This window comes from Panonychus citri, unplaced genomic scaffold (genome assembly GCF_014898815.1).
Source record: "Panonychus citri isolate SS breed McGregor unplaced genomic scaffold, ASM1489881v1 Contig00015, whole genome shotgun sequence".
Classification (NCBI taxonomy): domain Eukaryota; kingdom Metazoa; phylum Arthropoda; class Arachnida; order Trombidiformes; family Tetranychidae; genus Panonychus; species Panonychus citri.
Genome location: NW_026515420.1, coordinates 1 through 72,089, shown reverse-complemented (window position 1 = coordinate 72,089; position 72,089 = coordinate 1). Strand labels below are relative to the sequence as shown.

Below are 72,089 nucleotides of genomic sequence, written 5' to 3'. Positions count from 1 at the left end.
TTTCCAAGTTCTTCTCCTTAGTAGATTTATCTAATCCAATCAATGTGAGATAAAATGGTTGTCGCTTTTTATAGCGTTTTAAACTGACGGATATGAGTTCGAGGCATTGAATTGCCACATAAACATATTTATTAATATTTACCGGTGAACTCAAATCATCAAGATTCCATGAGAATTGGACACCATTGTGGAGAAAAAGCCCAAAGATTTTATTCCATCACCTTGCTAAATATATTTTCCGAATCCACATAACCGGTAATCTTCATTTGCTCTGAAAGCGGTTCAACTCGCCAAGAACATAAGAGAATTGGGCGAATGTGAGATCTCTTGGACCCAAATCCGTACCGGTAAGAATCTCCAATTCATAATCACGAGTCAGCACAATGGTGGCTTTGTTACCTTGAATGAGCTTTTACCTTGAACCTTCAGAATATAAACCGGTAAAAATGTTAAGTAAAATATTCGGTAAATATTGAATATTATTCAGATGGATTACTTACAAAAATTAATAGAAACATCTCGATACCATAACTGGTGAGACATTACTTTGTATTTCTACAATAAATTTCGCTTTAATATACTCAATATTAGTTTAGTTCAAAAGTCAGTTATTCTTAACCGGTAGCTCTTCTTTGGGAATGATTGTAATTAAATTCCATGGTTGTATGTCACCATCCTATCCAATAATGTTTTCGCCCGGTAATCCAACATGGAGAGCAAAGTGGCTTTTTAAATCCTTCGAAGTGTCGTAAACAATTGGCTGTATTCAACCATCCCGACTGGTATTCAGAAAAATGATGTATTTTTTTATCATTGGATTTTCCACCTCTCAACATTGTTCAAGCTCCCAGTAGTATTGAGTGATAATCTTCATTACTCTGAATTTGTATCATTCTTGTCAGGGTGATATTTACGGGTGAGATCCAAATAACTGCGAAAAAGATCGGTAAAAAAGCTTAGTAAGTTAGTACACAATTATAAGAAAAGAATACTTACATTTTCATTATTGAGTACTGGCTGGTGTCAGCTAATATAAAGAAATCTCTTATTCGGTACAACATGTTGATTAACACAATTAAAAACAACAAAAATTAATCAATAAAAACAAGGTAAAAATTTGTGTAAAACAAAAACTTGAAGAACGGAATTTAATAATCTCATACAATCGGTTTTTAACAATTCTAAATTAATCATTTATAAGAGCTAGTGTGAGTTAAGTGGACGAAAACAGCACCAATAACTGGTTAGGCTTAGTTTTTAGCCGGGTGCTACTGTGCGCGCGGATACGGTGATTCAATTGAATTTTCGCATTTGAAAGCTCATTTTTCTAAAAAGAAAATAGTAATTATCCGATTAATTAATTAAAAAAATCAAGTACATTTGTACTCGTTCCTGTGGAAAAACTGAATTAATAAGGGAAAACTAATTTGCAAAAAACCCACAAAAGTAGATTAATTATTAGTTAATCGATAAATAGTTAATTATTAATATTGCGAGGTATTAAATTTAGTCTAAGATTATTCCGAGTCTTTTGCTGTCTAGAGAATTCCAATAGAATACCTCAACTTGTAGAAGGAGTATGGATATGAACATTTTGATTCTCAGGGTTTTCCAGCCGTTCAGAAGTTGTGATATACAGGGTGATAAGATTGTTGAAGGAGATGTTGGTAGATAAAAGGTTCTTCATCAGCTTTATTTGTTCATTGCTAAATCTCATCATTTATTTCTAAAGCTTTCTAAAGGCTCTTCTGATAATAAAAGGGCGAGGAACCAACCTTCTTGACCCGTTATGGAAAGGTGATGAATAATCAGTATTTCTATAAGTTCCTTAATGAGTTCTTCAATCTGATTTAAGACCAACTCTAAGCTTTTGAATTTTTGACTTAAAGTCATACAATTTCTGGTTTCTACTATTTACCTACACACCTCTGGTGACCTGAATTACCAACGAGATATGTACTTAAGTATAACGAGTTGAGTTTGGCCTGAATTGAGTTAAACCCTATGGTGATTAAGTCTTAAGCTGTTCAACGTTTCAATAATGTATGTAAATCAAGTATAAGTATTTTTAATGGTTAAGTATATTTGTGAATTAAAGGAAGGTTTCATAAAGATAAAAGTTTGATACATGGGAAGTGAGAAGGAAGGGGAAAATCGAGATCAAACGAGATCGGTACATGTACCTAAGACTTTAGACCTGAATCTAGACAAATTGATGCTAACTGGGGGAGGTCCACAATTACGGCAGCCGATGGTAGTGATGAGGATAAAGGATGGAGATAGACGAGGTTGGAGATGAAGGAAATCACAAGGATGGAGATAAGGTAAAGGAGGTGACGAGGTAAAGGGAACACAAGGATGGAGATAGAACAATCTAAACTAGATCGTATGGTGCTTATGATAATGATGAAAAATATCAAACATACACAATTTGGTTAGGTTGATGATTTGGTCGATGAGAGAGAGAGAAAAACAAAATATATGGTGATGATGATGTTGAGATGACGGAGGTCAATTCGAAACTGTGGGCTCTCTTCCTTACCCCTTCTTGAGTTATGCCGAAAGAGAAAAGACAGAGGAGAAGAAAGAAGTTGATTGGTCAAAAGAGAGAGAAAGAAATCAAACTCAAATCAACCTCTCTCCTTCAACCCTTTGTTAATTTTATTTTTGTTTAAGTTTTTGCTGCTCTACCCAAGGGAAGGGTTCACCTTTCACCCTTAGCCTTGGTAGAGCTTTTTTCAATCAACCCAATCAATCATAATTAATTTGTTTTCGAACAAAAATGAAAACCAAAAGAAAATAGAAAAGGGTTTCGGATTTCTTTTTCTAAGTTGGGAAGAGGAGGAAGGAAAAGATCAAGTAAAGTTTGAGGTTAATGGGAACCTAATCCTTTTCCTCCTCTTCCCTCATCATCTGCCACCTCTAACCCATCCTTGCTTCGTATTAATATGTTTTCCATAAATTCTATTGAATTCAGTTTCCTTTTCGCTTTTCTACTTGTTTCAACTAGTCTCTTTTCGCATTGATTATTAAATTGTCTTTTCCTTTAACCATTGGCTTCATAAAGTAACGCTCTTTGTTTTTCTGCATATTCACACAAGTCTTTTTTCAATAAAAATATTCTTTATGGTTTTCTAGTGAGGTTCGGAATCGTATATCATCAGCGTTGAAATCATAAATCAAGATATTTCAATTAGTTATAAACAGCATAAAAACGCTAAAGCTTATTACTACTAAAGCGCTCATCTTATAAATTATCACTACAATTGTGTCTTCTATTTTTCATCTTGCATTTCATTTTTGGTAGAGATGGAGAGCACAACACAAATTTCTGAAAACAAAAAACGTGAACTTAAGGATTTCTTCGCAAATCTGATCAATCTTATTCCGGAAAACAATAGACAAAACGAAATAGAAAAATATAACAATTTATTTGATCTAGTTTTTCTAGTTTTTCAGGATATAGGGAAGAAGAGGATGAGAGGGAAGATGAGGTCATGGAAGAAAGGGAAAGCGAGGCTGGCGAGAGAGAACTTGATAACAATACGCAATCAACTTCAGGGCCTGAGCAAAGTATTGAGGATGAAGAAGATCAACAGGAGGAAGAGGGTAGTGAGGCAGTTCGGGGTTGCGAGTGGGGGTGCGGAGCAGGTTAAAAGAGAAATTCAGGAAAGATTGGCTGAAAAGAAAAGACGGGAAGATGCGATTTGGGAACAATTTAGAGCCTCTGTAATCGATGAAACTGCTTTTACATCAGAGATTGAAATAGACGATATTTCAATCTTATAGACGATATTTCAATCTTATTATATTTCAATCAATCTTATATCTTATTCTTAGAAAAACTTAACGCAGATGAAGAATTTATCTGACTGAAGACAATCGATGATTTGATTGAACTATTTATTAATAATTTGGATTCGATTCTGTGGTTAGTTAAAAGTCTTAATGACTACGATTAACATCTTCAGAATGGAATAAAATAAGTGATTAATTAAGTAGTTAAAAGAAACACTCTTTATGTAGAAAAGGTAAAGATTTCGACGTTTTGATGTTACGATCTGTTTGAGTTGAATGTTGTTGTTGTTTCTCTTGGTATCAAGTGTTAATGGTTTTCACCAGAAAAAAGAGAGAAAGAGAGAAACTGAGAGAGAGAAAAAAGAAGAAACTGGTTTACTTCCCGTCGTTACTGGTTCCCTTGTTTTCTCAACTTGGAATATAAATTTTCTCTATTTCTCTAATAGAATAATGATAAACATTAAATAGAGAGTGAGAGAGAAAATTAAAAAAAACTGGTGACTTTTTTCTTTGCTTAAACTTCGGGTTATTCGTTTTTTTTATTCTTACTGTTGTTGTCAAGTGATGATGATGTAATGTTGAAAGAGTTAACAAAATGTAAAGACCTTTTACCGATGATAAAGAGAAAAAGCACCAGGAAAGATATTGTATGTATTATGACAGGAAGATGATTGTAGGTCAAGCTTTTTTTATATTTAAAGACTTGAGAGAGAGAGAGAGTGAGTGAGTGAGTGAAGGATAAATGTTGGTGATGGCGGAAAATCTGGTTATGTTGTTGTTATTACTGTTGCTGTCGTCTCCAACTAAATCATTAACTTCCAACGATCAGAATTTAAATGAAAACGATGATCAACCCAAGAAAAAGGAAGAGGATCATTTACTTATAAATGTAACAATAAACTCGATGAAGAATTGATGAAATTAAGGGGAGAAATGGTAAGTTGTTGTTTTCTTGATTCTCTTGTGATTATTTCCTCTCTAATTGCGGTTGATTTAACTAATTTATATACTATTTTAGCCTTTATGTTTTATCGACAATAATCAGGTTGGTTTGACGACGACGACAGTTGGACATGTCGCTTTTGTCCCAATTAAATGCTCTGAAACAATCGATCTCTGAATACAAAAAGGCTCTCAATGTGATCGTCAATGGAGATGAGGTTGAACATTATGGCGATGGCCAATTCAATGGGCAGTACAGTTCATCTTTGATCTCAATGGATCAAGAAAATGATTTACCAGGGGATGAGGATGAAATCGATGGTGATGATGTTATCACTTCGGATGACGAAAGAGAGAGAGAGTGATGATTACCAAGGTTTGTGTTGGTAAAATGATGGCTAAGATTGTTAGCAATTAAATTGTGATGATGATTAAGAATATTGTTAACCGCACTAGGAGAAATTGCCATTGACACTACCATTAGTTGAGGTATTGTTGTTGTTGGTGTTTTGGTTGTGATTGTGATTTTGGTTGTTGTTGGTTGTGTTGGTGTTGGGCACTTTGAGATTAACTTTGAAACAATTTTTACTTGTTAAATGTGATGAATATGATCCAGAGTGGGAGAAACGTTTACCACAGTGGGAACATTGGAAGGGTTTATGACCTGAGTGGATTCTTATGTGTTCCTTGAGGTGATGTTTGAATTTAAAAGCTTTACCACCTTCGGAACCCTTAAATTTACGATCTGTAAGTGATTACGTCGCTAGTGTTTGGGTTTTAGTTGTTGGTGTTGGTGTTGTTGAACTAATTCGAATTAATTGATGAGGATGGAGATTTAATATCACTGATTACACTATTACTCTCTCGGTGGGACCTCCAAAATGAAGACAATCGATGATTTGATTGAACGAGTTATTTTTATTAATTATTTGAATTCGATTCTGTGGTTAGTTAAAAGTCTTAATGACTACGATTAATGTCTTCAGAATGAACTAATTTTACATATTTGCGCTTCTACTTTTATACCCAAAAATTAGGTACAAAGTATCTAATTTTTGACATTGATTGATTAAGTTTTCGTTGGCAAAAACAAGCTAATTAATTAAAACTTTGACAATTTTCAGTATATTATTTCTTTTTTAGAAAGTGAAGGTGACATTGTGCTATTTTTGTTACACTTGCAATGTCGATGATATGCTGAAATCTCTTGGAGATCATGGGCTCAAGCAATAATCGAACTCATGCTAGTTTCCTCATGGGCCTATACAAATTGTATTGCAGCTATGCACGTATCATACGATCAACTTCTAGCTTAAGATTTGTAAAAACAAATAAGAAAATAATAAATGAGCGGTTGACCGCTAGGCAAGCCGGTCGAACTCCAGAAGGCAGAAGAGAGCTTGCCTTTTGGTTAGAAGAGTAAATTGTGCATATTTTATATATTCATATACCATAATCACCCTCATATAATTATATATGATATATATGTATATAATCCTATATAATCATAATTATTCTCATCGTAAATATGTGCATCTTCAGAAAAAAATGAAAAAATAACAAAATTTTCAAAAATACAAAAAAATTGAATCATCCTCATTGTAAATAATTATTCGAATCTTCATTGTTTATAACCATATGCTCCAATATAGAATTTACCTTCACGTGGTTTGGGGTGTTTAAACCAAAAAATTCTGCAAAAAGTTTTTCTTCATGTACGATTGGCATCCTTGTGCATAACAGAATCTCAAGGTCTCTAGCATACGATTTCTGTTTGTTAGTAGTCAAAAATATTTCTTGCAATTCTCCTACTCTCACAATAGCCAATGTCACGGTTTGTAGCTTACACAAATCATTTATCGACAACTCGTAGAAGTTGATTGCATATTTACAAATAACATTTTCTTTTTTAACCTACTATGATCCACGACCTTGATTGATCGTGTGATGATGAAATTTTCATCATCATCACTCTTCTCTTTCTCTCTCTCACCCAAATTCCTTTCTCTCTTTCACTCTCTCTGTCTATATGAATCTCTTTCTCCTCTTTCTCCTCTCTCCGCCCACATTCCTTATCCTCTTTCTTCTTTTCCTGTCTACCTTTCTTCATTTCTCTCTATCTATTTCCTTTTCCCTTATTTTTGTCTCAACTTAGCCAACAACCACAACAAGTAAAATCTAATAATTATAATTGAATTGTTTGTATTTTTTGTTAATATTTTGAAATATTATTCAAACATATCCAAGTGTTTTTGGTCCATTTTGATACAATTTTTACTCGATAAGGTAAATTAATCTTATATTTGTTTATTTCTTTCCCCTTCCTTCCCAAATCATTTCCTTACCACAACGGGTGTCCGTTGTGGTGGGACTCTTTCCTCTCCTTGTCATTTATCAATAAAAAAGTTCAACAATTCGGGTGCTCGAATTGTCGGATTTATAAATTCAAATATAAACTAAAATTAGAACACACAGAATATGCAGCCGAACTTTCGTTGAATCAAACCTCCATTGCGCCGAATCTCAGTCAATCGAATCTCAGTCAAGCTGAGTCTCACTTGAATAATAAGCCAAATCGTCAGATTATATCTCAGCCAAATTAAAGTTCAACATTGATAAAGTCAAAATTAAAGTTAATCACCAGAATCTCATCACCAGAATCTCATCACCAGAATCTCATCACCAGAATCTCATCACCAGAATCTCATCACCAGAATCTCATCACCAGAATCTCATCACCAGAATCTTATTATCAGAGTCTTATTATCAGAGTCTTATTACTTGAATTTTATCATTATAATCTCATTATTCTAACAGATAAGCCGGGTTGCCCGACTAATCCCTTTCTTTTTGTTTTTCTTCAACTTCTTTTTTTCTTTTGTAAAAGGTTATTTAATTAATAAGGTTACAATTGTCAAGTTAGAAAATCAATTATAAATAGACAGTAATTAATTTAATAGTTAATCGATTTAGGAAATAATAACAATTAAACCTAGACCATTAATCTCCAGAAATTGTCGATTATAATTTAGTGAATACAGGAAATAGTAGGATAATCAAGTAATAAACCTTTAGTTACAATAGTTAATAGATTCACCTGTTTGGTTGGTTATTTGCTGTAAAATTTTTATCGGGATTTCCACTTGGTTATGAGCTTCTGCAATATCTTGGAGTGACTCACTTGCAGCATTTTTCCCCACCACTGTTCCAGGTTTACGTTTAACATTTTTCTTCCCTCCAACTAAATATTCAAATTGTGGAGGAATTATCCTGTTCATAAGGCCTTCCCTTGAATTACCTGGAGAAATACAATAAAAGATTAGGATGAGAAAAAGGTTAGATTTAGACAATCGAAAAAAGAAAAACGAAAAACTTACCAGTGGCTAGAAAAATACATTTTTTTCCTTCGTGTGTAAATTTATCTCCTTCATGATAATTTTTATCAAGTTTATTTGAAGCACAGACAGATTTTTTACCATAGCTATCAATAAATAAAGCGAAGTTATCACAGTTTTAAGTTTTTAAAAGCATGTTGACACTTGAAAGAGTGAAAAAAAGTATCTGAAAGTTTTAAACACTAGCTGATTGGAGTGGCGAAAGCTCCCTCTCTCTTTCATCTTTCTTTTTCCAAAATAGCGCGAAAATGAAACCAGTTTTAATTGTGATTAATAATATGGTCAACTCGAAACAATTAGTTTCTGGTCAATCAATTAACTAGAATTTACAACTAGTCCTGTTTGTGATTAATAATATGAACAAAATTTCTGGTTAATCATGTTTACCAAATTATTTAAAATAGTAAAAAAATTATATTTAAATTAGAATGCTATGATTCAATTATCTGGCTCTTTGCTTTTTGTCAATTAATTTTTTTTCTCATCATCGATTATATTGATGAGACAGTTTGGTTTCCAATGTCTTTCAATATCATCTTGTGTTGAAAATCCTCGATTACAGCCCATACAAACTAAAATGCAATTATTTTCCATTGTATGACCAACTACTTTTTCCTTATCTTTATCAGAAAATTTCATCTTACATGAACAGCCACTGAAAGAACAACGATTAGTTTCTCCGTCCATCAAAGCTCCATCCTGACACAATTTTGTCATTGTTGTAAAGAAAATTGGTTCCATATTCGATAGACGCACTATTTGAAATGCTTTTCTTCTTTCGACGAATATCATGTACTCGGACGATTCTCTGCAAAATGAAGAGTAATCAGTAACATGAAAAATTATATCGTTTTTGGTTGAATTAAATCTAGTGAACGATTCCAAAATTTGATCAACCAGAAACAAATTGTTTCAAGTTGATCATATTTTGATCATATTGATAATCACAATTAAATCTAGTGAACGATTCTAGCTGAAAAAAGAAAAACAATGAAATCAATTCCTTAGAAATCGAAAAACTTTTTTTTAATTTTTCTTATTTATTTCAATTATTAATATTAACCAATTTTCTTAATTGCTTGGATCTGTTGAGTTAGTATGAAAGTTGCTCGTTGTGTTTTCTTTACAAATGTTTCATTTTCGTCGAGAAGAGGAGTATTATTGATTTCTTCTCTGGCAAGTCTGGTTCGCAATAAAACATTATGACCACGTATTCTCCTTAGCGTGAAGGCACAAGTTAAAGGGGATTGATCGGAATGATTGACCAATTTCTCAACATCGAGGGCAGGGGTATTTTTGGTCAAATTTTTTGAATAACAGATATAATCTATGCAATTGCCGTCATATGTTTGGTCATCACTGGACGGGCACATTCCATATCTAAACAGCATAAAGGAAAGAAGAGCTGAATCTTTAGCGGCCGCTTTTTCCTCTGGTGTTGCCCAAAAAAGATTTTTTATATTAAAATCCCCTGTCATAATGATGGCATGAACTGGGTCAACATAATTACTATTTAAATCGTATCCGCCAAAAGTGAAGGTGTCGAAGGCAGCAAAAATTTTGCTCATCCATTCCTTCACAGGGTGGCTTGGCTGGCGGTATGTGTTTACATATGCTAACCGGAAGTCCTTGTCCAGGGTGAATACACCGGCATTATATATGACAGGACAGCCGAAATCCAATTTCTTTAAATGTTGCCTCAAGGCTGGTGAAACTTTTGATAATATTGGCGGAATCGAGTAACGAAAGTGTTCTTTCAGCACCAAAGTACTCAACTATTGGGTGAGTACAACTTCTAGTTGCTCGCTCAACGGAAAGTCCTCCAAAATTATTCAATCTTTTTTGGACTCAGTCACTTTCCGTTTCCTGGAATCCTGCTATGAAGTCAATTTTGTTGTTGGTGTAAAAAGAGACAGGCTCATTGACACAATTCATGTTTGACCTGACATTTCGAGAAAAAATATTTATAATCATTATACTTTAATTATATTGATGAACAAAATTTAACCAATAAAAATGAATCACCTGATAAAAACAGCTAATGAATAATCAATAAGAACTAAAACAAAGACTAAATTTTGATTTAAAGCAATTAACTATTTTGAAACAATTGAATCGAATTTCAGGATGGCGCGGATCTTCACTAATGAGTTGATGTATCGATACATCGAGAGAAGTGAAAAATTGATTCGATATTATCAGATGTGAGTATCGAGTCCATAGTTGTACGAATAGGCTTCGAATAGAATTTCTAGTTAATCATTAATCATTTAATTCTTCATTTTCCAATTGCTAATTGTCACCATGGAGTGGAAAATTGCCGAGTTTGTCGCGGTGCAAATCTAAGCAGGAAAAGTGGTAGTTTTACCCTCAGAAGATTATACAAATATTGGTGATTTTCATAAAAGTGTTGATTGTTTAATTCATCAAAGCAAAAAGAAAGCTTTTTTCCTTGCTTCAGGTAAGATATGATTTATTTATGTCAGATCATTTTAATTTGTTCATTGTTTGTTGTCATCTTTCAATCACTTTTTGTCAGGTATTGCCTGACACTGACACTTTCTCTACATCTTCTATTAATGGTGTAAAGAAGGTGTAGAGTCTTGAATCAATCTAACAAGTAAGTGTAGCTAAACCTTTTGTACACCATTAATAGAAGATGTAGAGAAGGTGTAGAAAGACTTAGATCAATTCAAGACTCTACACCATCTCTACATCTTTTATTAATGGTGTAGAGAAGGTGTGGATGTCAGGCAGTGCCTGTAAAATCCCATTATCTATACCTAAATTTAAAAAACACCTAGAACGTAATTACGTAAAAAAAAGAAAAAACAAGAAAAAAAGGAAGAACAGACTTATTATTGTCTCTGTTCACAATGTAATAGTTGTACAGATAACAAAGACCGGTGCAATTTATCATATACGAGTACTCTTAGCTCTCATATGCACCGTCGATACAATATCGAGTTTGAGTGTCTATATTGTAACAAAAGAGAAAATCATAAAAGTAATCTTGCAAAACATTTTGCTAATTTGTCTTTTCAATAAAACCATTTCAATAATTTCAAGTGCGAAAAAAATTGTCAATAACAAGCATCTGCTTCGCTTGACTTTGTCAAGCATTGCCTGACAGCGACACCTTCTCTACACCATTAATAGAAGATGTAGAGAAGGTGTAGCAACACTTAGAATAGTTTCAATGTCTACACCTTCTCTACATCTTCTATCAATGGTGTAGAGAAGGTGTAGATATTCAAATCTATTCAATCGGATCTAATATCTATTTGAATCTAATATCTAATCGAATTTATCGAAGCAAGTCGATGTATCGATGTTTCTTGCTTATTTTTTTTATCTTAGCTTATTTATTAAAGCGTTTTGTTTATTTTTCGTGAAAGATCTTAAACTGATCCTAATTATTCTATGAATTTTTTATTATTTGCTTGAATTGCAAATAATCTTACCTTTATTAATACGTTTGAATTTCTGAATTTCAAATGCCTAGAAGAAATATTCAAGCTGGGCTATGGCCAACAAAAAGGTAAGTCACTATAATATGCTAGTTATCAAAGCAACAACTTAATTTATATTTGTTTTTTTTCAGGCCCAAGCCAGAGTTGACGATGTGCTTTATGATGTTAAAGTTATCTCTTACGTAGAAGAGACAAATGAATTTGAGTTGGAGGCGAAGTGGCTCGAGAAACCGGAAAACGTTTATTTAAACAACATGAACAGAATTAAAAGGAAAAGGAAAAAGCCTGAGAATGTCCAATCAATTAATGAAATAATAAACGACACCATTGAGTTCAAAAAAAAGCTTTATCGAGGATCAAAGATTTACCAATGTCCTTTCTGTATGACTAAAGGTCCACCCGGAAGGAAACACAATATGTCCGTTCATATAAATGGAATCGAAAGAAAGGATTAGGATGGAAATGTCCGTTTTATTCAGCCATGTGCGATTAGAAGAGAAAGAAAACCAGCAGTTAATGGAAAATATGAAACTGTTGAACAAATCGATATCACTAAGCAAGGGAAAAAATTACTCTTACCTGGATTCTCCGAACAATTGCTTTCACTCTAATATGTACAAAAACTATAACATGTAATACCTACATACCTTTTTACCTGTATCTTACCTGTACTCTATTCTGTTTTATTTGGTCAATCAACATCCTAAAGATTTCATTTTTTTAATAAATCATTGACATTTCATTTTATTTTCAAAAACGTTTAATTTCACAGTTGTAGAGGTGGTGTGTTGTCAGGCAGTGCCTGACAAAATCTCGTAATTAAAAGACTTGTCAAACTAAGACATTAACGTGTGCAAAGACCAACCACCATCATCAACTGATTGATTACACGTTTCCTTCATTTAATTTCTTTACTTATTATTACTCCGATTTGGTTTCTTTTGGGTTTATTGATTCGATTTCTTTTTAATTGTCTCTTTTCTGGTCAACCAGTTGATGATGGTGGTTGGTCTTTGCTTTTTTGGGGGCGAGCAGCAGATAGCTCTTTATCTCGCTCAATGAAGCAGAATTGGGAAATGTGTTTTTCAAAGCTGGTTATTTCCTTGAATCCCTTTTTACATCCACGGCAGTGAATGAGAAAATTATTCGTTAGAATATGGCCCAAAAATTCATCTTTGGACTCTTGTGTATATGAGCCTTTGCAAGGACAAGCTTTCAGGTTACATTTTTTCTCCTCCATGCACGATTCAACGATATTTTCCACATGATGTGTCGAAACTGCTTTTTTTGTATTTATATCCAATAGCTGGACTTTGATTCGATCCCCGTACCAAAATGCAAAGAAATCATCGTTCATTCTAGAAATAAAGTAGAAAGAAGAATAAAATTATACAAATGAAATCAAATGGATTAAAATACACTTACATGTCAACATCATATTCATCAGAATCGAGATTGTCCCCCGATAAATCAAAAATATTAACAAGATTTTGAATGTTATGGGCGCTTTCAACTTGATTGATTATTTCTTCTTCAGCAACTGAAGCGAAATGCCCATCAGTTTTAGCTTTAGTTGCCATTTTCTTGCTCCAATTTATCAACCTCGTCTCGTAATTTGGTCCTTTTACAGCCGAAATTTTGATTTTGGTGGTTTTTCTTTTCTTTTCCAATGATTTGATCGAACTGTCCTTCTTTTTGGTTGGCCTTTCTGAAATGAGTCTGGTTCTAAAAGGACGAATTGCGGCATGTTTTCTTAGGGTTGAGGTCATGGCCAGTTTAGTACCACAGAGGACACAATAGAAAAGAGCGTTATTGACTCTCATTATGTGTCGGGTGACAGTCGATATGTCACCGGTATCTTTTTTCCATCCATTTCCATTTTACATTCCTTGCAACTGGGTGACACACAGTTACCCGTTTTAGCTTTCGCAGAAACCGTGATAATTGCAAATTCAGATTCACATTTGGCTTTCATGTCATCGTAGCTCCAAATTTTTCCATCGGGTGTCATCACTTGGTACACACAAGGGGAATCGACACCATCAACGGAATATAAATGGAAGTTTAACAGTACGTAGATCTTGGACCTGAAAGGAAAAAAGGAGAAGAAAGAAGGTACGAATGAAAAATGAGATACTAGTCAAATAACAAAGTAATTTGAACTTACCAAATATCTGCACTCGATGGTCTTAAAGATTGCACTATTTGGTGTTTCATCAGATATTTCGAACCATAATAAATCAGAATATCTATCGTACTAAAGTCGACCAGGGTCAAGTTATGTTTCCACTATTCTTGTGAAGATCCACCAGAAGCTGAACCAATGGATGACATCGAAGGTGATCTTTCAAAATAGGTTGGAATTATTTCATCATTCATGTTGAAAGTTTCATTCATTTCTTTTTCAATTAAATTTTTTCGTTCAAACATTTTTTCTTTAACTGCTGAAGGGATTGATTTTAAAGCTTTTTCACAGTGTCTTTTACTTCCTGTAAAAAGATCATGAAATTAATTACTTATGGAGACGAAGAAAATAATAATAACTTACCTGAAGCTATCAATTAATGGGGCCACCAATCCGATCCATCCTCTGTTTGAGTCCAAGGATCTCCTTCGACTATAATTCGATTTAAATTGAGCAGTTCGGTTCTGTCATGTAGCCTGATTTTCGCAGAGGAAACAACTGCTGTCCTCTGAACTGTTCGTCCGGTTAATGTTGGTCCACCTTGAGTTCGGAAATACCCGATCAAAGCTCCTTTTTTAAAGGACTTGCCATTTTGTAGAATAAAAATGGTCAGAAAAGGATTTTACAATTAGAATTAGTAATTTGTCATCTAATTGTTGAACTTATTATTGGAAGTATAAAATCTTGTTAAAAACAATTGATTTGATTGTTGGAAAAATTACAAACAAAGCAAGTTAAAAAGAAAATGTTTAATGTAGAAAAAAGCTTCTTTATATTTGAGCTGTCACAAAGCTGCAGAGACCTCAAGTGGGTTTTATAATTATTATCGGCTCATCAAATTTCATTTTCTTTCTTTTCTCTAATTCTCTCTCTACCATTCATACGATTCTTCACAAGGGGTAAAATCAAATTTTTTTCCTCGGCGGTTACATCAAGTGGATCCATTATGTGAAGAGCTCTAACGGTTGGTTCCATTTTCCGCCTTTGTTTACATGGTTTAAAAACCTTCTCAATTCTATTGTCATCCAGCTTCTTAAAGCCATTAATATGGTTTTTCATGTTAGTTTTTTCATTTGGAGTTGCTTTTACGTGACAATAGGGGCATGAGAAAATTTTGGCTCCAGCATCAAGTTTTAGTTTAAATTCTTTTGTTTTAGTATAAATTTCGTCAAGCGACTGTATTCCACATGGTCGAGCTTTTTTAATGGGCACGCTGGTTATGTCCGAGATGTAAACATTTTCCGCTCTTTCGAGCCAAGTGGCTTTGAGTAAAAACTCTCCTGTTTCCTCAATGAATGCTGTAGCTGTTACATCATAAAGTACATCATCTACTCGGGTGAATGCCTAGAAACCAGAAAAAGATTGCATGAGTAACATATAATTATATAAAGTGATATATAAATAGATACTTACTTTTCTTTTGACACCTCTAGAATTTGGTATTACTCGTTGATTCATGATAGAAAAACAAAGGTAACAAAATAATTGGTAATGAGAGTAAACAAATTAACTTGATTAATACAATTTATGGTGAATAATAACAAACAGGAAAGATGGAGTCATTCTCCGATGTATCGATAGTATTGAATTTCGCGACAGCTTTTCAACAGCTTCTTTATCAGGCACTGCCTGACACCGGCAGCTTTGCTACAGCTTAAGAAAAAGATGCGAAGAAGCTGTAGCTTTGTATGATCATTTAGAAATGATAAATTGTATAAATAGTCACTTAGATCAATATTTGATTAACTTAAATTATTCATCAAGTTTAACTTCTGGTTTAGATTTGGTGTTGGTCAACACACCGGTCAAGGAGTTCATGTTTCGTCTTACAATTAATAGTAGACCTTTTTTAGGGTTTGATAAGGTTATCTAACAATTAAGACAAACCAATCCTTACCCTTTATCTCAATTAACTTTAATTACTCTAGATTGTAAACTTTGATTAAAAAATAAAAGATGATGATAAGGAAGATGATGAAATCGCCAATTGAAATTGATTGGAGCCAATGGAGGTAAAGGTTAACATTGACATCATCTTATTGGCCGGTCAGTTGATCCTCTTGTTGGTCATCTTTTAAAGGTAAGATTGATTGACCATCGTCACCATTAAATATTTTCAACAATAACTTGGAAAAAAATTCTAGTTGATTCTAAACGATTATTGTTTCCAATGATTATCATTAAAATTGATTATCGATAAACATAACAATTTATTCCGATGTTATTATTATTGTATTAACATCTTCATTATTATTACATTATTTTCTCATCTTTTTATCATTCTTACCTTCATCTTCCAAAATCAATTAATCGATTTTCGAGTATAATTATGATTAAATCAACAATAGAATACAAATTTACAATTTGTGAGAAACACTCAATCAATTAAAAAAACTTCACTTGGAAAAATTCATTCTAATCATTAATTCTATTCTGATTATTCCACAGCAATTTACTGATGAACGGTGATCACAATTAAGGTTAACAATCTTAACAATTTTGTCCCAAACAATCAAACCCTCTTGAAGTATAGATTGATGATCAAGTCTAAAATTGTTACATTGATTGAGTGTTTCTCACAAATTGAATCAATTGTAAATTTGTATTCTATTGTTGATTTAATCAAAATTATCATCTTGTTGATTAACATTATCATATTTTGGACTTTTGATTATGATTGACAATATGATCAAAATATGATCAAAATATGATCAACTATAATCAATTTGATTTCAGTTCATAAACAATCAACTAGAATCGTTCACTAGATTTAATTGTGATTATCAATTTGATTATCAATATGATCAACTTGAAACAAGTAACTTTGGGTTGATCAGATTCTAGACTTTTAATTGTGATTAGCAATATGATCAACTTGAATCAAATGGATTTCAGTTCATAAACAATCAACTAGAATCGTTCACTAGATTCAATTGTGATTATGAATTTGATTATCAATATGATCAACTTGAAACAATTAACTTTGGGTTGATCATATTCTAGACTTTTAATTGTGATTATCAATTTAATCAAAATATGATCAACCTGAAACAATTAACTTTGGGTTGATCATATTCTAGACTTTTAATTGTGATTATCAATTTAATCAAAATATGATCAACCTGAAACAATTAGTTTCGGGTTGATCATATTTTGGACATTTATGATCAAAATATGATCAAAATATGATCAAAATATGATCAACTATAATCAACTTGATTTCAGTTCAAAAACAATCAGCACGAATCGTTCACTAGATTCAATTGTGATTGAAAATTTTATTATCAATATGATCAACTTGAAACGATTAGTTTCGGGTTGATCATATTTTAGACATTTAATTGTGATTAGCAACATGATCAAAATATGATCAACTATAATCAATTTGATTTCAGTCCATGAACAATCAGCTAGAATCGTTCACTAGATTAATGCATTTACACAAAACTCTTTAATCGAAAATATTTAATTGGCCCTAAAAGTTGCCCGTTTAATTATTCGGCAACTATCGGGTTGTAGCAGGCCAGAACAAAAATGGCCCGCATAATTTGTCACGCCGTTTGCAAAAAACTGGTTTTCCGGTCATTATCGATTTCTAGTCACTCTCTCTTACTCTCTCTTTCCCACCAGTCTCTCTCTCTTAAGTTAAGGTAAGACTTTGGATTAGGTCCGCAAATTTAGAGACCTGAAATTTTCTGTACATATAGCTCATGCCAAACTACATATTATAATTCTAACCAAATAAATTACCCATGAAGTGATAATTACCCAGCATCCAATTTATCAGTTCGTCAAAAAATTGAATCCGAACAACGATAAATCAATGGTCACAACTTTCTCGTAAGTCAACCCAATTTATAATCAAATTCTTTCACACCACTAATACTATAAAATAATCTTGGTTAGAAATTAATTCATTAAGTTTCCTAATCAACAATAAACTAGATGAAACTTGAACACATTGTTTACCTACAGTCAACTCTCCTCTGGCAATAATCTTCTCAACAGTGAGCCAAAAAACCGAACGGGTTCTGTGAAATAATAATCAATTTCTCTCTAATCCAGTAAAAAACGTATGAATAAAACGGCTATTCTTTACTACAGCCCCCTACTCAGATTGTCTTGAAATTTTTTCTAGAGGTAGGCCTTATGTAGGTCTATATACATGTTGAGGTTTTTTAGCGGAAACTTCTGTGGGCGGAGTTATTAGCATTTAAAAACATAAAATCCTTAAGAGGTCTATGGGCAGTTTAAACTTCTCGGAAATTGATTTTTTATGGAAGTGGGAGGTACCTAGCTTATGAAATTTTTATGACATATAGAATGGACTGTGCATATCTTTTTAGAGACAATTTCCTAATTAAATTAATATTTGATTGATTTGAATTCAACTCGATTTGAACCCAACATCAAAGAATCGGGAATCAACTAATCGAGTTTGTGAAAAAATCACGAAATTTCGATCAATCGAAAGTATTTTCTCGTATTCAAGACATTCAATTTCCATAATTTCTTCTATTTTTGTTCAAAACTAGATAAAAAAATTTTCTAGAATTAAGACAATTAAAAACTGAACGTATCCTATTTTTTGACTATTATTTGACCTTAGAAAAAAATTTCAGAGAAAAATGTCGATAAATGGCTTTTTCATGGACAAAAGTTCGAACTCAAAAGTTAAATTCCCATAAAATCAATGTGCAGATCAATTTAATGCAGAACTATGTCGATTCAGGCCAAATTCCTAAACTAATTGAATATCATTTTCGATCAAATTAACTTCGAAATTTAAGTATTAAATGGCCTTTAGTACTGAGAATTTTATGTTTGGGATTCGCATAGGCCATGTTACCGAAAACAAATATACAAAATTTCATAAATTTATCTCAACTCTTAATAGAATTAGACCCAACAGAAGACGATTCCTAAACTAAGTTAATAGACTGAGTAGTAATTATTAATAACTGCGAGCTAAAGCTCAGCAGTTATCTTGGCATAATTAAATTTATTGAAAAAAGTTTCAATTTTTGGCTATATTCTAGAACAAGACCCCTGGAATATCGACTCCAAATTTCTTGTGAATAGTCTTGTCACACATAGTAATGCACATGTTGATGGAATTTTTGAGGAAACTTCTGTGAGCAGAGCTACAGCGCGACAAAAGTCGATTTTTACATAGAGCTCTATGGGAAAATAATAAGTTTTGTTATAACACTATTATTGCTTTTGGCTGAGCTATTTTCAGCCTGTATGTACATCATAGTACCAAGTATCTATGACCAAAATTTCAGTCAAATCAACATATCCGTTTGATACTTGTGACCGATTGAAAATAGGTTTAAACGGGTTTTAGCATATAACTCATGAACTAGTATGGACTATTGCACTATATCACATGTGGAACATGTTCAAGGTCATACCTAAATGTCAAGGTCATTCCAAGGTCATTTGTTAATCAAAGGTTAGTATTGATGTGAACGGCTATTCTAATGATAAAAATAATTGATAGAGGCAGCACATGTTAGCATTTAGATTTGAGGGAGCGGTATGAGGGAGCCTAAATTGAACCTATAATGTTGACAATATTTTTGAATTCTATTCATTTGATTCTCGTTCTTTCTCTCGTTCACATCTCTTTTCTCGCTCTCATTCTCGCTCTTGCTCTTATTCTCTCTCTCTTTCTTACTCTCATTCTCATTCTCATTCTCATTTTCTCTTTCTCTTTCTTTTTCATCTCCATCTTTCTTTTTCTTTTCTTTTTCCATCATCATCATTATGGATGGTGTGTGGAGGCATGCTAGGCTGGAGAGGGAGGTATGCAGAAGCAGGGAGACGGCCATTGAATGGGCACAACAACAAAGTCTCCTGCGTTCTGCATACTCCTGTGGTCAGCACCGGTGCCCGATGACCTGGGAGGTCGATCGTGGTCCTGTTGGCACGTTTCGTTGCCCGAAGCATGGGAAGCATTCGGAATCCAGGCCAGAATCACGGAGTGCGTCCTACAAATCAGCCTTCGAAGGGTTGAAAATTGATATTGAGGACGCACTTCGATTGATGTACACCTGGTGCACGGATGTGGACTATGATTCGGCGCGTGCTGAAGCCGGTGTGTCTACTCAAACAGTGGCTGATTGGTTCAGGCTGTTTCGAGAGACCGTGACATTTACCTTTCTTCAGGATGAATTAAGGCGGGGGAAAATCGGTGGTACTGGACAGGTGGTACAGGTAGACGAGGCCAAATTTGGTCGACGTAAGTACCACCGAGTTTTTATTTATTTAATTGTTCGAGGGCAATTTGAGATCAATTCAAACTTTTAAGTGAAGGCATAGTGATGTTGTTTTTCTCTAGATAATTGATTAAATCAATCGTCATCGCTGGAACAATCATTGCATGGGAACAGTTATTTTCATTAATTGTCTCAACCAAACTCTTAACATTGTAACGATAACCAGAAAGAGTGATTGTGATTCCCATTCGGGCCATCATTGTGATCCCATAGACAAGGCCAAAGATGTGGAAAAGAGGAACTGGAATAGCGGCAACAGTTCCTGGTTCATCAAGACCAAGTCTTCGAGCAGTTAATTGTGCATTGTTGATTAGATTACAATGTGATAATAAGGCTCCTTTAGGTTTACCGGTTGTTCCCTGTGATTAGAAACATTGAAATGAAAAGTTGGTAATTGTATTCGGATTGATCTGTATTACCGAAGTGAACATGATGATCGCTGGATCATCACTATTGACTCTTGATGAAGTTGTAGTTGATCCATCACTCGATGATAACAATTATTTTAGTGAGAATTTGTCAAATTCTAATGAAATTAAATTGTCACCATTAATTTGAACCAATTTCTCACACGTTGGATTAGTTTTTCTATTCAATTTACTCGCTATGTTGACGAAATCATTGACCACCGTTTGTTGGGAAGACTGACCAGGTACGAATAAAACTTTGGCCCCCGACTTGGCAAGAGCATATTCAAGTTCGGGTAATTTATAAACTGGATTAAGGGTACACAAAATTAATCCATAGCGAGCACAAGCCAATTGAATTAATATCCATTCATAACAATTTGATGACCACAAAGAGACAACATCACCTTTAGTCAAACCAAGGACAGAATCAAATGAATCAACCAGTTGATTAACTTCTTTATTTAGATCACCAAATGATTTAACTATTTTCTGATGGCCACTGATTATCGCAGGTTGGGAATTACCTTTAAAAAGAGAAAACAAATCAAGTAAATTAATCTTATCATTAAGGTAAAGGAAAAGTAAACCTTAGGCTCTAATCAGCTGATCGCCAAAACCTTCACCGAGACCTTTAATTACTCACGTTGATCAGAACTTAATTGTAGAGCATCACCAATGGAATAAAATTCTAGATTAGCTGGAGAAACACCATAAGCATATGAGTATGGGTGAAGAATGAAAGTTCAGGTTAAGAGAGAAAATAAACAAATGAGTAGAAATGAGTTTGTAGACTTGCGACGATTTTGATGAATTGAATCTTTGTTGGTTTGGTGATTTTGATGAATTGGAATGACTAGAGGTCAATGGAATTGAATTAAATCTTGAAAAGAAAGTAAATCATAAATTATTTCAAGAAATTAAATGTTTTGATGACGAGAAACGGTTTAAAATCATCATGACTTTTTCGCTGTAAAAATTGAGACAATCAATTGGAGAGAGGAAAAGATGAACAAAACAAAGTCTACGATTGCCGAGAATTAAAATTAAATGGTTGAATTGGTTGTCTTTTCTGTCGGTACATTATTTGTTTACTTTTGATATGGCCAACTTGTGGAACATGTTAAGGTCAAAAGATTTCGTATGCTTTGGATATTCGTTGATTGGTCATTCGCTTATTTTCCTATGTAGTGTCTCTTCGAATAACATAGTTGATATTGGTCCAGAAGGTTAATTGAGTTCTGAGTTTCTTGAAATTATCACATGTTTTACTAACTTTATTTTAAATTTTACGAAAACCAATTTCACCAAAAGTGGGATCAGAAGCTTGGTAATTCATTGTGACAATCAATGTATCAAAAAAAATTAAAACTCTATTGGATTAATTTATATTAAAAAAAAGTTAACGAGCTCACAAAAAATTAAAAAAAAGACGGAGTCAATGAGTTGATTTCCCCTTTGAATCAAGGTAATGTGTACACGCACTTTAAAGTCAACTTGATGTTAGATTAATATGTTAAGAAACGTACACAAATGTTAATAAAATAACTAGCTAAGTTAACTCAGTTTATACAGTTTTATAAGTTAACCCTCACCTTTACTAGGTTTAAGTATACAGCCGTGAAAATTGAATTTGTGCCTTTTTTAAATCATTTGAGCATCTTTGGCAAGAATTAGCTTAATCACAACGATTGATTAGATAAATTTAAACATTGTATTTGCTTACACCAAGTGAAGTTATTTCCCTAAAATCTAAGTTTAAAACAACAATACTAATAGTTGAAGGATACGAAAAGCAGTGAAGTTATCACTCAGTGATCAATGATGACCTATCATTTATCTTACCTCAGAAAAAAATTTCAAAGAAAATGTCGATAAATGACATTTTTATGGACAAAAGTCCGCACTCGAGAGTTAAATTTCCATACAAGTCAATGTTAATTTAATTTTTTAATTATTTCGTTAATTATTCGAGAAATTGGTCTGAATTTTTAGTCACGTATTACAATGAACTAATTGCATAATAACAAAAAGCTACGATCAATAATAATAATATGAGCCATATTACCGAAAATAAAATTACATAATTTCATGAATTTTTCTCAAATTTCAAGAGAATTAGACCCAAAAGAAGACGAGTCCTAAACTAAATAAATGGAGTATTTACTACTCACTTTCAAATTTGTTCTAACTAATATTTACTTGTTAAATAGTTACTAATATTTACGCAACTAAGTCCACAAATTCATGGTAATGCTTTACAGTTAAGTTCTGATGAATGATTAAAGGTCTTAGTAAAGGTCTGATCAGATGCTAAGAGATGAAACTAACAGTACAACTACTAGATTCAATTGTAGCCCATGCTATTTTGTTTCCATGGATTAATCAAATGATACCTGTTTTTGCAGTTAACAAATTAAAATTGTATTTGAGTTTAATTTATCGAAGCCACAAAAGCTATTTGATCTTGTATATAAATCACATGAAATGTGAAATCATTTGACTTTAAGATTGTCATAAAGTTGCGTTTCGATTTAAATAAGTGCCGATTTCAACACCTAAAATTTAAAAGCTTGAATACAAAAAACAATGAGTTCTTACTCCTTTGTGGCTTACGATTGCTTCTTGTTCATCATGGTCCTTATCTCCTCTTTGTCAAGCCAAACTTTTGGTTATGATAGAAAAATGGATGGAGAAGATTATGGTGATAATAGTGGCTATGGTTATGGCGGTGGTCAAGGTGGTGGTTATGGTGGTGGTTATGGAAAGGGCAAAGATGGGGGTCGTGGTAGTGGTAGTGGTAGTGGTGGTTCTGGTGGTTTTACTGATGGTGGTTTTGGTTCTGGCTTTGTTTATGGTGGTGGTAAGGACAAAGATAAAAGTGGTGGCGGTGGTTTCGGAAATAATGCAGGAGATGTTAAAGGCGGTGGTACAGACAAAGAAGCAAGAGGCTCAGGCGGTGATAGTTATGGTTTTGCTAATGTGATGGATAATTTTTCAGATTTTGGACAACTTTTTGAGCGTTTTTGACACGCTTTAAGACTTTTTCAACTCACTGTCATCTCTAGTATATCGAAATGATTTGATTTAAAAGAATGATTCTCATTTCAGTATCCTAAATCCATGGGTCTCTCAAACTATCGAAAGAAAGTTTGTTTTCGCTTGTTATTAAAATAATCGGTAAGATCTTAGTTATGATCTTCATTAATTAACCCGTTTACGAGTGACACCTAACCTAACCTAATCTAACAAAACAAAACAAGCCAAAAAATTAGTTAATTAGTTACGTTAATTAGCTCAGTAATTTAGATTTCAACTTTGCCGCTAACTTAAGCCACACTAGTGCGATCATAACTAAGATCTTACCGATATATTAAACGAAATGGTGGTTCTACTTTTCAAACTGGTCGCCTTCCTAATCTTACTGCTTATTAGGATCAATTAGGATTGACCCGATTCTGGCATAACCGATTTGGTATCACAAGTACTTTTGATCTCAGTGTCCACTATCCTTTGAGGGTCCAGAATGTGGTCGACAACTTGAGGTGCACCAGGAACTTCAAATAGAAATTTTAACAAGCCGTTATTACTTTTAAGGCTGAAAATATTTCTCCCATTATTGAATAAATTAAGTGCCGCTGTTTTAACTCGACTAAAATCAATTTCCACTTCTCGAACTATACATTCAATCCTAAATGGTGTTATCTGTTCTCGAACAATTAGTAAATGTTTGATTAGAAATAAACATCCATCGGAGAGACTCTTGTTTTTACTAATCTCTGAACCGGCTCGTTTTAATGATTCCAAACAACCGGCTACAACCTCTTGAGCTAATCGTTGGAAAGCCGATTTGTCCAACGATCGGTACAATTTTGCAAGGCACATTATTGTCCGTCTAACGGTTGGATACCACATCCCATGAATATCGGCTGGTGATCTTGAAGCGTATCTACCGAAAGATGAATCATTATAAGTGGCCAGTGAAATGTCCGAAAGAGTGGTTGATGTTATTGATGATAAAGAATCACTTCTAACCAAAGTTCCAGGAGGATTGGTTGATAAACACTCGGCGATACTTTCCATCATTTCCAATTTCTCTGGATAGGCAAGGTCACCAGGAGCTGGAACATATTCGACAAGATTCGTTTGTATATAAATAGCAGTTCGATAGACTAAACGTTCTTGGACATCTTGTAAAAGTGAATTAAGAGCTCGGCCAAATGAGAGAGTTTCATTTCCGAGAATTGATGTAAACTCTTCGCTTCCTTCGCTTCTCAGGATACAACAAAGTTCCGAAAGTGTTTCCAAATGATTTATATGGATCACTATGGGTCTAAGAACATCGTAAACATGGTGACATAAACTTTCAAGAAAATCGATTAAAATTGTGAAGGTGAAGTAAAAAATTGGTAAAACAATTAGTAGTAGTAAAAAGCAACAATCTAGACCACTTTTCTCTTTCTTTTTCTCTTTCTTTTTTTACCTTTCTTTTTCTCTTTCTTTTTGGCAACAATCTAAACCACTTTTTCGAGCGGGCCTCTCATTTCCTTTAATTAAGGTTATAAGGCTGTTAATCGCTCGATTTATTGAAGTCCACAAGCTAGCTCGTTAGTAACGTGTACGATATTTGTAAGGTTGGCCACCGGTTCAAATCTCGTTCCCATTTAATCTTCATCTTCGTCTTCGACTGGGCCCCGTCTGAACGGTGACACCGATCAAATATCGCACCCGTTACTAATTGAGCTAGTGAATGGACTTTTGCTGAATTTTTCAATGAATGATTGACAATAGATACTGATTAACTTTAAGGTTGACACTTAATTAGTTTCAGACTCGATTTTTAATTCTAATTAATGTCAATTTAAATTGAATGTAATCAAGTTTGGTTACCATGGATTCACCCAAACAAAAGTTAATCATATGTTTGGATATGTTTTTGTCTTATTGTTTTGAATGTTTTGTTTGATTAAAATTGCAAAATCAATTGTCTAGATTTTTGATTAATTCCAAAGGCCTGAGATGTTTATTAATCGGTTGAAAGATAATCTTGTTTCTAATCTATGGTTAGTCTCAAAGTCAATTCTTGATTTACCTTTTGCTGGTGAATTGATTAAACAATTTGATGATTGTTCACCTCTAGAAATTAACATTGACCCCTTCAAATCTTCCGTACGATTTAGAGGAATCACAATTTACCATTGAACCAGGATCAAGATTAATGTCTTTTCTCCGTCTATTCAGTCAACTATTAATTCCAAGTGAATTAAATTAAGAATATAATTGAGTCAGTGGATGTTGATGAGCCTGTTGGTGATGATGGTGAAACTTGAGTTTTTTGAACAACTTAAAAATTGGAAGTTGAAGGTTGGGTTATGTCGTAGATAACATTTCGACCATCACTTAATTCACGAAACAAAATTAGAGTTTGTTGTAACTGTGGCTCGATGATTTGGATCCATCACTTTTATATCAATTAAGATGACCAAAAACTTAAGTTTGATGATGACTAATTGAATTAGTTGATTCGCTTTTTTAAGCACAATTAGCGTAAAGTTGCTGATGATTAAGATGATTAATGAAGCTTTAACTAGAGTTGATTCGGTTGTTTGTTTAAAAGAAACTTTGATTTCGATAAAGAAAAGAAGATTTTGATTAGAGACAAAATGGTGTCTTATCTGGTTAATCGGGTTAATTAACGGACAATTGGTGGGAAAAGAATTTCGAATAATCGTTTCCTTGGAGAAAATCGGGAAAAAATCGATTTTCGATTTTCGAATATTTTTAAATTCGTTTTCACTGTTGCCAATGGTTACACAGTAGAATAGAATATAATTGTTCTCATCGAATTGTTTTAATTGTTGTCTTCTTTGTCTTGTTAATCTTTGATTATCATCATTAATTGGATCAATTGTTGATTGTTGAATTATCATCTTATCAGCGCTTAAGCGATTTTTCTTTGGTTTGTTGACTTGTTTATCCATTGGATTATGTTCTTGATTGTCAACTGAAGTTGTTTCATGGTTAGAGATTAATTCTGGATCAAGATTGTCAAGCTCGGGATTTTCGGTAAGTGGATTAATTTCATCATTTAAATTTGAATTTGAATTCGTTTTTGTTATTGATGAATCTGTTTGATCAACATTAGTTGGATCAATCTCGTTAGTGTTTGGGAGCTTAAAACTTTCTATCTGAAGATATTGATCTGAATTGAAAAAATTATCTCTAATTTCTTTCTGTTTCTCAGTTAATTCTGATTTGTGTAATTTCGTATTACTGACATTCGCTGTGAATATTTCTAACTCGTCTATGTCGAGAAGCATTAAACTTCCTTTCTGAATACCGCAGACTAAATAAGGTCCATGATATTTTTCTATCAATTTCTTTGAAATTTCTGAACTGACAGATTCATTTTTAACATAAACGTAATCACCTTCTTTGTAAGGGGAAGTTGGATGTAACTGTTTTGATCGATTGATTTGATACTGTTGTTGAGACTTGAGTCTTGCTCGGGCTAACTTTCTAGCTTCTACAACATTGTATTTAGAAAATTGTTATTTGTTTCGATATGATTATCGATCGGTTTCTGGGGTTGTCTACCATAAACGAGAAAATATGGAGAAAATCAGGTTATTTTGTGTATCAAGTATTAATTGCGAAAACAGAGGCTTCTAAGCCATAAGCTAAATGTTTATTATCGTTCGCTAAACAATAAATTCTTAATCTCTCTGAGATTGTTTTGTTGTGTCTTTCGACTATTCCCTGTGATTGTGGATGGTACGGGTTTGAGGTAACATGTTTAATACCATTGTTTTGACAGAATGATCTGAACTGTTCTGAGGTAAAATTCGTTCCGTTATCGGTTTGTAGGATTTTTGGGTATGAAACTGTGTTAAAAATCGGGCGAAGGAAATCAATTACAGTTGAAGCTGTTTGATTAAGGGTTAGTTTCGCATAGACAAATCTGGACAGAACATCTACTAACACAAGAATATACTTTTTCGAATGTTTTACCGTTATTGGTCCTTGGACGTCGAGTTCAAATCGATCAAAAATGTCGTCGGCAATTGGCTTTTCAGCTGGATCAACATAAATTATGTTGGTTGGTTTTGCGATTTGCAATTGTTGCAAAGTCTTGTTACTTCTTGAAGTAAATTTTTGCACCAGAAACGTCGGGATATTTGACATGCAGTCTTTTCGGGTCCAAAGTGACCTCCTATTGGTGAATCATGGTCATGTTTGAAGATTTCACTTAAAATTATTGGATCAATTACCAATTTTAAATTGTACGGGGGTTTATCATTTTTTCGATGAAGTAGTTCATCTTGAAGGGCAAATTTTTTGCAAGTTTCAGGATCTTTTTCGATCAATTGGTTTTTAATTTTTATGATTTCGGGATCATTTTGTTGATGAATTTTTATTTTTTCTTTCCAAATAGATGTTGGAGTTTTAAGGTTGTCGTCGTTGACAATGTTTGGTTGAATTAATGTTGATTCACTTTGAAGAGTGTAAGCGATCAATTGAGGATCTTTTAGATCGTAGCAAATGTTGTTGAGTTCACTGTTAATCAGGTTTAAGCCAATATCGAAATAAATATCATCTTCGAAGTCAATGACATAGTCAATTAGATAAATTTTATCTAAATACTCTTCTTCAGGGTCGATAGAGTTACGGTGATTCCATTCACTTTGATACCGTGAAAAACAATCAGGTGGATGTTGTTTTCCTTTTTGATAAATGACTTTAAAGTCAAATGATGACAACATTGCAGACCATCGGTGTAACCGGGAATTTTTGAAGTTTATTCGGGGCAATTGGCAAAGAGCATGGTGGTCGGTCTCCACCAAGAATTGTTGACCTTCTAAATAATGTCGATATTTAGTAATGCCAATGAAAATCGCGAGACATTCTTTCTCGGAAACGGTATAATTTCGTTGATGTTTAGCCAATTTTTGTGAATAAAAATACATCGGGAGCCAATCTTTTATTTCTTCGATTGGACAATTAGGATCATAACTTTCAGAGTTTTCATCCTCTTGTAGGAGTATTCCTCCTACTGCAGCATCAGATGCGTCAGCACTAATTTTTCTTCTCAATATCGGGTTATAGTGAACCAGCATAGCCGTCGTTATCAAAGCTTCTTTAAGCTTATCCAATGCTTTTCGATCTTCACTTAATAATTCACGTAATTTTGATTACCAAGTCGCAACTTATACGGGAACTGTTCCGTTTTCGGGTTTTCCTCAATAGCGATTGCAGCTAATGGGTTATCCAATTGTTTTCGATTTATTGTATCGAGAACATACGACTGAGTTTCAAGGTTTTTGATTAATTCAAAAAGATGATTTGTTCCATCTTCAGTGCAAAATCTGAATAAAAATTCGGGCTTTTTTGACTCACTTTCGGATGTCTCTTTTACCTTTACTTGGTAATTATCGCCATCACTTTCAATCGATGCATAGTATAAGTGCATGAATGAATTTCCAATTAAACATATTGGACGAAAATCTTTACAGATTTGAATTTTGAAGATTCTCGATTCTTCCATCTCGGGGTGTTTCACTATTGCGTAGGCAAAACCGAGTGAAGTTACGGGTGATGATGAGATTCCTTGAAGGGAACGATGAAAATAAGAGATATGAGCTCCAAGCTCTCTTGCGACGTGTTCGTCTAAGGCTGACATTGTTGAGCCTGTATCGAGAAGAACGGCACCTTCTCGAACAAATTGTCGGTCTGTGCGACAAAGTTTGAATTGAGCAACTGGCATATGAACAAGATGTAAAGGTCCAAGTGTTGTTATACATTCTTCGGAAACTGCAAAGTTTATGTCGTTTTGACGGAAACCAAGTAATTGGTTCTTGAGAACGTTCGATTTTTGGGTCTATGACCATTGATGATGATGATTGGGTTGTGGCGGTAGTAGTAGCTGCTGTAGCTGGAGGTGTTGGCTTCTTAGCCTCACTTGAGTTTTTCTTTCGTCGACACTCATTAGTCGGGTGACTATTCCACAATTTACATTCACCACATTGACCTCGGTATCTGGGTCTTTGTTGATAATTGTTATCATTAGATAGAATTTTGTTAAGGGTCGATGCTTTAGCATCATTGGATTTATCGTTTTTATCCACTCGTGGGTTTCTTCCACTTTGTTTGTTTCTTCTCGCTTGTTCGAGGAATTCATGATGTTTTCGTACGAGTACGTTAAAAATAGCATCTTGGCTTAAATTTGCGCCGAGAGTGTAAATCTCATCGCGGATGTTTCTTGGGATATGACTCAAGATCATCATTAAGAAAACGGATGTGTCAACTTTACCAAGAGATTTGGTAACCAGGGTTGAAAGATGATCAATAAAGGTCGAAGGATGGTCTTCTAACTTATATCGATAATTCATCAGCTCGTAATCGGCAGTATATTTCATCGATGGGCTGTTCAATTTCTCATAGAGAGCGTCGAGATACAAATGATAATCATTTACCTGCACGGGAATTTGATTAGATATATGAAGCAACTCATTGGAAAGAGCTTTTTTAAAGCATCGGAGTTTTGTAGCATCATCGACATTTTCATGGTTGAGACGGGCTTTAGTTTTGTTGACCCATGACAACATGTCTTCTCCTTTCTTGAATTCGGGAACCTCGGGATCTCGTTTCAATGCATTTGCGAATTGGGCAAGACTTTCAACTAAAGTTGAATCATGAGGAACAGTTTCAGATGGAACTGAATCAAATCGGGCTGGAACTGGTGGGGCAATGTCGATGCCTAATTCGTTGAGCACATTTTTAATTTTTCTTAAACTACCTAAAGGTAACGGTAGACTGTTTAACTCGCAGTGAGTTAAGTTGATTATTGAATTACTTTCACGACCAATCTTGTTGATGATGGTCCTAATCTCATCTTCACTGAGATTAGACTTCCGGAATTCGGTAATCCACTCGGGGATTATTTGTTCTTGTAACTCTTCAAGTATTAGAACTTGAATTTCATTGGTGGTTAATATATCACCTTCTAACATTAAGTTAGTTTTTATGACTTCTTGAAGCCTTTTCTTTTGTAATGATCGAATTGACGGGATTTGTACCGACCAAAATTCGAGAGTATTTTTAATTTGAGTTTCGGTTAATTCACTAATTTGATGTTCAGCCATCTCGAGTCTTAAGACTTGTTGTTGAAGACGTGAAGCTTGTCTTGTAGTTGGCATAAGCACTTTTGTGTTGAAGAACTGCTGGAATCCTGCCTGGGTCGCCAAGTGTGAGGTTTTTATCGGGTATTTTGAGGTGAATAACGGAGTGTCAGAGATAGTCCTCGGGATCTAGAGCTCTATTATGATCACTTTGGCTATTACCTTTAATCAATTTGTTGATTTTGAATCAGTAGATTCGATTTGCACACACTAACAAATCTTTCAGATTCTTTTCAGGATTCCAACAATCACTAAACTCAAGTTTAAGACTTTTCCGGACTGAATTATAACTGAAAATTAACTTTATTGAAATTTTTAATGAAACTTAAGTTGACTCTATGAGACCAAATTAAATCTAAATTGTTCTATCTTTTGATAGTTACATTTATACTTGAAATTAACAAAAGAAATTTGTGCGGGAATTAATGTAGTCTTTCAGACTCGACTGTTATCAAAATGATTAAATTAAGGTTAATCAAATCTTTTGGCTTTTTCTAGCTTGAGCTGTGACTTATCAAATTAATGTTACTAATCAGTTTAGATTAGATTAAAAAAGCACAATGGAAAGAAAGGGAAATTTGTATCTCTTTCTTTTTGGTTACAATTTAAGAAAATTAAAATTTAAGAAAATCGGGTTTGAAGTCGGGTCTAAATGAAATTAAGTTTTAAAACTGAAACGGGTTAATGAATAAAAATAAAAGAAATTGAAATTTCATAATAATCTGAGTCGATTGCTCAGTAATTGTTTGGGAGGTTAAGCCTCTACCCTTCAAGAAGGTTAGAATTTTAGTTGAGTTCTGTACCAAGAGAGGTCAGCAGTGCACAGAAAATTTGACTATCAAACAAAAAGTAAAAATGAGTTGACTCAATGATTGTGATAGTTTAGTTTTTATTTTCCAATTGACTCTCAACTGAATCAAACCATCTCTCAATATCCCTTAAGCTATTAAAATGTCCAAGAGCATCAGTAAGAACATTCAAATGACCGGTGCCTTCAGATTCCAAATCTTTACCATTAGTATCTGGTGAACCTTTTCTATCCTTTAAAGATCCACCAACAGCTGATTCTTTTTTAACACCATTACAATTTGAATCATCATCATCACCATCATTTCCATTGTCTAATTGATTTGCTGTCAATTTTTCCAATTTAATTAGAATGGAAATTTGATCTTTTGACAATGGACACAGTTGAGAATCTTCACCTTCCCATAGATATTAAACACTTGAAGATATTAATTCAACCATGGTAACAGGTAACCAGGTATCACCCAGAGATTAAATAGAATCAAAATTAAATTCATGAGATGAGATTCTTATGAGTGTTACTTACCAGCTTTTCCAGCTTTGAAACCTGCGGCAGCGGCTCCTTTACCGCCGTAACCTGTTTCAGCTTCTTCTAAACCTGAGCCGACCTCTCTCTTGGAATTAAATATACATATATTGCCAACTCGTGGAACATGTTATGGTCAAAAGATTTCGTATGCTTTGGATATTCGTTGATTGGCCATTCGCTCATTTTCCTATGAATTGTCTCTTCTAATAACATAGTTAATATTGGTCCAGAATGTGAGGTTTTTATCGGGTATTTTGAGGTGAATAACGGAGTGTCAGAGATAGTCCTCGGGATCTAGAGCTCTATTATGATCACTTTGGCTATTACCTTTAATCAATTTGTTGATTTTGAATCAGTAGATTCGATTTGCACACACTTCTTTTCAGGATTCCAACAATCACTAAACTCAAGTTTAAGACTTTTCCGGACTGAATTATAACTGAAAATTAACTTTATTGAAATTTTTAATGAAACTTAAGTTGACTCTATGAGACCAAATTAAATCTAAATTGTTCTATCTTTTGATAGTTACATTTATACTTGAAATTAACAAAAGAAATTTGTGCGGGAATTAATGTAGTCTTTCAGACTCGACTGTTATCAAAATGATTAAATTAAGGTTAATCAAATCTTTTGGCTTTTTCTAGCTTGAGCTGTGACTTATCAAATTAATGTTACTAATCAGTTTAGATTAGATTAAAAAAGCACAATGGAAAGAAAGGGAAATTTGTATCTCTTTCTTTTTGGTTACAATTTAAGAAAATTAAAATTTAAGAAAATCGGGTTTGAAGTCGGGTCTAAATGAAATTAAGTTTTAAAACTGAAACGGGTTAATGAATAAAAATAAAAGAAATTGAAATTTCATAATAATCTGAGTCGATTGCTCAGTAATTGTTTGGGAGGTTAAGCCTCTACCCTTCAAGAAGGTTAGAATTTTAGTTGAGTTCTGTACCAAGAGAGGTCAGCAGTGCACAGAAAATTTGACTATCAAACAAAAAGTAAAAATGAGTTGACTCAATGATTGTGATAGTTTAGTTTTTATGATAAAAGTTATTTTACTCATTCCCAGTAAATGATCAAACCAAATAAGTTTATAGTTCTATCAACAAATTGAGTTAATTTAAATTGAAGAAAATGTGAAACTTTCAGTGTTTATTGAAATGAATTAAAAACAAGTAATTAGGTGACACAATTAGACAAAATCAACAGTTGATAGATTCTCATTTTAAACACTGTTAATAAACATAATCAAAATTCTGCCAATCGAACCTTAACTCAATCTCTTCTTTTTATATTGATTGTGTTTGATTGAACACTTTATGTAGCGATAATTATTATTATTGCCGGTTAATTTTATTCATCAAAACTGTTGATTAATTCAAATTGAGTGAAATATAATCATCATCATCACATATTCATTTGATTATTAATTGTTTGTGTTTTTATCAAGATATCATCATCTTAGTCTCTATCAAAATAATTGAGTTTAATTTAATTGTTTAAACAAAAATGAGAAGGAAATTAATGTTTCTTAATTGTGATTCAGTTGCTATTCAAACAACTTGGATATTTAAATCATCATCATCGGTGACATGTCTACAATTAATGTTATTTGTACTGACACTTAATTGTAGTAACAATTTGGTTGTAAATTCACAAAGCTTAGAAATTGATTATTCAGGTATTTACAATTTTGTTAATTATCACCATTGATGATCCAATCTATTAAAATTCACTTTCTCTCTTTCTCAATGTTTAGGTCACACAGAAGTCGAAGGTATCGCTGGTCGATCAGTCTCTTTACCATGTAACATAACGATAACCAACGGGAATATTAAAGAAGTGGCCATTATTTTATGGTACAAAGGAGAGACTGGAATTCCTGTTTATACAGTTGACACTCGGAATAAAAGTTCATTAAGTGGTTCAATTCATATTCCATCTAGTTCTTATAAGAGTCGATCTTATTTTGAAATGTCCAAAAGTCCACCGACTCTACGATTAGATAAAGTTAGTGAAAAAGACTCGGGTGAATATCGATGTAGAGTCGATTATGAAAAATATCCAACACAAAACTTTCACATCAACCTAACAGTTATCGGTAAGTTCAATTAATTTACTCCAATAAATATTAGTAATCAAAACTAACCATCAACTTTATAACTGGATTAAAAGTGCCACCCGAATCAATTTTCATCGTTAATACCGAAACAATGGAAAAACTTGAAGGTCTAGTTGGACCTTTCAATGAAACCTCAGATTTATCTTTAAGCTGTGAGGTTTATGGAGGTTGGTACAAACTTGATTTTTAAATTATAAATTATGAGGATAATTGAGTCATTGAACATCATCTTAACACTATCAAAATAAACCAAGTTAATCTTGGACTCATTCAGTAAACTGTCTAATCTTAATCCAGTTATTCTAATGATCGATTGAATTTTTAATCAGTTTTTACTTTACTTCATTTTCATGGTTAAAATTCATCCTCCTTAGAGTTTGAGCTGACTACTGACCAGGTACAAATGGGGTGAATATACAATTTAATACTTTTATATTTGGTCAAGTAGAATACAAAAAGAAAACCAATGTAACCACTTTATATTTGTCCAATTCAATGAATGAACTTAGAAGGTGAATTGAATTTTTATCATGAAACTTGTTTGAAATGCATTGAAAAAAACGAGAAAAAAATAACATTCGAATGTTTTTTATTCTCTGATACCTTTTTTCTCTTCTTATTTCAACATATTTATCATCTTTTGGTCCTTTTTATCTTCATCGTTCTTTCACTGTATTAACATATGATAATTTGAAACTAAAATCAGGTAGAAATATTCACTTGAAACTTTTTGGGTCGAATTGAATAGAAAAGAATAAGAAAAGTTTCCAATATGAGAGCTGAGAATGGATATATTTAAATCGAATCAATTTTGAGTTCGATTTCTGCTCCTTATACTATCAAATTGAAAACAGACATGATAATAAATTTCTCAGTGAGGATGATGGAAACAAGAATGAAAAGAAAATTCATAAGATTGAATCAGTTCGAAAAGTTCATTTTCGATTCATTAAACTTTTTCTTATTTCGAAAGTTTCAATAAAAAATCTGTCACTTTCGAATTTCGAATCACAACTTGAAGGGATAAGAAATATTTCATCATCGAAAGTGTGAACAAAATTCTCACAAAATTTAATATAATATTTACGAGTTCGAGTTAATTTCAATGAGAAAAAGTTCTAAAAATTGATTTGATTAAATTTTCTTATGATCAACTTTCATTAAACTAATTGAATCTTCAGTCGACATCAAAGCTGACAACTACTAATTAGAGTACAGATTGGATGAGGTTAATCAAAGAGTTAATTATATTAATAATTACAACGAATACAATTGAATTATAACCATTTTATCAATTAGGTATCAAAGTCTTTGAATACCCTAGTATTAATAATTAACTTAATCAAAGTATTTTTTTGGGTTGGATTTGGTTAAAAAAGTATTGTTCATTTAAATACTTCGTTTCCTCATGGAAATCTAAATGTAAGAATCATGTATTGATAGATTATCATATGTAGAGATGTGTAAATATATATATTTGGTAGAGATTCAAGGTATTAAGGAGATTAAGTGATTAAGGATAAAAATAATGTTCTCAAAGAAATAACCATAACTGTAATAAAAGACATGCTAATGAGACACTATTATAAAAAGGAGTACATGAAATGACTTGCAGAATGAGAATCAATTAGAAATAGATTGAGAGAAATAAACTAATCTCCATTTCTACCGGATTATCTATCTGATCAATATTCATGAGTACTCGTTGATCACCTAGTAATCAACACTTCACCTCTGCCTAATTTACATGATTATGAACATCAGTTTTTATGAAACTAAAGTAGTTTCTCATAATATTAATCTAACATTTGCTGATCACAATTGAAATATCAATGAAATTTCACATTTCTAAATCTATTTAAAAGCTTCAACTATTTACCATGAGGTTTGATTATCAAACAATTCCTGAAATAAGACGAAAGGATAAATGGAAAGAGAAAGAAAATAGCAGAACTCTCAGAAAACGATAATGATACCAATTTAGAACTAAGATTGAAACTTTCATGACTCACATGAATTAGTGAAATGATACAAAATAAACTATTCAATTTCCATTACGTGAGAAAATTGAAAATAAAAATATTAAGATAACTCTCTCTTTCTCTCTTATTCTTTCTCTTTCATTCAAATAGCTAATATTAGGTTCTATTAAATGATTATTATGGTGATAATATTGTGTCTTTTTGATCATTTTATGATATTATCATGGAATGAAAAAGTTACCAGTAAATGAAAGATTTGTAGTGAGCCAACGATATTTTGCTCTCATTCAGCTTGAAATGATAAAATCGATATAATTTATGTATTTATGAGTATCGATGATGAACCTTGGAAAAAATGGAAAAAAAGTTTGTTTCTTTCTGTTCGATTGAAGTTTTTTTGTTCGTCTATTTTCATACTGTTGCATTTGGGAGATTATATCGAGTTGTTCTTCTGTTGCCTCCGGAATTCAAGTTGATGATTAGGGAAATCGAGTTAATATTGTATCGAAATTCCATATGCTAAGAAAAAGGAAACAAGTTCGATTTTGATCTGGTTGAATTGTAGTAACAACATTTTCTGACTTTGATCTGTATCGAAATCGTTTTGGGTACATGATTGATTATGTTGAATGAAAAGGAAAAGAAAAGTTCTGAGCTTAGGATTTTTCTTTAACCATTAAATGTTGTATGTAAATAATCACATGATCGATATCAATGTAATATGAATGATTTTTAACTCCATGATGATAACTTTGATTCAGTTTTTCTTTGTCATGAACAATTTAGAAAAAAACTTTGGGGTCAAAGTTTCCATGTTAAGAAAGCTCATGAGAACATGAAGATAGAATTTTTCAATTTTATTAATACTTGAAATCAATGAAATCAATCAGCTTATTCATGAGATGAACTTGTGAGCTTGAGGTGAATCTCAGATTATAAAGTTTTTCTATTGTAGATAACATTTTGATTTCTTTATCTTTTATTCGGATAAAAGGAAACAATCTGAAAATCGATTGACAAACTGAGATCTAAGGTTAATCTACAGAGGATAAGGTGAGAAGATGAGAATAGATATGAACAAGAGGAAGTGGAAAAAATAAAGATTAAGAATAGAATCATGCTGAAAATAGAAAATAAACAAAATTAAAAGTCAAAGATATAAATATATCGATAGATATTGAATGGAAGATAAAAAGAAACTAAAAATCCTTTGGAATACAAAGTTTACTGAGAACTACAGGGAGTGAAAACAGGAAGAAAAGATGAAAAAAGTTATCCAGCTTTGGAATACAAGAAATCAGCTGAGTCTCATTATCTTCATCTTAACATGAGAGTAAACCACTTTTTCTGTGTTTACATTGACCACCATTCATCTAGTCCATCTAGAGGGATAACTTTTATTTTCTAAATACCAACTGATATAAATTTCCTGACTTCGAATAGCTAAAAAACTTTATCCTCTTACGTGAAGAGTTAAAGTGGGACTGTGAATACACTCAGTAAGAGGAGAAATAAAAGAGTAGAGATTATCCTTCCATCATCTTTGGAAATAAAATGTTTCTACCTGTTATATATTATTTCATTTTCACCATTGAAGTGAACCTTTTTTCTTGCTGCAAAAAAAAATCACAAATAAACACTGTAAATGCTGCTCTTACGTTGTTTACACTCTCTCATGGTATTAGGTTAATCTTGGGATTTTAGTCAATCCAGCTTTTTATTTTTTTCTCTGCTAATTCTTCCTCTTTTCAATGTTACTTTTCTTTCATCAATTGATGGACAAGAGTAGACAAAGAACAAATTAACACAAAGTGGTGACCAATAATTCAACACATGGGAATTTTTTGCAGAAAAATGAAAATAATGATGTAAGATTAAGTTACATTATCACAATACTAATAGTAACTAGAAAATGACAAAAGTTATGAAACTCAGTTTTAACTAATCTCATAGTCATGGGAATATTAATATTATCCGATAGATTCAATAGCTAAAAATACTTTTGACTTGTTATTCAATCAAATGAATTGATAATCTACGAAATTCAATGAAATATTTTCATCTATTGTTTCAATATCTCATGTACAGCATTCTATTCAATTATTTTACTGAATTCTAGGCACCATTAGTGTCACCATCATAATTAAGTAATATTAGTCTCTGTTAATCAAATATAATTATGTTATTTTCTAACTTCAGGGCAATATCATAGATTGAAAATTTCATTACTCTTGATCTTTGATCACTTAATTTCATGTTACCTTCATGATAAACTTTGATTACTTTCATTTGATTGTCAAAAGTAAATTCAATATCAGCAATCGTTTCTCAACTTTTCATATCTGTAACCTGAATGAACTTTTTGCCTTTTATTTTGCTAATTGTAATTCAATCATTATCATGTTAATGATTAACTCAAATTTATAATTCAAGACTCATTTCTGTAAATGAATAAAGTGATTTATCAAATATAATTTCATGATAACATTTTCAACAGATTTTCCTAGTAACTGCAGTGTTAAGATTAACGATATAATTGAATCAAGATAATATGATTCAGTTAACTTATCAAATGAAATGATAATCATGATAAAAGTTAATGGAATAGTATATAAGAGTTGGAATCAAAGTGTTTGCTGTTCAAATGATAAATTGATTCAATTAATTCAAATTACTTTAATTTATTTACCTTTATTGACATTTTCTTTGATAATTAGTTTCATCAATTTGATTGTATTGAAAAAATAATGATTGAATCCGATCGTTTTTATATCTTTTTGATAAGGAAAATACTTGATTCATTGTCATAACAATTGAATACAATGTTTTCATTAATACTCATGAACTTTTTTCTCGATAACTTTTCTGTGTCTTGGAAACACTATTGGATTAGTTAATGAATTGTGTTCAGTAATCTCGTTGCATGAAAGGGTATCATGCAGTTTCTTTCAACTGAATTGAATGATTGCTCATGTTCATTTGATTACAAATCATCTCATTAGATTGAATATTTTCAAGTTAAATGAGATAACCATTATTCTTGGATACCTTTTACTTGTAACAATATTTGTTAAGGTGGCAGGTTGAAGGTTGGGTGGTTGTCAAGTTGAATAAATAGTTAACTTATTCAGAGTAATTCTCAGTCCATGTAACCTTAAGTTTCCAAAATTATTGTATCTGATTCATGAGATTTATCAGCAGGGAGAAACTGTTTGTTTATCATTCAACTGATTCAATTGAATTAACTTCCATTTTGAAGATGGAAAAATAAAATAATATAAATATCAAAGTCCAATTGAAAAGTAAACCGTTTTGAATATTGGAAACTCTGCTTGAAAATTTTTCTCTGCTCTTATTTGCATCTTGAGCCTTTTCATGAGGCTCATGAGTATTGAACTGAACTTATGCCAAGGTAAGCAAAAAGTAAAGAGGAAGGAAACAGGAGGACAAGGGAGGTGGGAAAAGTCATGGAGGAGTGAAGATAATGATAATCATATTAATGATTGACTCTTGGTGACTCCTCGAGCAATGTAACAATAACTTCAATTGATGTTTCATTTTCTTACATTATCATCATCATCATCTTTATCTTCATCTTTCTTTTCTTCCTTTTTTATCCTGCTTTTCATATTCGATCTTTTTGTCTCTTCTCCATCTCGTTCTTTTTCCCTCTCCAAGTTTTTTCTTTTCCTATTGTAGTAATAACTTTATCTCACTCCTTTAGCATCCTCATCATCTTTCACATTGTATCTTCATTCAGTTAGAATTTTGTTATTTTTTTTTGGAAGAGAAAAAAAATCTTCTTCTTCATCTTCTTTTCATTTCTTATTCTCTTTTTATGCATAATATTATCATCTTCATCATTATCATCTCTTTGAAGATGATAACTCAATGAGATTCGCCTCAAGTTTCAAACATCAATGAACTACAAGAAAAGAAATTGAATTTGAAGAAAAACAAATTAAAGAAAAGGAGAAGGAAAAAAATGAATTCGAAAAAATTTTACAAAAGATCTTCATCATGGTGTAAGAATCTCTCATCAACTTAATCTACATGCTCATGTTTTTTTGCCACCTTATCTCCAGATCATGAGCTTAAGTATCTGTCAATTTTTTTCTTGTTTCAATACAGAAAATTACTCATAAATTGTCAGTTTTTGGCTTACCGAAAACTCCTATCAAGGGTGACATTTACACGTTAGTTTTCATGATACTTGGATTATGACTTAGGGTGGAAACTATTATCTGTTGAGATTGAATTTATGAATATGAAACTGAAACATGTTTATATCATTTTGTCTTCTATTATTGCTCAATTTAATATCTCTCCATGAGAGAAAGAGAGAAAGAGAGAAAGAGAGAGAGAGAGAGAGAGAGAGAGAGAGAGAGAGAGAGAGAGAGAGAGTAATTAAAAAATTTACGATTAATGACTAACTTACTAGAATGACAATTGTATGGCTATTTATATCTTGATTAAGGGTTAACATTGAAGGTGATTTAACTATAGTCACGTGAGTAGATAAGATAACGGGGGAAAGTTAATATATTACAGAGAGTGATGGCTAAAAAATTTTTGAATTGAGAAATCAATTTATCAGAGTTTTCAATCTCACTTTGATCAATTATTAATAAACTCTCAGTCTAATTTACTCGTAAATCTTTACGGCACAAAATTTGAATCCCGACGAACGCTGCAAGCAGTTCTTTGAGAAAATGGACTTTAGAAATATAGTCCAGAGTATCCATCCTGTCTAGAACTCAGGTCCACAGTAAATAATTAAGTATAACATTGATGTTAGTTAATTAGACAAAAAGTGAATAACTTTTTATTTCTTACGAAAACTATTATTTTAATACTTGGCACAAGCCTTTTTGAATATGAATTTCTGAAAACAATCCCTTGAATCTGACATGAGAAGGACAAAAAATGAAGTATAAACAGAATCCAAAGAATCTAAATGAATAACTCAACGACCATTAGACTTTCATTCCAATTGTTTAGTTAGGGCTATTTTCAGTCTTCTGTGATACTCTTTCTCAAGCCTTCTGAGTCTCGGATATTTTTTCTTCCTCCTAAATTCTGATCATCTTACTATTTCTCTCTTTCTTTTTTTTCTCTGTCCATCAAAGTTAATATCATTGTCCAAGCAATCATCATGAAAGAGGGAGGAAAAAATCCAAGAACAAGAAACTTTCGCCTAGGCAATAATAAAGCATAAATAAAAGTTCATGTTACTCAGTGTTCATCTTGTATCTGATATCAACATGGTACACAGAGATTGAGCTTCATTTAATAGATCTATCATTTTCCCATGTTATCTCTGAGCTTTTTTCCAGCTTTCTTTTTCGGTGTCTTTATTTTTTTCATTATTTTGATTAGAGTTCAAAGATCTTGTTGTTCATGTTGTTGTTGTGCAAACATGATGCTGGATCTTTTTTCATGGAGAATTCACCACAAGAAAAAAATAATAGATTGACCCAGTTCAAGATAAGAATTGACTAAGAATAATATCTCCAATTAGTCTCCCAGAGACGAAAAATTCATATGGATCAAATTGTAATCATAATTACTAATAATTCTATCTACTGAACAGCATCAAAGCTCGGTCATGACTTTGATTCCTGATAACTTTGAACCATAATCGACTTAATTGATTTAAGTTCCTTATTTAGTCGTTCATCACATGGTTCATATTTTATTGTTTACCATTTGCATTTAGTTTTCGAACAACGAAATTGATGATAATCAATGATTTCAAATGAAAATCTTAGTTACCCTAATTATTAATTAATATTATGGTTCGAGTCGATTGTTACTCCAAAGTTGATTGAAGTGAAAAAGTTTCTCTTAGTTTTCATGTTGATTCATCTTATCTGATTACCTGAAAGTGTCATTGATACACAACATTTTACCGTCAACACTGAATTAGACTTATACTCAGGGGGAAATCTCATTCTCTTTCGGGTCTCATTTATGTTCCAATCATCTCATTCCTTTCATTTCCTTCCGGTTTATCCATTTACTTCTCATTTCCTCAATCGTTATCAACCTTAACTCGAAAAAAAGTATTCACATATTATTATCGATTAGAATCTTTGATTTAATCCAATTCGTTATAAGAAACGTATTAAGAGTTAAATACTGAATAAGATAATTTTGTTCACCCACCAACATCTCTTTCTCTCTCTTTCCCTTCATGATTATTGCAAAGATTAAAATTCAGTCATGATATCCAATAGAAAGTATTCAAATACCCTCCTATGAATGATATATTAATCACTTATGCTACAAAGGTAACAATTGATGATTGTTTTCATATAATATCATGTAACCATTATTATCATGTATCCATACACACAATATGATGGAGTTGATTATTGTTGGAATGTAGCTAATTATCATTGGACATTTTATTTGATTGATCATTTCTAGCTACTGGACAGTGTCCTGTAATCCTAAAAGTCATAATAACAAAACTAATATTCATCTCCCCTCCCCATTGAAACTGAATAATCACCATTCTTGATTAATATTGACTCTAAATTTGTTGCTCATATTACTATTACAATGTTATCATATTATCAACATTATCATCATGATTGAATACATGGGAACCCTGATGACGATGATTACTGAATAAATATTAGATTTTCTATCTTTATAATCATCTTTATCATAGCAATTCCGTTATTAATATAAAGCTCATTGTTTACCAGACTAATAAAATCATCTGATGATTAGCATTTCATGTATATTAGTATTTACTCATTAAGAAGATATTATTTTCTTCATCCCCCTGTAACATCATGAAACTAATCAGCAATTAGATTGGATTTTGATTGAAATTTTGTGCAAATTTGGAGCGAGATTTTCGTTTCCATGCACAACCAATGGTCAGTTATTGTTTACATTCTTAACAATGTTTACCGAAGATATTGTTGATTTTATCTCATAGTTTTTTCCTCTCATTTCATTTCGTCAACATGAACTTTGTTCAACACTAAAAGTAGATATTGTAACAATATTATGTTGAGTTTTTTTCACTTTCATGAAGAAAACTCTGAAGAAATTTATTCTAAATTCTAACATATTGAAGTGGAAATATAAGAAGAATCTGATTTTTTACTTCTCATGTTATTTGTTCATCTTATCTGAATTATGAGAAGCTTTTTTCTTATCACCTTCATGTTCATCATCATGTATCTTCATCTTTTACTCCTTTTTCCGTATTTTCCACCCTAACGGATGAACGTCTCAATATATTCAGATCACATTGAATATAAACCACCATGAACTCTGTCTTTTCGTTGTCTTTATCTTTGAATACTGTTTGATAATTCTTATCATGATTTCATGTCAGAACAAGGATTGTTCATGTGAAAACTTCCCCACAGGGAGATACATTGGATTTTGTGTGTATAAGCAGAAAAAAAGATGCTAAGGGAAACTGAGGAACAAAACTGAAGAACATGAATATTAAGGTCGTAAGAAAATGAAGAAGGCACAGAGAAAGTGGGTGGTTATGTCAAAAAGAAGGAGAAGAAGGAGAAGAGCTTCTGAAACGGAATTCAGAGTTATCCTGAAACTTTATTGGAATTTTTTTTCTTCAAATATCTTTATCTTCTTTTTCTTCATGATCTATGAATAAACAGCATTCATCATGTAAACTTGTCACTAAATCCCTCATTCACTTTCCATCCTTTTACATCATGTACCATGATTATGATAATAATATCCCCGGAAAATAACATGAGACCGGAAGTCCATCAGTTACAAAACTAGGAACAACCCTAACTCATTTTATCCCAATAGATTTTTCCAATTTCTATGCCAATGAATTTTGAAACTTTTTTTTATCATTCTTCTTCCATGATTCCTCTTTAACCTGAATATCATGAAAATGGAAAAGACATCAAACATCATAATTGAAAAAGAAAGAAAAAGAAAGTTTTTTATTGTAATAAATTTCATGACAAACGAATGAAGAACACAAACAAAAATAGAATCGGAAAATTCATCCTATTACATTTCATGAGAGATATTAGATAAAGTTTAGTTTTCTGCAGAAACGAAAAGTTTTCAGGGGAAACAAACAATATTCATGATGAGAACTATTGATTCGGATTATCATTATTAATCTAACACTTTCAATTTTCATCCAAATTTTCAATCATGTTTTCCATGAGGAGACAATCTATCATCTTTTCAATATCATGATTCTCACCTGATAGTTGAAAAACTAATGTGGCAGTTGGAAATACTCACAGGTATCTCAATTTCCGTTTCCTATTTCATTCCATCCGATTAATTATCAGATTGAATGAGTTGCATTATGATTATAACCATCATCAAGTTGATTAGTGTTTTGAAATTGTAGACACACAGAAAAAAAACAATCAGAAATGAGATAGAATTGAAACTTTATCTGTTATTATATTAAATGAGCAACAGAAACAATTTAATCTGTGGTGACTTTCATCATCATCAAGATAATCATTAATATCATCAAAATAATCATCATGTTAATCATCATCATCATCATCGATAACCAGATTATTAACTCAACCTGAATAGGATTACTGAAAAGGAGGAAATAGCTCAGAAATCAAATGTGAAAGAAGCAAAAAAAAGTATCATTAAAAGTTATCATTATTATTATTGGGTTACATGATATATCCTGTTATTTCATCTAGAATCATGGTGATGATGAAGATAATGATGATCAGAGAATCATTTTATCATGAAGCTAAGTGACATTGGCATTTTCAGAGTTAAATCCATTTGGTATACATGGTATATATTTAGCACCCAAAAAAACCTTAATTACATATGATGAGGTTTTTTTTTCATTAATGAAACAGTAAACATAAGCAGTAGATTCACAATCAATAAATCAACTGAATCATGATGGAAAATAATATCCTCTGGAAGATGATATTATTATTATTACATGAGAGAGGTAGATTATGGCTTAGCTTGATTAGCTGATTACCTATGATATCAGACCATTCAGCTGATCATCTTGTTGCTCATGGTAAAGGATCAATGAATTTAATCATAATTTAATTCATTACTCTTGTATCCATAAGGATTTAATCAGGAAAAATTCAGTTACCTGAACTTTATATTTACTTTTAAGAGGAATTTCAATTTTCTTTATAATAACATTTAGAAAATCTTTAACTAAATATGTTTATAATAACAAAAATCAATCTTTACTATTAAAGTTAATTGTTTTCTTGTTTAATGATTTGATTAAATTGGTTAAAAGCCTTAAGAGGAGCTCATGAAATTAATCATGATTAACTTTTCAACCATCATGAGTATATCAATTTTGTATCTCTTTACCAAAGAACCGTGAATCATTAGATAATATTTATAAGTTTCCAGAACGTTTTCTTTATTCATTTTCTGGAAAATTTTGTTCGAAGGTTAAAATTTATTATATTCAAATCTCGAACATCATCATTATCATTATCTCGTATTAACACCTTCTAACACTTCCCTCATCGAGTTACTCTGTATGTATAAGCTTCATTGTAAAGTATTAATAGTACAAAGAAGTCTTGTTTTGGAATTTTCGACAGATTATCATCATACGACAGATAAATAAACTTCACGAATAGTTAGCTTATCATAAATATCATGGTGCTAATGGTCTGATTCGGTAGCTTGAGATTTTTTATTTGAAGAGTAAAAAAATTCAGAACATTGCTCTTAAAAAGTCCTGGCAGTGATTGCTTGGTTACTCATGGTGAGCGGAAAATTGTCATTGTTTCCTTATGATAAGAAATCAAGTCAATTCTGAAATAATGAATCGAGAAAAAGTTTTTAGAATCAATCATGAACTTTCAAAATTAAATGAGAAGTTGTGATTCCTTTGAATGAGAAAAAAAACTAAATGAACACTTTATCGAAAACTATTGGTCAATTATTGAAGCGAAATTGTTAAAGGAGTAGAAAAACTCTAATTCGGAATAATATATATTCCCGATTATCGAATGAGATTTAATCTTAATGCTAATCAAACTTATGAGATAAAAGTGACAAGTATCTCCTTTGTGGATAGATTCAAGAGCTTCATGAATTTATTTTATTTAAGGTGGACAATCATGATGACCATGATGAAGATAATAATGAAAATGAGTCAATTCTTGTCACTTGTTATTAGTAACCAAGGAGATGAATTGAAAAATTACAGGAATGGTAACGAGTCACGATTGATTAAGAAGATGATAAAAGTGAAATGAGATGATGAACCAATCAAATTGATTAAGTTTTCATCATCTCAAGAGGATGAGATGAGAATGAAGATAATGATGAGGATGGGCAAGAGAAGTTGGATCAAAGAACAACAAAAAATGAACATGAACAAGTGGATAACTTTTGTACCATCGATAGATGATTTTTATATTTATCTTCATGATCTGTTATTAGTATTAGTAGGTAAGCGCACGCCTCTAATGTAGCTCTTCTGTTAATGCTAATGGTTTTGTTGATTGTTCATGATACAAATGAATCAACAATTTTTGATAAAAACAAACGATAATAATCACAATCGAGATACATCATCGAGATACGTCCTAGTTAGAAATACGGATTTAAACTTAATTTTGTCCATAATTCAAAGGCATCTGTATTCTGAACTAAGGCAATAAAAGTGAATTAAATTGATATTTGAAATTGGATAACATTGTTATTATTCACATGCTAATATGAAATTGACCGGATTTATTATAGTAATTGAATTACTGATAATCGAAACATTGACCATAAATAGTTGCGTTATTTGTAACTTATGCTTGGATATTAAAATTTACCAGAAATCTCTGTTTATCATGACCTGAAAATTTTATTTAAATTTGATACATGATTAGCTAATTTGATATAAAAGATTTGATAGCATGTACTCACCTGAAGCTGATTCAACTCAAGGAACATGAAATAAACAATTTAGCAAATTTTATATTGATTCATTTCCCAAGTCGAGTTTCATTCATCTCTTTCAATTGGCTCTCAATTTGGATTGCAATTCACCAAGAATTTATTCAGAAAATCATTTCGTTATCTTTGCACTTGATTCAACAATTGTATTTTAATAGTCGATAGTTACATTCATGAACAGTCCAAATATCGTTAACTGATGTTTTTGTTTTTTCTGATGTTCAATGTTTTGAAAAAAAACAGCCTTGAGCGTGATGTTTTTCAATCTGGAATCTCTTAGATCTTTTAGTAACGTTTACTCAATTTATTCAAATTTGGTATTAATTTATCATTCGTAATGTTATGTTATTGCTACTAAATGCTATTATATTAAGTTAGAAATGTTATTTCTTAACTACCACACAAAAAGCATATTAGTATTAATGCTAAATATAATTGTTATTGTGACGTAGCTCGTTAAGTGCAACTCATGAAGATTATAAAAGTACTGCTACAATGTGGGGCCGAAGACATTTTTTTGGGATAATGTTTTCTCATCTCAGTGTTCTTAGGGTTTGCTAATCTACTCAATCAGATTGGATATTGTTTTACGTAATTTTTTTTCTTTTCCCATGACAGTACTAGCTATATGATGGATTCGTAACTGATGAACGTTTGAAAAAATTCCGTTACCATGAATATTATTCATGGTGATTATCATAACAATAGATTGTGTTTGTTGTATTTTATCCTATGAACTTCATAGTATGAAGATCATAATAATTTTGGTTCATCTGTTGCACAAATCTTTTGCTATACCATGATAAATATTGAGATAATTTCTGAATAAATAGATAACTAATTATTCTAATTTGTTTCTACGTTACATCATCTTAACGTTTGAAGTCTGTTGTTTTTTCATAATGATATATTTCTAATTATTTACAAATTCTCAATAATTGCACATTGATCAGATATTGAGTGCATCTATTAGATGAAAAATATTAATCTCGCTGGGCGGAAAATGGAGAATGAATAAATTCAGTTTATCACGAAATTGATCATGAAATAATTTGTGACCAAATAGATGGGAGTATTTAATAATAAATATAACGGATTTAGAAGTTATGTAAATAGTGAATTATTGTTGAGAGAGAGAGAGAGAGAGAGAGAGAGAGAGAGAAAGAAAGACATAATCTTAGAACTTTTATTAATATTCGAGGGAAAAAAAGTTTTGATTGAATCATATGAGAATTGGAAAGAAGAAATGAGAGAGAAACTTTAATAATTTTCATAAAATCGGAAGAATCTGTCTCGAACTTTTTCTCGTTTTTTATCATCATAATCATGATACTCACATGATCAAAAACTGCGATCGAGTCTAAATTGAGTAACAAACTATCAGAGCAGAAATGAAAGTGATGATAAAGTGTAATTGAAAATAGAAGGGGATCAAATCATCTGTTCAATGAGTTTCCTTGAATTTAATAACTCCCATTTCATAATCGTGGTGATGATAATAAAAACTGTTGGTATTAATAGACTGAGATCAATTTCATTGGTATGATAATGCTGTTATTGTTGTCGATGAAATAATAAATACACAAACTTACTGAAGATGAAATAATTTTATAATTTAATCTTAACAGATCCAATATACTGAACTTTCAAACATGGATTTCAAAACCATATTTAACTAAGAGATTAATACTCAACATGGAGTTCTGAGTCAGTGGAGACAATCATAAAAGCTTTTATAATCAGTTTGGATCTTAATTAGTTTACTAACTTCTTACATGTAAAAGATCAACTTAAAGTCAGAATATCAACAAATTACATGATCATTATCAACTAAATACATGATTAGCATTTCAATGAACAAATATTCTCATCTCCAAACTGATTTAACCTTGCGATAGTTTTGAGCAAGTCTATCACTAGAAAGCAAGTTTTCTGAATAAAAGCTCACAGGGAAAAAGTTCTTACCTCTTGAGTAAATTAAAAATCACTATTCCAATTCTCAAGCCATTAATCATGGCGACATAAACTCAATCCCTGATGATCATCTTGAATTACAATTATCTTTCATTATATCATGATAATTATCCCCACCCATTGATCAATGCTCACCCACTCCACCCTCGTGCTCAAAGACAATGATACATTTGTTAATAGTAAAATCACATTAAAAGTAATCATAATATTTTCCCCTTTTGCAAAATTTAACAATCAATGTTGAAAAAATCATAACTATGATAACATTAATTCATGACATTATCACATTATCTCAATCCCATTCAAATTCAAATAGGGTGTAACAATTGAGGGAAAAAAGTGGTTACCATGATGATGAAGGTATAATATCATAATTATCATCATCAAAAGTTGAAAGTAGTTGATGATATTTTGACAATTCTGACAATCAGATATAACATAATTTCCTATTTGAAATTTTATCTAACATCATGAAGAACTAGAAAAATAAAATAAAATAAATTTCCAAACACTCAGAATTTAAATTACTGTAAAAGTGTTGAAAGTTTGTTTCTTCCAAGTATTTATCATCATTCTCATGATGATGGTAATGATGATGTACATGTGAATAAATTTAATGATTTGGAAATTCAGAGAAATTAATATATTTCCCATTACAATAATTATCATGACATAATAATGTCATCTATCACTAATGATCTAATTATTGATGAGGTTTATGATTTCAATATCATCATGAACATCATGATATCCATAATGATAGATTAGGATTATCGTTGATTTATTCAGAGACGGAGAGAGGAAGATAAAGTTAAATGAAAAAATAGATTCATCTATCAAAATAATCATAAAGGTAACAATCACCATCGATACTCACGTAGTAATCAACTGATTGTTCACATTGATTGTAAGGAAATTGCTTCTTTTTTGATAACCTGTCATGATAAATGTATATTCATCTTGTTGAATTTTCAGGTTAGCATTTTAATTTTCAATCAGACTGATTAGCATGATGACAATCCTGATGATACATATTAATATTTTCAATAGCAAATGATAATCAATGACTTTGTTATCACCTTTGAATAATAATTAACTTCTTAACTTTAACATGTAACCTTATTAATCTTTGTAATTTTGGTGTTTTTTTTTCTCGCCTTCATAATTTTATCATCATCATGGTTACCAAATCAACTAAACAAAACTTTAGGTCAACCCAGGCCAACATTAACATGGTGGAAAGATGATAAACCTTTAATAGCCTCTTATGAAATTATATCAAATGAAGTGACCTGAAGTGACCTAAGCCTTACCAATCTAAGTCGACCCTTACTACTTTCAAAGATAACATGTAAAGCGGTTAACAGCCCATTAACTGATCCATTACAAACATCAATCACAATTAACCTTAACTGTAAGTTAAATTACTTATAAAAACAACAAACATGGAGATAAACAAAATGTTTAACAATTAACTTTATTCATTCATGTGTATTGGATAGTAAATTGTTTATATGATGATAGTTACAATCAATTATTTTTACGATGATATGGAAACTCATAGATTCCAGTTTTGATTCATATCAGGGAGTTGGAAATTTTCACTCCCAGTGGTTCAAATTTTAATCAATCATCTGGGGAGAGGTTTAACTATTAGGGTGATCATTTCATGAGATAAAAGATGGAAAATCATTGTCATGGAAATTGTATTTACTACTTTCCATCTCGAACAGAATTAGAAATGAAAAAAAAAACTAACCCTCGAACCTTTTGACAGGTCACAAAACAGTAAAGTCTATCTTGTTTTACTATCTTAATGATATTTACTACTCTCAATGGTTAATGTTGAACTATTTTTAACTAAATCATCTTCATGAACACCCTAAGAATTTTCTTGAGATTTTCATGATAATAATGATACTCATTCATTGAAATTACCATTGGTGTAACATTAATAACCATTCATTATATAAATGTAGGGGAGAAAATGTATTTGAATAACTTTGTCTTCTTCCTCAATGAATATCTTCATTCATGATAGTTTCAAGTATTCAGCTAATGATTAATATTAATCGTCTCTGTCAAGTGAAAGTATTCATTTCAAAACAATTTGCTTTATAAAGCAAAACTAATGGTGACCTTTTAATATTGAGGGAAGCCAAGAAATAGCTCAGAACTTTTTTTTTACTCATTCTTCTCATTTTCAGAATTCTCATCATGATATATATAAGTGTAAACCATTCACTCCATGATATCCTTAAGCTTAAACATTGATTAACCTAAAAGCCAAAGTGTAATGACCCACCTTCTCACCTTTGTCCCACTTAACACTCTCTCATTTTCTTACCTTAAACCTGGTTAACTGATGATAATTTAGTTCTGACCAAATGAACATGATAACAGTATAATGATATCATGGACTAGATGGTAAACAGAATTTTACAGAATTTCAACATTTAGTTGTGAACTTTTTTCTCGCTTCTTCTAATAGTTTTGTGAGAAGAGAAATAAATTTTTCAATTCGTTACAATTATCACAATTATCGCTACGAGAATAATTTACACACCATTTGATTTGAACAATTGAACTTTGGGTGTTTTTGAGGAAGAAAAAGAGTCAAAAAAAAGTTCTAAATGAAAAAGTTTTGTCATTTTCGACGAAAAAGAAGAAGAAAAAAAAACTCTCAAAGTAAATGAAGGATAAAATTTGAAAAAATATCTCATGAAAACTCATACGAATACAATAGATTCGGAGGGTTAATAGTAATTGTTACACGAATTGTAATCAATGTGAAAGTTTCTTAATAGTTGAACAATTTACCGAAAATGATTAAGTTGCAACAATTTAATTTTTTTTATTGCACAACAATCATAATGATAGTAAATCATCAAACCATTTAATTGTCTCTAAACTTATTGATTAGAATTACAAGTTATTACTTAATTGTTACTGATTAACTATTGATACTAATACTTTAGTCTTTTTTTTTGAGACAAAATCTTAAAGGTCATTTATAAGAAGCTAAAACTGACCAGGTTAATAACTGAGAGTAGACTTTATTTAAACTAACAAAATATTGTACACAATCAGTTGAAGTAATAATAATAATCAACGTAATGATAATAGTATCCAGAGACTTTGCAAACTCAATCTACTTTTATTATATCCATTGGATTCTAACTTTTTCTTGTATGAAATATTATCGTCATTATCATTATATCATTGGGGATAAAAATATATATCCAGAAATCGGTGGACATTCAGCTAAGGGTCATCATCAGAAGTTGCTGGTCATTTCTCTGTCCAGTCAACAATTTTTTTACAGAGATAAACACATTTCACTTTGCAGAAAGACAGAAATAGACAGAGAAATTTATCATTAACTTATTTCTTTCTTTTTCTACTTCTGTATTGTGATGATGATTATCATCTCAATATAAGGAATGATTTTTATTCTAATATTATATATATTCTCTTCCTCCATCATCATTATCATCTATTATCATCATCATCTGTGGGAGTTTTATATATATAACAGGGTATTTACTTCCGTTAATATTGATACTCACTGAGAGACAATAATTCATATAATTTTTATTTCTGTCTTTAACTTGGAGAGAGAGACAACAGAAATCAAAGTAGGATTGTGATCGGTGGTGGGGATCAAATGATAATAATACCATAGGGTTATTATTGATTGGATAATTTATGATGAAGATAATAATATTATCTCGCTTCGTGGCATATTGATAGTTGAAAGATAGTAATGATTAAATTTATTAAGCGACACAAGGTATTTAAGAACTGAAATAATCATGATAAATATATGGGTTCATGGTGAGTCTATGGGAGGGTTGATGGTCGCGAGAGAGAGAGAGAGATGATTTTTAATAGAGATAGATTGTAGGTGGATAATGATAGATAACCGATAGTCGAAAGGGTATTAATAGCTGTGTATACTTGGGGGGTATTTGGAAAATGGTGATGAAGATGAGGAAAGAAGATGCTGAGCAAAAGATGAAAATTTCTTTGATTTAGACTTTTTATCATCAATCCAAGTTATAGGGAGTGAGAGATAATAGGATGAGATAAATGCAAAAGGAGTGAGTGATACTGTGAGAATGGAGAGGAGATGATAATGATATTGCATTTGGAAGCGTTTACAGTTCTGAACGTGACGGAAAAATATATACAAAGATTTAAATTGTAACAAGGAAAAATAATGGAAGAAAAACTGATGAAGATGATGATGGAATTGATGAAAATGATGTTGTAGATGAAAGGCATTAATCAAATGACTCCTGTTAGATCCCTGATGAGAACCGGAGGGAATCATGCTCATTATTATCCTCCAATGTACAATGAGAATGAGAGGAAGAGGAAGAGGAGGTGATACGAAGGCTGAAAATAAGAGAGGTGTGTGGATGTTTGCTCGTTGTTTTTGATGATCCTTCTGATATGGACAAGGAAAAAAGGTTATTCCTTAATGAAGGTTAGTCTGGTCAAGCTTGGATGAATCTGGTCAACCCAAAACATTGACCATAAACTTAACATACTTCAAAAATATCTGACTTTCATCAACACTCATGATAACATTTATTATCATTCAAATATTATTATCTGATTATTTTGTATCAATTTTTGCTCTATTGGTTGTATCAGTAAAGACTATCGAACCATAAGTTACCTTGTGGAATCACAGAAAAAAAAATCATTCAAATTGAAGCAAAAAAATCGTTACTAGTGTTGGAATTGGATTAAATCAAATCATTGGTCAGTTAAGTTACAATTAAATGATTGTCTTGCTAAAGATTTGATTAGCTTAATCATATTATCAATACACATAAATTAAGATAACATAGAGTTGTTAATGGACTCAAGTTCAATTGGTAAATTGATCTTTGGCTACTTATCATTAATTTACTTTTAGATGATTACATTGATTAAGGTTTCATTGTTTTAACTTGTTTGAAATCAGTTGTAACGGTTAATTATTGAAATTTTAAATTCAGTTGAAAGGTTCATTTGTTACTAAGTTAATGGAAACATAATGTAAATCAATTGATAGATTAATTCAAGGGAAAAATATCACCACCTTAAATTATCGTATGCAAAGTGGGGAGAGATTTTCACCGAGAAATTCAGGAAGACTGAATTACATCCTATTTCCGCCTCAACCCATTTCTCCTCCTTCTTGTAGTCTCAATTGCGAGTATTTTATTTTCATTGATTTAATTTACTAAGGCAAAAGAAATTCAATCAAAAGCATAACATTAAATTAGATTTCGAACTGAGCTTTTCATAATTGTTTTTATCTCGAGTTTTGAACATTTACTTTTCTTTTGAATATGAACTTTTTTGTTTCTCTACAAGTGTTAATTTTTATCTTTCTTTTTTTTTCCTCTTCTCAAAAACAATAATATTCATGGGGAATAAAAAGTGAAACCATCAACAATATCAATTGAATTTCCTTCAAGTAAAATTATATCAACTGGTAAACGAAGTGAACTAATTTGTAGAGTTTCCGGTTCCAGGCCACCAGCTCGATTATTTTGGTGGCTTGATGGTCGTCGATTGAACAAATCTCGTGATACAATTTCTAAAGATGGTAATGAGACAATGAGCGTTCTCTCATTTACCGGAACTTCAACTGACAATGGTAAAGAACTTATCTGTCAAGCAGAAAATCCATTGATGAAGAATAGCAGCTTAGAAGAATCAGTCAGACTTAACATTCATTGTAAGTAAATTCTATTCTCTTTTTATCTTCTAATCTCATCATGTTAATCAATGAAAAGATGATGATGATGATGATAACGATGATGGAGAAGATGAAAGAATGAAGGTGAAGAAAAAATTTTATTCTTTTCTCAGGATCTATTGTTATATCACAATCTCTTTTCATTTGATTTCTTTTTTTCCAATGGAATTAAATTTTTTGTTTTCTCTTTTCACTTCCTTCTTTTTTTCCCCATTTACATCTTATCAACGTTTGATTCTTTGCATCCTCATCTTCAAAAGTAAATCAATGATGATGATGATGATGATGATGATAATCATTGACACAACATCATCATCATCATCACCATTGTCCCACCCATAGAAGCCTAAAAGACTTGATCATCTTCCCTCATCCTTTTTTTTCATCAATTATCTCAAATACTGATAATGTTATTACTTGTTAAGAGGCTACAATTAAGGTCAACCGATAATGTTAATGTTCAATAATAACAACAATTTAATCTTGTTAAGATAATCAAGTGTCAATAATTGATTTCCAATAGAATTGATTAACTTACATTTTCAATTTATCAAAAAACTAAACTGATTGTTATAATGAGATATATGTTAACTCATTGAGCCTTTCATGATAACAAACTAGCCAGTGGTCAATAACAAGCTAATAATTTATGGTAATTTAATGTTAATCATTTTCATTGTTATTTTAACAATTTACTTAAATAGTAGTTAAATCTGATTGCTAATCATCTTATCACTTGATTAACAATCATTAAATTAGATAAACAGCAGAAAAAAGTAAGGTCATTATCTTTATTGCGAAACCAATGACCATAAATATCACAGAAAACGAGTAACATTTCCCTAAAGAGGTGAAACCATTTGACCATTTAGATTTTCATGTTCATCTTAACATTTTTTTTTGACCAAAGATACTGACCATTTACTGGGCTGCTTGTAATGGTCATCACAGAGATCAGTATAATCTCATGTGTTGATCACTCCCAACGGGCTGGACACAAGTACTCAGATATTAGCATAATCAGTTGTCCGGTTTTGTCTACAATAATAATTGAATCCCTTTGATTGTTAGAGAAGAAAAGTTTTAATTTTATTCGAATGAACAAATTGTAATTCTTATTCTCTTTGCGTAATAATAATCTTCTAGTGGATTAGTTTTTTTCTCTCTCTCTCTCTCACTGTCCATTTCTTTCCCTTTAAATCATCATTATCTTGTAATGATCATGACCGATAATCTTTTAGCTTTGAAAGATTTTTACTTGGATTAGTTGACTTATGATCAAATGTCAATGACAATTGTTAAGACAAACAATCAATTACTAATAATGATAATTATCTATTTTCTTTGGGGTTGAAGATTAATCAAAGAGAGGATGACGACGATGATGATGATGATGATGGAGATGAGTAAATGGAACCAGGAAGAAAAAGAGAAAAATCAATTGAACATGAACTTGATACAAGAAACAAGGGAAATGATTATGAAAGAATAGAAAATGATAAATGAACTTTCTCCATGATGATTGCGATTGTTTCAGCTGATTTATCATCACTTTCATCATCATTGTTGTATTAACAGTAACGGTTACCATTTAAATGACGATGATGATGATGATGATGACCATCATCAGTTTGATTGATTGATAAGATACACAAATGATACAAATTGTACAAATGATTTTATGCTATTTATCAGCTAATCAAATTGTAAACAAGTTTGATTGTTGATTAGATAAGAACAACAACAAAAAAACCAACTTCCTTTTCCGCTTATTTTTTGATTGTAAAGTTTTCCATTGGCTTGACAATCAAAGTGCTTGATGAAACTGACCATTAATGCCCTTACAGAGGTAATGCTTTCATTTTCTAATTGTCTTCTTTCATTTTTGTTCTAATTGTGATTAAATCGCTTATAGATGTTCCAATTGTGAATATTGTTCTTGGTGCTAAAATTGATCGTGACTCAATTCGTGAAGGAAGTGATGTGTATTTTGAGTGTATCATCGATTCGAACCCGTGGCTTACAGAGGTCACTTGGATATTCAATGGATCACCTTTAATGTCCCAACCTTCATCTGGAATAATAATCTCGAATCAATCGCTTGTCCTTCAGAAAGTCAAACGGCAAAATCGAGGATATTATTCGTGCTCAGCAACAAACTCTGAAGGAATTGGAACCAGTGATACCTTTTACCTTAAAGTGCTCTGTAAGTGTTATCTTATTTTTGTTGTATTCGAAATATTTTTTCCACGTTTGTTTTTCTCGCAAAAAAACTAATAAGAGAAAAGAAAATTATGCAAACAATTAACTTCTTCCAATAACAAATATCCAGTAATCATTCAGATTCTCCTCTGGGTAATCACCAGAGAAAATAATCTTAAGAGGATAAACGAAGAGGAGAAAAAAAGATCTAAAGTTTTTACAGGAGAAAATGCAAAACAAAAAACTCGAAATTCGAAGAAAAAAATTCAATATTCATTTAGAACAAAAATATCAAGGTAATCAGACTCATGAGAATAATCATTTCTAATCATTGCATGAACTCGTATCAATTATTAATCCAATTGAAGATTCGCTTTTGCAATTAGGATAAGTAGACAAATAGATTTATTGACTTGGAAAATCTCAACTTGTAATCACAAGATTGTTGATTAATTACAACGATATCGAAAGTGTTAGTTTGATCCTTCGAATGTCAGAACTTTTTCCTCGAGATGAGAAGAGAAATATTATTTTTTTTCTCCTTTATTCCAATCCAATCATGATTATCGACAATGATTCAATCTTCATGATGGAAACCACAAGTTACTCTCTAATGATAACATTGACCATCTCCATCTGAAGCCTTGACCATCAACCACTCCCAATAAAAAGTTGCAATGCTGATAATTGTTGACCAATTGAAACCATATTATTAACAAATAATCAATTAGATCATTAAAAGGATAATAAAAACCAACAATTAACTGAGATGATCTCAAAAAAAGTTTAGGATATAATTAGAAGCAATTTTCTAGGAGACCAAATAATTAAAACTGATTCACCTTAATGATCAACTGATTAATTGATTAGATATTTTCAATGATGATTAATCATTTAAGTGTGTATTAATTAAATGATCAAATTTAATGATATTCTTTATCGTTAATGATTGTTGTTATATCCTATTAGTTTTTACATTGAGATTTGATGATGATCATAACTGTTAATGATTATTAAGATGATTTAAACTACATTTACAACAATTAAGTGCCAACTTAATTTATTTATTATCCGTAATTTGTTATATTGTTGTTTACTGATTAAGGAGTTATTCATTTATGCTTAATTAAGCTTTAATTATTATTATGTTACCATCAATAAATAATGATAAATAGTTTTCTGTTGTTAGTTAATTGTGTTAATTGTGATGAGCATATAATCAACCTCCGTACGCTTGATTGTCATTAACAGTTTCCCATTGTCATTGTTATTAGGATACAACCATTGTTTATGTATCCTCGCCAAGGATGGTGTTGGTGAAGATGATGATGATTATGAGCTTATCATCCCATTCACTTTGATGATCATGATTTTGAATAAAAAAGTTTCATTTCCATTGACACGGCAAAGGGAAAAATGACACTTTTGGTGACAGATAATGAGGTTTTTTTTTTCTGTAAATCTATCGAGTTACTATTTCTTTTAAGAACATTTTTTATTCTCATCTTGATCATCATTCTTATCACTATCATCATCATCATTATCAACATGAGATTCATTTTCTTTTTCTCACTGTTCTCATCAATTTCTTATTACTCTCTTTCGTATAAATTGTTATCTAGTATTTCGAACTTTTTTGCAGATCATCATAGTTCGAATTGAGTTTTGCTTTTTTTTGAACTTTAACCCTTTCCTCTAGTTTATCATGTCTTTTTCCCTCCTTAAATAAGAATCTGGAGATTCAAAAAATCTAAGTAACTTGACGATATTAAAGCGATGATAATGTACAATCATTAACATTTATCTCGCTGGATTTAAGCTCATGTATTTTTCATCATTTCCTTATCCTCTTTTTGTCTTATTCTTAGTATCTCTCTCTCTCTCTCTCTCTCTCTCTCTCTCTTACTATCATCGCCATCATTATTTTCTTCCTTGATTTTGTTATTCTTTTCTTTTCGACATTAGAGTTTTTCCTCTTCACTATTCTGGTGTTCATTTCAAATGCGTTATACTTTTTACGATCGATTCTGAAAATCTCAAAGTTTAAATGTAGCAATCTAATGAAATTACATCACTGGCTGTGTTGTTAAATTAAATCTAATCATGTTAGCAGATGATGATGATGATGATAAGTTGTCACTTTCTAAGTGAATTGCATTCAATTTGAGAAAGATTAACTTGCACAATTTCTTAATCTAATATCAAGTAATCGAGAAGATTATCCCATCAGATGAAGAGGATAGAAAAATGTTGAATCAATGCTCTAAATTACAATTAGATACCAAATTGTAACCAATTTTAAGAACAACATTTTCCATGGCAAATCGCTTGCAAACTGTAAATTCAATTGAGATTTTCCCTCTTTACCGACCATTAACTTTCCAATAGGTATATTAATCATCTGACCAATTGCAATAATCTAGATGACCAGAACTTTTTTCTCTCTCTTTCTCTGTTCATTCAAAACTATTTTCTATTTATTTCTTTTGTTATTGTTAACATTTTGTAGCAACAAAATAAATGATGTATCATGAAAATTGAGAAATTATATTTTCCATTTACAATGTTTATCTTTTTACATTAAATGTTTTATTATATTGGGATGGGCAAGATGATGAAGATGAGAATAAAGTGAGCATCTTCCAGAAAAAGAAAGATGAAATTTAAGAATTGAGCTTAGGGATAAGATGAGGAGGCGGAAGAGAAAAAATTTCTGAATTGATCATCTATTGGAAATGAATGAGATTCAATTGGAAATGTAAGACTAACATAACAAAGAGAGTTGAAGTGACTTGAATGGGATGACGATGATGATGATGATGATTGAGGTTGAGAGAGGAAGGTAAAAGGTTAATGCTCTGTTTATACCTTGATGAAAAAACGATAAAATTACCAGAGAGTTTTATCCAAACAATGTTAATATAATGTCGTCTCTTTTCACTTTATCTTACATTATTATTCTCGTTCTCTCACTTTTCCATCATCATCGTCTCTCCATTGATGCTCATCTACAAGTTATCGTCATGATGATAATGGTTATATAGCCTTTAGAATTGTTCTAAGAGGGAACAAAGTTCTGTCTCGACTTTGAGATTCGATAATCTTGTTTTCTCATCTCTTATCCTGTTATTCAATCAAATGAGTTTAGAATCACTTCTCGTAAAGGTAAATATTATCATCTGTTAATAGGTAAATAAGTTGTCATGGTAATCTGGTTTCAAGAAGATGAATGAAGAAAATTTTTGCAATGAATATTTTTTTTCCTATTCTTTTCAGGGTGAAAAAAGTATATACATTGAAATCTACTGAGAATAAATTAAATTGGTTCTCAGTTCTTGGGTAACCTTGAGTTTGGTAAGCATGATTTTCATTTGGAAAGATAAAGTTCTGGACATCGGATTCATTTAATTGACTCTGAATTTCCATGATAACTTTATTTCTCTTTGAGTGAATTACAAATTTACTCTTGTTTCTTGTTGGTTATCATTAAGGATGTTTGTTTACACTCATGTCAACATTTTCCGGGTTTCTAGAAATTCTGAAAAGTTCTGATAACTTGATATTCTTCGGTTAAAAGGGAAGACAGTTCTGTCTGTCTCATTCTCTTCTCCCTCCCTGGAAAATTTAAGATTAAATGTTATCATTGCAAGATAATCTTCTTCTTCTATCATCATGGTTACTTCCTCTTTCTTTGTTTGAGATTTATTTCAATGGTGAAAAAAGTTGAAGATTCAGAATAAAGAGAAAGAGATAAACATGATAATAGAAAAAAGAGAAACAAAATTGTTCTTATCCACTTTCTTGCTTTCCTTTTCATCCTCATCTACATCTTTATGGTTTTCTTATGAAAATGATGCTCATCTTGCTTTTTGCTCTTTTCTATCCACTATCTTCTCATGAATTTATCTATCATCTCAATGGAAATCAAAGTTCATGATTCAACACTCAACACCAAAGATATATTTCAATGGTCATTCATCAACTCCACTCACTCCCACCACAACCTTTTCCTCCAGATTCTGTAATTTTTTCCCACTCACGTTTGACTTGATATAATCATGAATCTTGTTTTCAAAAACATCATGAAAAGAAAAATTCTAAAACATGAATTATTCCAAATGAAAAGTTTCTTCAGAAAAAGAGAAACTCAAATGAACTTATCTCAAAATCTCCGATAGAAATGATATCTTAGTATCACATTACAAAGTCAATCATGTTAGAACTTTTTTTCGACATTTGTTAATATGCATTTCGAATTGACTTTTCTTCTTTCCTGAATGGAACTTTCCATGGAATAGAAAGAAAACAAAAATGATTCTAATCTTATCTTAGCCAATTAAGTCAATTAGTCGAGTTAATTGTTTTTAGTATTGAATGAAATGCCGAGTTGAATATGAAAACAAGATAATTGAATTAACTCTCTGATAACAATTATCATGAAAGGGATAAGGTACTTAAGTTTCATGGTAAACAATGAAACTGAATATTTCAAGAGTGATAAGATAAACAATTGATACGATAACATTGTAAGTCAATTAATAACAGTGACAAATAATAGCAACAGTTGTTAATTGTTTAATATTTGAACAATATTAATATTTCATCATGTATTCAGAGTTAGTAAATGAAGTTATCATTTATAAAATATTATCATGAAATAAACTTTACAATAACATGACAATTACAAGTGACAATTGAATCACAGACAAGTACAGTATACAAAATGAGGATGACCAGTGACCTTTCACTCCAATTTGAAGGAGCAAAAATCCTGAAAGTCATGAAATTACATTTCCAAGTGAGATAATTCATTATAATTGAATTAATATTGAATCAAATCTTTGGATGAAAATGGCCTAAGGCAAATTTACTTGATTGCTTTTGATATTATTATTTTCATCTATAAATAAATATAATACATATTATATTGTTAATCGGACCTTTGATAACCTTTCTCATGTTTACTTCATGATGATGATGATGATAATGATTTTCCCTTCTTGAATTTTCATGTAAAAATCTATCTTCATGTTGAACTTTAGATGTCCTTGATTCTCAAGTGATTAGGATTATGATGACGATGAAAATGCTCTGAAAAACTGGTAAATATTAAAACTTTTTGATGGAAAATGTTTGTAATCTTATGATAGTAATAATTACACTTCATGTTCTTGAGCTTCGATTTTTTTCCCTCCTTCTATTCAATGTAATCTTATCTTAGCCTCTTCTACTCATTGCATACCCACTTTTCCTTACAATGAATGAAGGGAAGACGAATACAGTTGAAGCTCTAAAATGTTGTGATGTTTTCTTTTTCCATCCTATTGTTTACCTTTATCATCCACCATTATCTTCATCAGAATCTCTTGTTTTGCTTTTTCTTTTTTCTTCTATGTTTGTATACTTTTCCTTCATACATCTTTGTCTTTTCCATGTCTCACCCACCCCACCCTCTTCCTCTCCTTTCTCTCCCTTGCCTTTGGTTGATGAAAATTAGTCTTTCACCTTAAATAATGTTCCCCGAGTTTCAATCTCATGAGAACTGAAGGTGAAAACCTTTTTTCCTTCCTCTTACCTTTACATTAACTTCGGTATAAAAATTTCATGAAATCAAACCATATAAGTTGGAGTGAAAAACGAATAGAATATAAAAAAAATAATATTCTTTTCTTCTTAGCTAAATAAATGATAACTTATCTCGATAAATTTTCTCATGTTCATGTAAATTCAATAATTTCCATTGAGCTAATGTTTTCTGATTGATTGCATGTTGTAAAAAAATCATATCATTTGTATATCATACAAAAGGTATGAAAATCAAGGCTAATGATTTATTACCTTACGGAAAGAGGGAGTGGATATGATGGAATAGGAAGTGGAAAAAGGTTGTTAATTAAGGTGTAATAAGTCAATTTGAGTTACTTATCTTATATACATTATCAATCAACACGAGGAGTGTGTTTGTTTGTGTCAGAATTTTATGTAAAAAACCAATGAATTATCATCATGATGACACCAAAGATGCAATAATTATCATCTCTCTCTCTCTCTCTCTCTGAGAAAATGTTCTTACATGGAGAATGTTAAGAAACTCTTTCGATTCTGTTTGATTTCTAACCACTAGCATTCTCTTCATAAATATCATCATGACAGAATTTTATCTAGAATGTTTTTCTTTGAAAATTCTGTCAATTCTCGAACTGTTTCCATCAGAGTTTATATTTCCATTTTTCGTTCAATTGTTATTCTGTTGCATTGAACTTTTCTCTGGATTTCATCTTGATGAACTTTGCATTAGTTTTTTTTATTCACCTCTGTTGATTGAGTTAATTAAGATTTACCAGCAACTTGATAAGACAAGTTGATTAATTCATTGTAACCAATTAATGAATGGCAAGAGTTTGAGTTGGAATTGATTTTTTCCCCTGCTTTCAGTTTCAACTCTTTTTTTTCACCATGAACTTAATCTGAATCTCATCTAAAATCCACCAATCTAATTGAGTCTTAGCTTTTTTTATTTTGTTTACATTGTAAAAACTTTTATTCTCATCCAGATAAACATAATCTTTTAACTTTTACATGGGAAAATCTCATTGTGTCTGATGATCCAAATTCATTAATGAACTTTCAGAATTTTTTCCCACTCCTAGTCTAAATTACCATGAACTTGCACCTATTGACCATGATGTGAATACTCAGTCAATATTTATCATAAATTTTTCGTCTTCAAATATCAGTTTCTCTTAACCTTTTTCTCTGATTGTCAATCTGAATCATTACAATTTAGAAATAGTATATGAAACATCACCAAGAATCAAATTGATTAATGATCAACTTAAATTGAATGATGATGATGATGATTAAGGATAACAGAAACATTGATTCAGCATAAATAAAATAAATCAAATTAAAATTTATCCCTCTCTTGTTTACCTTTGTTATTATTGATGAAGATCAATGTTGTTTATAACATGTTGACCTACTAAGAGTGAAACGATTGCAATGATAACGAAAATACAATTAACTTTAACCATAAGTGATTATTGTTGATCATTTATTGATGATAATGACGAAAGTTGAATGAAATCGTTTCAACATCTTGTTAGCTATGAAATTATTAAATCGCCTCAGGGGATTGATTGAGAAAAAATTTCGATTTCAAGTTTTTTTTTTGTTTTCCATTCAACTTTTACTCGTTTTTTTATCATTCCTTAAATTTATTTCATTATTATAGATTTTAATTCATTAGAACATTGAAATTTTCATGTGCTCATCTTTTTCCCAAGGTAATGAATTTTGCCGATGAATAAGTTTAGGTGTTGGAAGAGGAAAAAGGAAAAGGAAGTGAGAGGTAAGATGGAAGAGTGGAAGTGTTCATTGTCGAAATTGGTTAAATGGGTAAGAATATCTCTTTTTTTCATGATAGAATTCAGAATACAGTTAAGTAAGATAATGGATAGAACAGAGAAGATTTTGATGAAATGACGAGAAAGATTGTAAACATGAAGCAAGAATTGAGTATTATGAATAATATAACGATCATGATGATAGATCAGAATCGCCTTAGGGATTAGTTCACCAGAGTTCTGATGACGATGATCATCTTAAAAGGAATATAAGGTTTGATAAAGAAAATGAAAATGGAGAGAGGAAGAAATAAAATGAGAGGGAAAATGGATAATAATAAACAGAAGTGAACAGAATTCATGGTTATGTACCAATCAAATTTTCTTACAGAATTTAGATGTCACATTGTAACATTTTGCTCAGAATTTATGAACTGAAAGGTTTATTTAAATCGGCAATTTAACTCCATATGCACCATCATAATGTTTACAAATATATAAACATGAGAAATTCAAAATTAAAATAAACTATTGTAAGATGATTTTCCCTCAAGATTTAGATTCTGATTTACATGGAGCAACATTTAGCTTATTGTTTATATTGTATCTAAATTCAGGGTAATACGTTTCAATTCATTATGAATAATCATGATTAATTATGATGATGATAGTAAGGATAAGAGACCCATTTGAAATCTTTAAGACAATGAGTCTCTTGTGTAAATGCTAGAGAGTGAGCGATAAATAGTTAAAATCTTATGTATATTTCATTAAGATCCTTTTCCACCATGAAATGAACTATCATTTACTGCATGAGACTGAATTGATATTAATCTTGAGTTCATCCTCTCTTCAAGTGATCACTTCTTGACCTGGAACATTGTAAATATATAAATTGATACATTGAGCATTTCATTTTCCTCTCGATAAACAAAAGTTTTTATTTATTAGATGATAAGTCAAAAGTTATCATGTAATTTACTATGATTTTGAGTTTTATCAAGTTTTCGCTCGTTCAACTATCGAATCGCACTAATCAATCACTCGAAAGACAATCCAATGATATTTACCGCGAAAAATTTGGAATCAATTTAAAGGGGTAACTTGGTGAAATGTCCAAACAACAGCTGATACATTGATTAATCGAGTAGATGGAAATGATTAGTTACAAGGAGTTCCATAAATCTCAGATGATAATAATCTGCATGGTGATTATTATATTAATAAGATGATAAGTTAGTCGAATGTTATATTCAAGAAATTGAGTTGAAAATAGAGGATAAAATGGGATGAAAACTTGATGATGATAATGTAACATTTCCTTAAACCCTTAAAGTTCACTCAAGCTTGTCACTTGGATAGAAAAATAATACATGGACCCTGAATCTCCTGAGAGAATTTTGTTTCTTCTCTTCTTCCTATGGTCATCATTTTTTATCTTCAAAAAAATATCATCTCTTTTATGGACATTTACCTTTGTTGATGTGGTGGATGATAATGGGAAAATACTTGAGATGTTGATGACACAAACTCTCTATCACTCATCACATAATCGTTTGTCGATAATAAGAGATGAGAATAACCAACTTTATGGAATTTTTTTTTTCCATCATGATTCTGATTAGTAAAAGTTCTTGAGTCTCTTTCAGAGGAATCTACACATTTGTTTGGAAAATTTCCTCAAATTCGCTGGATACCATTTTCAATCTCCATGAGAACTCAAATCGATAACTTGACCAACTGCCCGAACGGTTCTTTTGGAATCTATTACATGTAAAAAGTAAATGAATAAGTCATGATGAATTTCAATACTTTTTGTAAATTCAATTTCTTTTTGCTCTGATATTTTCCATGTGATTTTTATTGCTCAAGAAAATTGTTTCTTTGTAAACAACAATCAAGTAAATTATTAACATGGTTTCTTTGATTGCTTTGTCTGCAAAAGCTTACCAATCAATTGAATTGAATATATTACGATTGAACTTTTCATGTTTTCCTATTAACTTTTCATGATGTTTTTACCTCTGAATTTTTTTCCAGAACAAAAATTTCTTGTTTCCATTTTCTCTCTGCTTAGTATATTACCATCATGCACTTTTACATGGTAACTTATCGGTTTCAATTTTCATTGGAACATACAAAAGATACAGTTCTGTCTTTTGATCAGTTTTCAGAATAATCTCTTGACCATTTTGTTCAGAGAATTTTTTTACAGACTAAAGTTACAAGAAGATGAAAGAAAACGATAAAAGTTCATAAAAACGATTGACTTTACCTGAAATTCAAGTCATGATGATAGGCTCATGAGATGATGAAGATATAAAAGGACTTGAAATATTTGTGAAAGAAAATTCTGGTCAAATTGAATTCCAATGATTTTCCGAAATTTTCTCTCCATTGTTTTCCATTATCATCGTTTCACTAGAGAAAAGTAGTTGATCATTATATCCCTTTAATCCCGTTCCAGATTCACTAATCCCTTTTTCACTTCATCTTTTATTGTGAAAGATTAAGTTTCGTTTTTTTTCAATTTTTCTTTTACACTATTAACCTGAATTCTCAAGTAACTAGACCTTTTTTTTCTCGGGATAAAATAATATTCTTTATGTAACAATCGAGCCTCTAAAGTTTGAATTCCATGGATTTACCTTTGTTTTCATGAACTTTTTTTTATTATCGTTTTCATGATGAAACAAGAACATCAACAATCATTTATTATCACAAGATATTGAACATTAATCAAAGTATAAAAGGAAGAAAAGTTCTGAAAAGTTCTGTAAGATTGGAAATCTTTTCAATATATATAACATTAATCTCTTCTCAGAATAAGCGATTTCATCTAAATTGTTTCAAATTGTTTGTTTATTTGATTTTCTCATCTTATAAAAGTCAATTGTGATTCTAATTACTATTGATGTTTTTATTTATCTCTTTTCCTATCTGATGATATTCAGTTTCCCCTGTTTGTAAACCTTTCCAGGAAGTTAAATTTGGTGTAGCTCGTAATGAGATGGTCAATATAAGCTGTTCAGTTGATGCTGATCCAGATGATGTTCAGTTTAATTGGATGCTCAATAATACCCTGGAAACTGTTGAGATACGTTCATTTACCTCAAATTCAAGTCTTTCCGTAGTTTCCTATGTACCAAAGTATAAAAACTCCTATGGTGTCCTACTTTGTTGGGGATCAAATAAAGTGGGTGTCCAGACTGACCCTTGTTCATATCAAGTGATTCCAGCAAGTAAGTAACTGGCAATAAAGAGAGAGAGAAAGAGAATCAACTTTTTTTTCTGGACATTGTCCAGCTCATGGAAATTCATGTTGTAAGAAACTATTGAAATGCTATAAATAGGATTGCATGTTCAGTCTAAATAATATAATACTGTGAACATGTTGAGTATCATGAAATTTGGACAATAAGCTTAGTTATTATTTTCTATTTCTGGTTACAATTAATTCAAAGTCCAAGGACATGAGTGAGTTGATAATTTCATGGAGTAGACAATGAAAACCATGATAGACTTTGTCTTTGTTTCTTTGGTGAAAATGAAAATTAGATTAACCTTCAACTTTGGTTATTATGAGCATTCAATTGAACTGATGTTGCTCAATGTCTATGGATTTTTTTTTATTGTTATGATAAATAAGCTTTGATATATTTAGATGGTTGGACAATTAAACTGGACAATATAAATGATACAAACTAACAAGGTTATTTACCTAATTGTTTCAATTTAATCATCTGTCCTTTGGTTGATTGTATTACAAGGTTATCCCGTTAATCTTGTCGACATCTTGTTTTTTCATGTCAATCTTTTCCAGTGGATTTATTTTCCTTATCATCATTCTCATCCCTCTCTTATCATCCTCCTGAACAATTACTTTTACAATATCCCCCAGAACTTCATGATAATAATAATAATAACCATGAAAACAAAAAGTTCTGACAGTTTTTGTGAATCCATCTGAGTGACACCTCATTTGATTGTTGTTGCTGTTGAAACAGTTTTTGCTTCATTTTGCTGAAAGTATTTTTTTTGTCGAGTTCTAATCGCTTTGCCGAGTTGTTTTTACATGAACTTCCAAATTATTTTGAGTTGTTTCTGAAAAAAATGTTTCTTTTCATCTGAATGAAACTTTCATGATACAATTTAACACGAACTTTGTATCAAATTCAAAGGTAATCTCAAGATGAATTTGAATATAACTTTTTTTTTCGATGGAAAAAGTTTACGATATTTACTTTCAATACGATTTGATATTTTTCTCCCTGAAACTATGAGTTCTAGGAAATGTCTAGACGATGAAATTGTTATCGAAAGAATTGAATGAACATTTAATGGATTTTCATTGAAGAAATTAAACTTGGGAATTTGTTTCATTTGGACAAATTATTAATTAATTTCCTTTGGCTTTGAATAGATTGAAATTCTGAACGAGTTGTCGATTGTAATCATAATAATCTATTGTTAAATTGTTGTTCATGTTAATTGTAATCAAATGAGTCACACATACACACTTTTGGTGTAAGTTTCAATTCCCTGCTCAGAGTTGGATATAAATTATGTTCTTATGAATAGATGGAGAGACAATGACTTTCATGAGATGAGAATGATGATAATACATTAATAATTGTGATGATGATGATGATAACAATAAAAATGATAACAATATATAAATGCTTCTTCTACTTTAGGAACAGTTTAGTTGATGATGATAATGATGATTATAAAAATGGAGAAACAGGGGAAGTCTATGGAAAATAATAATGGATGGAAATTCTTTGGGATAAAATTTTCTATTCTCAATGAGCAAGATTGTTCCATGTTCCATATTTTTTCATAGTTTATTTCATAATTTCCATCTTCTCATGGGAATTGTCACGCTCTCTTACCACACCCCATCTAAATTGTTACTCCATTTAATCCATTTGGCTCAGAAAAAGACACAACCATGAAAATGAATGTCATGTAACATACAAGAGAGAGAGACCGATTGGGTGGAGTGGGTGGTGGAACAATGAATTTGATATACATTGATATGCATGGGAGAAAGGAGGTAGATCGCTTAGGAAAGATAATGATTCAATTGGGAATGAGAAGCGATTCCAATCCCTGCGGCGGTTCTGTTGAATTCTGATTTTATTTGCAAATTTAACATAATGATGGAAATTTGAATTTGTAGCAAAATTGATCCATTCATGATCTGGAGTCAACTCGATAATAATAGAATGTGAAAGTTAATTTAGAATTGATTATTTCCATCTTGATTTCTAAACTTATTTTTCACTTTTTTCATATTTATATAAGTTGAATATTTCCGTGTTTCGTTTATTTCTATTATTTTTTTCTTATATCAATATACTTGCTGAATTTTTCTAACCCCAGACATCTAATAGAAGTTGCTGTTATTCTTGTTATTGAATCGATATGTTATTTCATTTCTCATTCTTTCTCCCTGAATCCATATCCAGATCTCTCATACCTCTGAATACTACATGATCTGTATTACAAATCCTTGATTGGATTGCTTTGACAGGATTAGTTTATCATGATGGACAGATGATTGTTCAACTGTATGAATCGGGACTTATCAGGTATTAACAGAGGACAAAAGATGAAGAGATCAAAATGAATCTCGAATTAGTAATAAGAAGGACAAAGAAAAAAAGAGAAAAGTTCTCGAACCATGAAAGATATTAACAGAATTGAGAGCTATCATGAAATGATGAAATACTCTTACTGGAACATAATGTTGCAATCTTCATGATGTTTCGTGACAATTGAAATGAAATCTCAGGAACCACCTAATAGACTGAAAGTTTTGCAACAAAGCGAAAGGTAAAATAATATCAAAGGTAAACAGATATGAGAAAAAGTTAAGTTATAGTTTGTCTTTGGAACTTTTTTGTTCTAAAAATCATTCTAAGGTTCAATTTCTCAGGTTGGTGTTATAATCATGACGATGATATATGTTATTATTATGCTCGAACATTATTATTACAAAGTTGTCGACTTTTTCTCACTTTTTTTTTCTCCGTTGAATGAATTTGCTGGTTCACTGATTGATTTCTGATTGAAAATGTGATAACTACATGAATGAATCTGAGAATTGTTAGAAAACAAAAAGTTCTAGAGTTGTGAAACCAAAAACATGGAAAGGTAACAATTGATAACATGATAAGTATTTGAAGAACCATTTATTATCCTATTCATTGTTCAGAACCATGAGAATTCTGGCAAAATTTATTATCATTTGTCGAAGTTACAATTTGTTTCTACAATGTTTTTCCAGGAGATTTATCATGAATCATGTTTTTCTATTGAATGAATTTGGGATACAAATTTTTAATCTTATATAATATTTTCTTCCTTCTCATTTGAAAGGTCCTCCTGATTCAGTGACCAATTGTACCATTCGTAACCAAACTTTGGATTCCCTAAGTGTCTCATGTTTACCTGGTGATAGCGGTGGATTGACTCAAATATTTTTCCTCGAAGTTTATAATTCTGATATTCAAAAGCTCCATTGGTCCACCGCAAGTCAAGTGCCTTCATTTTATATCAATTCGCTTCCCAGTTCAACGAGGTTTACTCTCAACATCTATGGTAGCAATAAGAAAGGTCGAAGTCCATCCGTTTCCTTGACCACTTATACACTTAATTTACCTCAAAAAGAGGCTAAAAAACAAGGCAAGTTATCAGAATAATGAAAACGATTGATACTTACATCAACTTTAGTTGACCTTGAAATTTTGGTACTCGAAAGATAGACTGATTTCTTGAGATGGTATTGGATCTAATCTCATGGGAATTGAATATTAGATGGGAAATGAAATTCTACAATTTTGATAAAAAGTATTACAAAATAAGATCAGAAATTGATGATTCAGATAATCAAGATTTAAACGATTTCAAGATTATCTTTTCAGTTGTCATCCTCAATCATTTGTCAGTCTGTCATGAGATATTATCAGAATTGATTTTTCCTACTAAATCTTATCCTTGCCTAGTCTGTTTCTGATATCTTCTCATCAATAACCAGAGGATAAATTTTGCAATTTCTGAATACTCAACTTCTGTAATTCCATGAAATGTATTCATTTCTAAATCGATGTTGAAAGTTATCATGAAATGAATTGACAATGAGCTAAATAATCTGTTTACCTTGGATTTTAACTGAAAGGAAGCAACAGTTTAACACTTATCATGAATTATACGAACTTTTTCCATGAGTATATTAATCATGACTTTCTTCTTGTAAATTCCTGAAGAATTTTATGAAATCAGTTCGAGAATAAGAACTTTTTTCTTCTACCTCTCCCTTTCTCTCTCATAAAGCTTAATCTGAATCTTTATAAGATTGATGATGATTCGATGAAGTTAAGTTAATAATAATGATAATCAGTTACCATTCAACCTTAATGATTAAATAAAGTTCTTAGAACTTTTTTTAGCTCGAACCTTTGAATATAAATTCAGTCGATTTTGCCATGAATTAGGAAAGAAACTAGAGATAGAAAGAGAGAGAGAGAGAGAGAGAAAACATCTCATGATGGAATAAAAAAAGATTACCATGTGAACGAAATGATTTTCTTTTCGATATTCACTTTAAGTTCTAATACTTTGAATCGAACTTGAAAAGAAATTTGTGCAAATTCTTTATCTCATTAAAACATTTATTTCCATCAAGAAAAGTATCATGAATTTCATATTATCGCATTAGGAACTTGAATCATGAAACTTTGACATGGTAATGA

At 31.4% G+C, this 72,089-nt stretch overlaps 2 protein-coding genes and 2 pseudogenes across 2 annotated transcripts; 3 read left to right on the top strand and 1 right to left on the bottom strand.

The window, feature by feature from the left end:
- The first annotated feature begins 11,618 nt into the window (after positions 1–11,618).
- On the top strand, positions 11,619–12,213 carry LOC128393792 (uncharacterized). The gene is made up of 2 exons (XM_053354008.1): positions 11,619–11,676; positions 11,740–12,213. The coding sequence occupies exons 1-2, from the start codon at positions 11,662–11,664 to the stop codon at positions 12,061–12,063; spliced, it is 339 nt and encodes a 112-aa protein (XP_053209983.1). The 5' UTR covers positions 11,619–11,661; the 3' UTR covers positions 12,064–12,213.
- A 7,853-nt stretch (positions 12,214–20,066) lies between these two features.
- Positions 20,067–21,224, bottom strand: LOC128393821 (medium-chain acyl-CoA ligase ACSF2, mitochondrial-like; annotated as a pseudogene).
- Positions 21,225–23,169: 1,945 nt separating this feature from the next.
- LOC128393811 (uncharacterized) lies at positions 23,170–23,514 on the top strand. The gene has a single exon (XM_053354030.1). It carries the CDS (start codon positions 23,170–23,172, stop codon positions 23,512–23,514), a length of 345 nt encoding a protein of 114 aa, XP_053210005.1.
- Positions 23,515–33,047: 9,533 nt separating this feature from the next.
- LOC128393803 (cell adhesion molecule DSCAML1-like) lies at positions 33,048–71,783 on the top strand (annotated as a pseudogene).
- Positions 71,784–72,089: the final 306 nt, after the last annotated feature.

Bases quoted from the DNA above. Each gene is read 5' to 3' on its own strand.
- LOC128393811 (XM_053354030.1), top strand. From the start codon at position 23,170: ATGGATGGAGAAGATTATGGTGATAATAGTGGCTATGGTTATGGCGGT.